This window comes from Stegastes partitus, unplaced genomic scaffold (assembly GCF_000690725.1).
Source record: "Stegastes partitus isolate 25-593 unplaced genomic scaffold, Stegastes_partitus-1.0.2 Scaffold1236, whole genome shotgun sequence".
Lineage (NCBI taxonomy): Eukaryota > Metazoa > Chordata > Actinopteri > Pomacentridae > Stegastes > Stegastes partitus.
In genome coordinates, this window is record NW_007578967.1 from 132990 (window position 1) to 205078 (window position 72089).

The 72089-nt window shown below is 40.7% G+C and overlaps 2 protein-coding genes across 3 annotated transcripts; both read left to right on the plus strand.

The window, feature by feature from the left end:
* The first annotated feature begins 16687 nt into the window (after positions 1-16687).
* Positions 16688-45389, plus strand: LOC103369075 (short transient receptor potential channel 4). Its single transcript, XM_008297678.1, has 15 exons — positions 16688-17076; positions 20160-20389; positions 22357-22575; positions 29483-29623; positions 29919-30095; positions 31054-31254; positions 38994-39339; positions 40534-40673; positions 40766-40966; positions 41062-41183; positions 41413-41608; positions 41706-41900; positions 42401-42442; positions 42826-42915; positions 43768-45389. Exons 2-15 carry the CDS (start codon positions 20231-20233, stop codon positions 44431-44433), a joined length of 2895 nt encoding a protein of 964 aa, XP_008295900.1. The 5' UTR covers positions 16688-17076; positions 20160-20230; the 3' UTR covers positions 44434-45389.
* A 5111-nt stretch (positions 45390-50500) lies between these two features.
* LOC103369076 (periostin) lies at positions 50501-69378 on the plus strand. 2 transcript variants are annotated; one of them, XM_008297679.1, is made up of 23 exons: positions 50501-50743; positions 51443-51541; positions 55981-56045; positions 56169-56326; positions 56426-56590; positions 56684-56830; positions 56954-57095; positions 58828-59040; positions 59131-59265; positions 59398-59546; positions 59967-60103; positions 61749-61879; positions 62140-62270; positions 63433-63535; positions 63622-63689; positions 63801-63846; positions 63934-63966; positions 65811-66269; positions 66370-66405; positions 68078-68122; positions 68336-68422; positions 68513-68548; positions 68800-69378. In XM_008297679.1, exons 1-23 carry the CDS (start codon positions 50625-50627, stop codon positions 68853-68855), a joined length of 2760 nt encoding a protein of 919 aa, XP_008295901.1. In that variant the 5' UTR covers positions 50501-50624; the 3' UTR covers positions 68856-69378. The 2 variants fall into 2 exon arrangements, with proteins under 2 accessions (XP_008295901.1, XP_008295902.1); XM_008297680.1 differs by lacking the exon at positions 68078-68122.
* Positions 69379-72089: the final 2711 nt, after the last annotated feature.

Here is a 72089-nt window from a genome sequence, read left to right on the forward strand (position 1 = left end):
ATGTCAACTCAATTTCCTTTTTGCATTAACATGCTATTTCAATGTACCGTCGCATTTTCAGTCGAGTCTCCACCGTGCGCCAAAAAAAAGTTGCCGCTCTGTTCTTTTTATAAAACTTCAAGAGAGCAGTTAAGTGCTTTGAGCTGTTTCCAGATGAGAGGTGCGAAAGTGAGATGCAGAAATGTTCCCATATAAGCACAGGCTTTAAATTATACTGTACATCAAAGTGATGGGCAGACGACAAACGGTGACAGGCGTATTCCAAGACACACAAAGAAATCGACAGTGATTGATTTTTAATCAAAGGGCTGTTACCTACTTATAGTCCATTTCTTTTTCTGCTCAGTATAAGACTGCAGTGTTTGCTGCTAATTTATTGGGCTAAGAAGGACGTTTATAACTGTAAATGTTAGTGCAGCTACAACTCTGTCAGTGCAAACGTGCTGGATGTCAGCCGTTGTACTTCATTGCTCCTGGTGGGGAAATTCATCATTTGGATTTTCCTCATCAGACCTATTTAAGTGGGGAGTCTATTCTCCACCACTTCATGCCAGAAAATTGCATGAGAGATGTATTCTGAATATTTAACATGTATTTCTATTGGTGTGGGAGGAAGAAGCGTACAGAGGAAACACCTCACAAGCATAACACAAAAACCACCAGGGTGCAGATGTGAATTCCAGCCATGTACAGTTAATTCCACGTCAATCTTTCTCTGGACTGTATTTCTTTGCTTTTGACCTTAATCTGCATTCACACTGATGCATACATGGCATACAGGCATGATGAACCGATTGAAATCCAGCACACGTGTAACTGGAGTTTCTTATTCATGCGCATCTGATTTCTATGTGGGTTTAATGTGGGTGGTCAGCTGAGTCTTTCATATCTTTGCATGTGATGGTTTTGTATGTCACAAAACCTCATTAAAGATTCATCCTTGTTTTTTTGTTGCTCACGTGTGCCATGCAGTGGACATTAGATTGATTATGCATTCTCAATGAATGTGATTTGTCCTGGGTTTAATTGCTCAGCTAGATTAGGTGTTGAATAATGACCGAAGACGGCGAGTCATTGAAGCATCGGAGAAAATATTGGAGAAAATACCTTTTTGATTTGAAGACAAAGCCCTTTCAATTGCAATGCATCGTTAAACCAAAGTCTGTCTGACTGCATCCTCAGAACAGGCTATTATTTCTGATGTAGACACTGGCTTCCTTCTCCCTGTGGCTTTTCTTAATGCTCTACTAGGGGAGGAGACAATCAATGCAGTTTGAGCTCATAATTGGATCTGTCTGTTTTTTTGGTTTTTTTCTTGTTCTTCACCTACAGCAACAGGGGAAAGGGAAAAACATGAGACATGACTTCCATCAGCCTGCTCAACTTACCTTTATTTGCATTGTGATTGGATTCCTCCTCTGATAACCCCATGACTCTGAAACCTCTGGAGAGGTCGATAAGGGTAATTACCATGAGCCACCCAAGGCATTACCACAAGCACGACTGGGGATGGTACTTGTGTGTGTGTGTGTGTGACGGACAGATCGCAATCGCATCCACAATCAAACTACTCTGGAACACCAGGGAGCTTAATGCATTTCTATATATTTAATTAATTCTTAATTTGGTTAGAATAGATAATGACAGTCACAGTTTACTGTGTTGGACAAATTACAGCCATGAAATAGGTTGAACTCTTGAACTTTCGTCAATCAAGCGAAAAGGTGTCTCTATTATGTCCTGATGCACACATGCAACATATTCTATATTCATTGAACATAGAGACGAAAAACAATTAGGAGGTTTAATGACAGATAGTTAAGCTGCAACAGGCCAAACCCCACTTACGGTGAAGTAGCAGAGCATTTCTGGGATTACTAACTGTAATGAAGTAGCTTAATTCAAAATTGTAATCCCTTACACTACTTGTTCCCAAAGACGAGATCACATTTTACTTTGTAATGCTTTACTGACAGACATTGACTGACAGAACGATAATAGGCAGAAGAAGAGGAGGCAGGATGAAGAGCAAAGCGACAGTTTCTCACACAGACTCTGACTGAAGCTTCTTTTTCTTCTGTCTCCTCTCCTGCGTGCTTGATCTGTTCCCTGATTAACTCTGATACATTTGTGCAAATTTGTGGTGTCACCACATTAGCTGACAGCCTTCCCACGCAGTATCACAGCTGGCAACACTTAGACAGAAGACAACGATAGCGCTAAAATGTGGTCACAAAGTTAGTGAAACTAAAGAAGAATTTCTATTTTCATGCAAAACAGCGGAAATCCCTCATGTATGGAATTCAATGCAATACTATAGAAAAAGAACAGGTGGACACGTGGCCAAAATCAAAAGGCACAAGTCTGCCCTTGAATAAAATGATTGGTTATCTTACGGTGCATGGTTGCTGCCAGTGGACTTATTAACTAAAGTAATTGCCAGCAGTGTCACAACGCATGTCCTTGTTAAACCTGTGCAATAATAATAACTAAAAAAACAACAAAAAAAACAATACTCAATTAGTTTTACTCTATACAAAATAAAAAATACACCTTCTAGCACCCCACAGCAGTCCTAATAACTTTACACATTGTTGTATATTTGCCACATGCGACATAACTGTATAAAAATTAAATTTGGTAGTTTTGAAGTGAAGCAAAAATCCACGTTTGAATTATTGAAGCTTATTCCCTTTTAATGTTTTACACCGATGGAGGACGCTCATCGCAGTGAGTTTGTTTTCAGTCAGTTAAAATGGATTTCAGTGGTGATAAGTTCAGATGATGAGATGCCTAAAGGTCCTAAAAAAGTAAAACTACCCCTACTGCATCTCTTCCACCCATGCTCTCTCGTTTCAAACACTTTGCCAAAACGTGTCTAACAATACAAGGTTTTGACGAACACCATGGCAAGCAAGCAGAGCGTTGAGTCCTAATTTATATTTAGAAGACAAACAGTTGTTTGTGTCTTAAGCAGTGTTTTAAGTTTGAAGTGAAGCAGTAACAAAGGACCGCATACAGTATGCGGGGGAAGTAGGACAATGAATAAAACACAACAAGAACTGATTGAAATACAGATTCCTTGCAGTTTTTTTTCGTTTCTTTTCGTGGAAGTTGAATCCACTATAATGCACAGTCAGCATCAGCCTTTGAGATTTTTTTGTGAACTACATTTACATCCAAGAAGATTTTGCTGCTTTGTTTAGTTTAGTGATTCAAAAGCCTGTTTGTGTGGTAGGTGTTTTAAGTGTGATGTGAAATAGGCTTAATGAAAGTAAGTAACCAAGTTATCTCCTAACTTTGATACCACACATGAATATTTCACTTTTGTCCAATTACTCCGCTGCCTGAAAAGTTTGGAAAAGTTGAGACGAACCAGAATTCAAAGCATCGTCTCTGTGCTCCTGTAACTAGGGCACTGTTTTTGCTTCTTGAACAGGGCTTTTGTGATCCCCTTCTTAACCATGTGCAGTAGGAGATCTCTGAAGCATCAATTATGGGAACATTTCGCCAGCAACAACACAAACACTGTTTGCAAATACAAAAAAAAAAAGCACATCTCAAAAGAAAAAAAGTCACCATAACTTGTGATTTGTTAGTTTGTCAATCTGTTCGCAAATCCCACATACACAAACAGCGGCTAGTTGAAAGACTTTTGTTGATACAATGTATGAATATCTCAACAGCAAACTAAAGCCTGAGTGAATGTTTGCCTTGTAAGCCAGTTAGACTGCAGAGATCTGTGGCAACAGCCCAAGGGCACGAGTTGATGCAGCCCTGCATTTTTCTAGTTATTTAATGTGATCATGAACAGTTATAGAACTTAAGTAATTCAAACAAACTGATCTACATCCCAATTTCCCTGGAGCATACGTTCCTCCCTCCAAAGAACAGTAACAGTGCTGACTGTGATGCAAAAATGTCTTTTAATGACTTGTATTTTGAAGTAGCTGCAAAATCAATGCTGGAGAATAGCTCAGCAAAACAACAAAATCAAAAGCTGTTTGAGAGTCCCCTTCCAAATCATATTTCTGTTTATGGTTTAGGAGAAAAGCAATTAAATATTTAACATGTCTCCAAAATGCAGACTGAAGAAATGCAATTTTGTGAAACAGACTTCACGTTTATTTTGTAATTCATTCAATGAGCCTGAGTCCCACAGAGCTGCTTTCTTTTTCGTTCTTTGCTTCATATGGGAATATATCAACAACTAGTGGATGAATTGCGATTAAATTTCGTAACTATATTCAAGGTCCCACCGGCACCAGTGCCTCCAGCCAGGCAGAGTGTTCACTAATGTGCTGGATGGGTTGACACAACAGATTTTGATACAACAATGTTTTCTACAGACTTTTCATGCAACAATGAGCTTTGAATTTGAGAGAAGTATCTCAACAACTGTTGAATGGATTTCCAAGTTTTGCACATATGTTCTTCCAGATGATGAACTGTTGTATGTTGAACCCTTAACTTTCCATCAAGCACCATCAGTAGATCAACATCTTTATTTGTCATATATGACCAAATGCTATCGGCATTCCCAACTTTAAGTGTATGCTGCAGCTTCTCAGCTTTGGTTACTGCTAATTAGCAAATGTTCGCATGCTAACACATCAAAGATGTGAAATGCATAAATACCAACATGTTAGCATTCGCAAGCATGGCTGCAATCTCCTCATTTGGTTACCTTTTCAAGGATGGGACTACAATGATCATGTAACTGGTTTGACATTCACTGATCAGCAATCAGTTTTGGTTTTGTGTAATGTGCAACTGTGATGATGATATATATATATTAGAACAACTTAACCAGGCCTTAGCCACTGCTGCCATGTATACATATTGTGAGAAAAATCAGCTTAAGAATGCCCAAACATTTAAAAACAAGATTTCTGATTAAGGTCTTGGAGAGTAGCCCATTATCCACTATGTGTTGCACCACTGCTACACACAACATGACAATAGTCAATTTCCAGCCTAATACAAGTAACTTTGTGATTAACAACCTGGCAGACAGCCAGATTAGGAATGTACAGAGACAACACACTTCACAGAAATAACCTGCTTTGTGTTGTAAATTGCTGTTTTGTTTGATTTTCAGGGTATTGGATCAGAGTAAATCAGTGTCTAGTGGCTGGAAAATGAAGGTTGTTAAAAAAAGAGAGTGCTCTCTGCGTCTGCAGACTGAAAGGAATGTGGGAAGAGAGCAATCAATAGTTGCAGTGTTAGTTGGAGGAAGGTGACAAGTTGCACAAAGCATGTCTGTCAAACAGCTCAAAAGTCTTCTAATTAAACTGTAAAAAAAAAGAAAAGAAAAGAAAAGTGGTGTACAAGAACGTAAGAACAGAGAGAACAACTGTCGTCCTTTTTCTTACTTTTAATTCAGATGTGTCAACACTCTCACTTTTTGTTATCTCTGTTAGGGTGCCTGACTGGCTGCAGGATATTATTCAGCAGCACTGACTCCAAAAACGGCCTTTAGACTCCTCATCTGGTCGGCCCCCTTGATAGAGGAGGTGAGACAGGAGGCAACACCTGGCTCTCCAGCGGCTCCCTCGGGGCCCAGAGGCTCACACATTAATTCTCTGAAGTGAGAGGATCTGTCATCAAATCAAATACACACACACTGATGCTTAAGGCATACATATGGGCACAACCTCACAGCGAGACACGCACACATGCACACATGCAGACACACTAAGCTGCATCTCAAGGGACAACAGTAGCCTTAGCAACAGGAGTTGTGTCCGTTATTTCTCCCCTCATTTTTGCACTCTCTCTTCCTCTCCCTGTGTGTCTCGTTTTTGAACACATGCTCACAAATTCCTGAAGCGACTGAGGCAGCGATATTCACTCTCTGTAAGATGTTTTCATGAAAAGATATACGTTATTTCTGCTACAACTTCCCACATGGTTTACAGTTATTCTCTTTGCGCATGCCGTTTAGATCTCAAAGTGGTTTAAAATAGAAAAGTCCTTTTGTTCATTTTGTCCTTGAATCTCTGTTGCACTGGGTTGGAAAACACTCACGGCTGGTTGTCTGTCATGTAAAGGGATGATACGGAAAAAATAATTTACAGATTGGTGCTTTTCAAGCCTCCAGCCCCACTGATTTGCATGTGTTTGAGATGAACGATGAAATCAACAGAAGAAAACTGAAAGCACACCTGTAGTGGTGGTGTTATTTAACCCAAATACGATCAAAGGTGCAGCATGAAAGAGAAGCTACACGTACAAAACTCTGGCGCAGCTATTTTATGTATATTAGTTTTGCTTTGTCAGGCCATTTGGCAGAATTTAAAGCAAAACCAGGGTAGAGAAACAAACAAAAAAAAAAAAGACTTAAAGAAGGAAATCAAACCAGCTACCTTCTTTGGACTTTAATTACAGCGTGCCAATTGAACAGAGTAAATAAATCAAACAACTAAAGTAATTTCATGTTTTTTTAAGAAATCTGCTCTTGAGAGTACACGAAGCAGGTTTAATTCAAGTGTGCTTGATGCCAAAAAACATTGAATCTTTATACATGAAGCCTAATTAACCATCCTTCTGTAAATTCTTTCTGTCTAGAAGATGAGTGGTCGTTCTCCTGTGTGGGCAGCACATGACAGACTGACTACTAGAAATTGATGACAGAGAAGGAGTGAGGAAGCTCGGTACATTAAGTCTAATTGGGTTTTAGTTTAGTATAAATGAATATTGCTTACAGGGTCCAAACAACAACAAAAAAAAAACCTGCATTGACACAGAGGCAAAAAATAGCTCAGAAGTTTGTAAAGACTCCAAAAGCAAAAAACAAAAGCAGGTTTCTGTCAGTATTATGAAAAAAAAGATATTAGCAAATGACTTGTTAATGTTGCTTTATTGACTGGAAATTGCTGCACGGCACTCCTATGGTGTTGTTACATCTGATGGTACTGTCACCGACAAAGCTCAAAACAGTCCAACAACTCTGAAATACACCAACAACAACAAAAATGTAAAAAAGTAGAAAGTCTGACTGGTGCTTATCACATACACTGCCTGGCCCAAAAAAAAAGTCGCCACCAAAAAAAAAAAAGGTCATACACTCTAATACTTTGTTGGACCGCCTTTAGCTTTGATTACGGCACGCATTCGCTGTGGCATTGTTTCGATAAGCTTCTGCAGTGTCAAAAGATTTATTTCCATCCAGTGTTGCATTAATTTTTCACCAAGATTTTGCATTGATGATGGTAGAGTCTGACCGCTGCGCAAAACCATCAGACCACATGACCTTCTTCCATTGCTCCACAGTCCAATCTTTGTGCTCCCTAGAAAATTGAAGCCTTTTTTTCCGGTTAGCCTCACTGATTAGTGGTTTTCTTAAGGCTACACAGCTGTTCAGTCCCAATCCCTTGATTTCCCTTCGCATTGTGCGTGTGGAAATGCTCTTACTTTCAGTATTAAACAAAGCCCTGAGCTCTACTGTTGTTTTTCTTCGATTTGATCTCACCACACATTTAAGTGATCGCCGATCACGATCATTCAGGATTTTTTTCTGGCCACATTTCTTCCTTGAAGATGATGGGTCCCCACTATCCTTCCAGTTTTTAATAATGCGTTGGACAGTTCTTAACCCAATTTTAGTAGTTTCTGCAATCTCTTTAGATGTTTTCTCTGCTTGATGCATGCCAATGATTTGACCCTTCTCAAACAGACTAACATCTTTTCCACAACCACAGGATGTGTCTTTCGACATGGTTGTTTAGGAAATGAGAAGCAAGTCATTGCACCAGTTGGGGTTAAATAACTTGTTGCCAGCTGAAAGATAATCGCCCATGCAGTAATTATCCAATAGGAGGCTCGTACCTATTTGCTTAGTTAAATCCAGGTGGCGACTTTTTTTTTGGCCAGGCAGTGTAGTTAGACTGATTACACACAGCCTGCCACCCTGACTTGCTCCAATGCTAATGCCGCAGCACTGATATAAAAGCAAACCCACACAAAAGGCCTGAACATAAGCAGAGATTTGTGCCCCAGAGAAATAAATTCTGTGTCAAATCCTTTTTATTTTTGCCATTGCCCTTGTATTGGCACCGTCTGAAAGCATTCCCAGCAGTGCACTGTGCCAAATACATGCTGACAGTTTGCGAAAGAAAAACACATGCTGTACATGTCATTAACTCTGATAGAGTTTTTGAAGTTGAAGATAAATGCGGAGAAAGTGAATTTGTCATGCTGACCCTGTGAAAACAGTTGCTTGGTCACTCTGGCAGGAGTCTCATAAACTAACAGTGATGTCAGCTTAGTTAAATAGGCAATTTGGCTTAATGGTGTTGAAATTTTAGCAAAGAAATAAAAAATATAATATTGTATTGCTACTGGAAATTGACCCATCCTCTGTACTAAAAGTCAGGATATGTTGGTCTCTGCTGTATGTACACTTCCAAATTCCCCAACATTTGACAAGTACAACACTAAACTACTGCATTAATCCTTCCTTTCATTTCATCCACAAACTCTGATGAATAATTAGCAATGTGTTGGATCCTGAATTGAAGAACACATGCCAGAAATGTTACAGAGCAGCTTTTCATTTTTATTTCATCTGTCCAGCCCGTGATTCAGATAACACAAGTAACGGAGTCACGTGTCAAGCAAAGCAGTCTCCGAGCTCAGCGTTGCGATACTGAAGGACACCGAAATTGTGGTGCTTTGCAGACAAGCCACGTTTATTTGTTCAACACTTTTCACAACAAAACAAGAAGAAATGCTTTACATAAGACATAAAATTAAGAAAGACAAGATAAACTACAAAAAACAGAAGTTAAAAGAAACAAATAGGATTAAAAAGAGCAAAATTAAGTATAACATAATAGGCTTAAACAGAGTAAAACAGATTAAACAGGAGACTAACAATTACCCTGCAGCTGGAGCCCAGTACAAGATACGAATAAATTGGCCCAAATTTAATTAAATTCTGTCTCTTTTTTTCCAGATATGTGGTGGGAAAAAAAACAACTAACTACTGCTTCTCTGTGTTTAGTTTTGACCCTGGAGGCAGACCTGTCTCAGACAACCTAAGAGGTCTAGACAGTTCACAGCATAGCAGCAGATCAAGACTGCATTGTGTGCTTAATGAACCAAAATTAGGATTTTAAAGTAAATTCTTCAGCAAACATAAGGGCTGGACTGATGAGAACCACCTGCCTGATCCTGCTTAGAGACCTTTAAACACAGCAGAGGCTGCTGAAGATAAATGCAAGTAATCCAAAGTCTAACAATTTGGAAATGGTGCAGTCACTTACTGTGATCACTGTCTGCAGCACATGCAGCAGAGTATCAGTTTTCACTCCCTAAATACCAGCCTCGGCTCCAAAAATCCATTGTAGGTCCAACGAATGACAACAAATGAAATGATAAATACACTATTTGTGCATGACCCTCTCACTGTGTGCACTTTGTAGCTATATAATAATGTCACTTTACTCATATAATAACTACTGTCCTCCTTTGCTACAATTACTGTGGCTGCTAGAGGTCTTTGTCGCTTGAACTTAGATGTATCTGTAATTACTGAAATGACAAATTCTGTTGTTTTCCTTTTGTGCAGTTTCCCACAGTATCATTAGAGGTGTTTATCCGTGCATTATAAATACCTACATGGCACAGAAATGGCTTTGTTAATTTTTAAGAGAAATTATTTTAATAATTGGAAGCAGGGCCATAGAAACTACAGTGCTTATAAAACTCACTAACCCCACTTGGAAATTTCCCCCTTTTACTGCTTGTCAACACTGAGTCATGATCAATATAATTTGTTTATTTTTTTGGTAGTATTCACCCCCTTTAAGTCAGTATTTAGTAGATTCCCCTTTGGCTGCAATTACAGCATTGAGAATGTGTGGATAGGTCTCAATTAGTCTTGCACATCTGGACGCTGCAATTTTACTCAATCTTCTTATTTGCAAAATTGCTCAAGCTCTGTCAGGTTGCAAATGGATCATGAGTAAACAAGCCTCTTCAAATCCAGCTATGAATTTTCATTTGGATTGAGGTTTAAGCACTGACTAGGTCAATCCAGAACAGTCACCTTGTTGTCCTCATGAATCATTTCTATGTAACTTTGGCCGTTTACTTCAGGTAAAACAAAACCTTCTCCCAAGATGCAGTATTCCTTGCAGACTGCATCAGGTTCGCCCTCTACCTTTAAAAACCTTTCAGGGCCTGCTGGCGAGAAGCATCTCCAGATCATGATGCTGCCTCCACCATGCTTCACGGTGGGGATGGTGTGTTTACGATGATGGGCAGTTTTTCATGTCTAGCTTGATCACCAAAAAGCTCAGACTCTCCCATGTGTCTTTCGGGGAACTCTACTCGTGATTCATTATGAGCTTTTTTTCAACAATGGCTTTCCCATAAAGCTTTGACTTGTGGAGAACTCGCAACAGTTGTTGTATGCACAGTTGTTCCAATCTCAGTAGCTGAATCTTGTAACTTCTTCAGTAGAGTCATAGATGTCTTGGTGGCCGTCCTCACTCGAGTCTTTCCTGCACAGCCATTCAGTTTTTGACAACAACCTTCTCAAGGAAGATTTTAGCATGTAGCATAGTCTTTCGATTTCTTAATGATGGATTTAACTGTCTTCTCAGGTTATCTCTCATGACTTGGAGATGTTCTTGTATGTCTTTCCTAACTTGTGCTTTTCAGTAACCTTTTCAAAGAGTTGCTTGAGGTGTTCTTGTGTCTTCATGGTTAAGTTATCGGCAGGAGTAGTGATTCACCAGTGACTTGACCTTGCAGATACAGGTCCTTTATACTACAATCACTTGAGACACATTCACTGCACTCAGATGATCTATTTTTAAAGAACTGTGCAACTTGCAACACCAACAGGCTCCAAACACTGTTTAACATTTTGTAATTTTATTTTTTAAATCTGTTTGACACAAAGTAGTCTTTTTATTTTTGTAGATTCTTATCAAAAAGCCAAATCAATATATATGTAATCCAAAACTATATCCTATTACAAACCGGACCAAATATAAACCTAAATATGCAAAATGAAAAGCAGGAATTGTGTGTGTTATATACTTTTTTTTTTTTTTTTTAATTGACGATATCTTAGTCACCTTGTGAGGATTAAGCGGTGTATAGATGATGGATGGATGGATATCTTAGTCATCGTCGTTGGTCAGCAAGTACATTTACCAAGACAAAACAATTTATAAAAACCATATACAAGCAAAAACACTATGCTTTAAAATACTGCAGCTGAACCTAATTAGAAAACTTATCACTCCTTTCTCCTACTTTGCCTTTGACAAGTAGGTGCACTTCAAGTGGCATGCCACAGCGAATGAACATTCAGGCACTAAAAAAACAGCTCCGTCTTGGTGGCACTTTCTTGTAGATGCGAAGAAACGCACTCTGTTGCACTTTAGTGTGTGAAGACAAGCCAACCATTTCTTCAGAGTAAAGGCTGCTCTTTTATTATTCATCTTCCTTAAGTTATTTTACTGTCAGCCAGGAAAGGCTTGGAACCTGATTAGCTTTTGCAAATGCAAGTTTAAGCAAAGTTAAAATACAGCCACTTTTCTTTTACAAAGTAGCTTTCAAAGCAGACAGCAGAGGTTCAATTTAGCAGCATGTCCTTCCACTTAAAAGTACAGCTGAGGGTAACAGATAAAGGGAAAAGTGCTACAGTATAAATGTATTATATTGTTTTAAAATTATTGAGATTTCCAGGGCAACTGCTTTTATTTGATTCCTGATGATATGGTTATAGTAAAACCAAAAGTAAGTGTTCTTCCATTGCCTTTAAAGGATTCAGACATAAAACGTTTGTTTTAATGGGTCACATTAATGACCACACTGTCTCTATGCCCCTCGACTGTCTGGTTTAATTACCCAAATATCATTTTTCATTGGTGGTCCTTTAAAAGCACTATAAAAAAGCACTATAAAATAAACCAAACAGAAATCATGTGTCTCTCTGGAAACGTTTTGTGCTTACATACATACAAGTAAGGGAGAAAATGCTGTGTTGCATTGAATGTCACATAAGCCAGAGATTACTACAGATAACTGCCATGTTCTCGGCAGATCACTGCAGCTGAGTCAACGCTGCTCTTTCAGAAGGGTCAGGGTTGGTGCACATCCTACACAGTAGCGCAGGATGTAGAGGACATGTGTGTACTCTGAGACGATCTGTTTATTCTCTCTGGGGCCTGGAGAGTGACTGCAGAGCAGCGCGAGCCATTTCTGTAGGCCGTGGCTTCTTTGGAAGAGCTGTTTACTTATCCTTGGCATCACTCATCGAGTAGAACTCCTATGAAATAACTACAGTGTTTCAATATTACACAGGAAACAGCTCTCAAAAGTCACTGGAATTTATCCTCATTGAGCTTTGTTTATATTCAGGAGGAGACATCCATTACTCACAAGATATGTGGTGGCTTCAGATTTAATATTTGCTGCAAAAAGTTCTCCGCCCCACCAAAATAAAAATAAAAAAAAAACAACAAAAAAAGTCACACTAGAAAGATTGTTCTTGCATTAGTCGTCAGAATAGTCTCCTTTAACTTCAATGCGCTTGATTCGAAGAAGGTCACATCCTGAGCCTTCAGCTTCTCCTCAAAAGCATGGATGACTTCATCGCCACTCTGAAATTGGCAGCCACGCAAGTGGGAGTTGAGTTTGGTAAACAGACAAAAGTCAGACAGTGCAGGTCAGGTGAGTAAGGTTCATGGGGTAAAGGTTCAAAGCCACATTTGGCTGCTTCTGCCACCTGTGCTGTGTGGACCTGGGCATTGTCTTGGAACAGCAGCACACCCGCTCAAAGCTTTCCTCTCCTGGCAAAGAAATGACGACACACATTGGAGTTTTCATGGACAGTGACATAAAGCTTTATAGTGTACAGTTATGCCCCCAAATGGGAGTTACACCTCTTGCTTCCAGGTGAGGCTGAACACATTTTTGAAGTACCCTCGTGGCAACAGTCCTTGCAGTACATCGGACAATGTTTTGTAGTTTAAGGCTACATATCTGGGCCATGAGCCATGCACTTCCTTGCAAAATATTGTTGATGAGGTTAATTATTTAGAAAATAAAAACACAATCAAACAGCAATTACATATCCTTCAAAAGATATCTGGCAAAGCAGATTTGTTTTACATAGAGACTTTTTAGGTGACATTTGTGAAGTGTTTTGCAGAAAGAGAAGGATTGGCAATAAAATATAGTATCCAAGTATCCAGCAATGACAGGCTATGTACCTAATGTGAAAAAATACAAACTCAAATCCCTGCCCTCCACTCTGTATTGCTGAGGTAATGTTAATCTTCTTTTCACTACTTTTTTTTTTTGCTGACTGTAACAACGGTGTGCTGGGGAGTCTGGATGGCAGTTTCAGCCTCACTGCATCACCGGGGACAACAGGGAGACAGATCAATTTTAATTACCCAGTAGCCTCTCAGAGAACATGAGAATAGTGGGGATTTAAACAGCTAAGATAGCCGCACTAACTTCAGGGAACCCCAAGAGCCACTGATACAAAATATAGCACAACTCCCACGGATGCACCCAGAAGAAGAAAAGGGGTTATGAAAACCTAGGAGTTACATAAACATGATGTTGACAAAAAACTGATTCCGTACATGGCGTGGTGCAACTTCATGAAAAGGATGACCGGGTATTCTTAGAAGCTTGGGACAGGATAAGGACGGCACTGCGTTTCCATGGAGATGAAAGAGAAACTCTGGGTTGGAACACAAGTTTAGATTTCAAGGAACAGAAATACACACATACCTCAGATCAGTCCAACTCTTTGTCAGGCTTTCAACAAAAGCGGGTTTAACCTGCGGCTGTGTGAGAGTGTGAGGGAGAGATAGGAACAAGAAAAAGGGAGACGGCAGCAGAGGAGAGAGACGGACAGAGGGAACGCTGCACAGGGAGACGTGACTGTGACTGCCAACTGGATGCTTGTGTTGGAATAGTGGGCATGTTACATTTCACAGACAGAGAGGGTGCCTGTTTGCTTTGTAGCTGCAGAAACAGACTGCCGCGCATTCTCCCGAGTCTCCTCTTACCTTGATGAGAACTGTGCCATCTGGTAGAACTTGTGGAAGTCTTCACTACAAGGCTCCTCGCCAGTTGTTCATAAATGAGCAGCTGCAAAAAAAAATACTATTTTTTCATTTGAAAAGTCGCTTACAATGGAGCACTGAGATGACTAAATCAACATCCCAAAAGTGCTCAGAATGTGTTGCAGCAGCAGAATAGTTTGAGAAACAGTCTTACCAACAGCAATAACACGTTCTTTATGCCCACTCTGCATTATGCTGTAATGTTTTTATTAACAAGCGCAACAGCGCTGCATCTCTGATAAGGGGAATTCACCATCAGCAGGCAACTCTTGAACAAAAATAGAAACGGAGCCCCTTGCTCCCAAATCCCTGTACAGCAGAAGTCAGACTGTGTTTCCCCTTGAGGCAAAGTTTAATCAACTAGTGCAAGAAATGTTACAGAAATGTCTGCTGTCATGAGGCAGCTTTAAAAGAAAAAGTGAATAAATTTGTGTAAGTGAGGCGAGCTGAAGCTTCTGCTCTTTTGCTGCTACGCTCCACATCACGTTACATGTTGCTTAAATGTCTGTTCCAATCAATCCCCCCGTAAATGCCCTTTTATGGGAGAAGAATTAGCTTCATTACTATATTTAGAATCAATAATATTTTCTGTTTTCTGGCCTGCTGGCTACACAAGTGTTTTGCTGTGTAAGGGAGCTTTTTTTTTTTTAATGTGCTCAACTTGCAACCAATCCGAGCCTTTGTTTGAAAAGAAAAGAACCCATCCAGCAGAGTGTTACTAATACAGTCCCTTATCTTAATTGAAGATTGAATATCGTGTATTTGATTTACCTGTATAAGAATAATTAGATGTCATCATTAATGTGCCCCATTTATTACAATATAATTAAATTTCCTACTCTCCTGTCATGATCAGTTCCCCGCAGCTTTGCATGTTGCATGTGCATTACTAAATTACTTTGATTGAATTCGCTGATGAAGTCATTGAACTGTGAAGCGGCAGCTGACCGTGCTGCTAAAGACAGGTGTTCTTTGTCATAATAATGTATGGTAATAATTCTGAATGGCCTAGATAAAACAGACAGACTCAAGAGAGATGGAGAGTTGCTGTAGAGAAGTGTACATGTGGGAGTTTTAGGGATCCCTGTAATCCCTGGAGTGTAGCCATTTAATTTCACTCTATAGAGTACATCAAAGAACCTCGCAGCACCAGGGACGTGGCGCCTTAAATTATTTTTAATTAACAAATTCTTCATGAGGCTACTAAAAGTGCAAATACAGACTAAGAGTTTTTTTTCCCCCCTTTGATGAATAAGTTAGTGTGTGTTTAAAGTCTGCTGCTATATTTATCAGCATACATCATGCAATGAAATTGACTATATACATACATACATAAGTATACGTTCAGTAATGTTAAAGTGAATATGCAATTATGTACAAATAAGAAGAAGCACAAGGATGGATAAGCAGCACAAATCCATATTTCCATCTTCTGTGCAATCAACACAAATACAGTGGCAAGCACCGACTAATCAAAGGATCTCCATTTCTAAAAACGTGCGTCCTCACGCTGACATGTCACTGTGACTAAACCTGCAGTTTAAATGCAAGTTCTGCCAAGATAAACTCACACAAAGACACACACAAGGAATGAGTCTCCCCCGGAGACTCTATAAACATGTCAGAGGACATTCAACAGCATTACACACTATTAGGAAGAATTTACAACATCAACACGCCCATAAGTCAACCAAACAGGCTGAGTTATGAGCCAAAAGTAAGGAAGTGGAAGACAGAGCTGAGTTTGAATTTGTGCTGCAAGTATGATCAGTGTGGTGACAAGCCGCAGTGGGCAGCCTCATACTTGACTCCAAGCTTGTGCAAGTGTGTCCAGCTCGCTGATAGATAGCCTGAAGGCAGATAGGATGGGAGCTGCTGCTGTCAATTCTGTTACTTCAGGCGTGTTCAGTATGCCTGACAAATGCTGTGATCCACAACACAGTGGACTTGATTCCAGCCTGATTGAGTGCTGAAAAGCAAAATGTATGCGGTTTCCTTGTCATAGCAGTGGTCATTACAGAGTGTTCTTGTAATATAGTTCTTTTTCACTGCATGCACATTACATAAAAGTCAAATATTGGGCTTTTTGCATATGAGTTGCAGGAAGAATTGTCTTACATTCAGTTTTAAACGTCTGATATGAGTTTTACATTCATTTCTCTGGTTTCCAAAGCAAATTAAATCCCTGCTATTCTGTCACAAGGAGTGGATTTATTTTTTATTTTTTTTAAATTATGCGGTAAGCCAATGTTAAGTGTGATTTTCTTTCTTTTGGAGCGAAGCTGGATGTCTGGCACAGTTGCTTGTTTAGATGATTTTCTTCCCTCTCGCAGTGCCACAGTGTTCAATGCGTCTCCAAGTGCGCACGACCCGTCTGCAGCAGCAGCGCACCGCAGACCGCCTGCCAGGCATCTGGCTGCTCTGCGTTTATTTCTGGAGGCGCCGCTTTTCGCTCAATCACCCCCCAACAGGTGGATAAGTCGAGTGGGCAAGAACATCGGTGAAAATACACCCTGGGGAAAACTGGAGGCGTTGCAGAACCAGGTGTAATCCGCCGAGGAAAGTTCACTGTTGCTTATTTTCTGTCTCCAGGATTTGTTGCGCGGTGAGCTGAATGCGGTGTGCGCCGGTCTGCGTTTTTTTTTTTTTTTCTTTCTCCCCCCTCTTTTAACACCGAGTGGAAATCGTGATCAAAACTAACCGAATGTGGATGTACAGTAGGAGAACTGCCAAGTCTCCAAAAAACGAGAGGGAAGAATGCAGACTAGATTAAAAAAACAAGAAAAAGACGGACTGGCACCACAAGGCACCAACACATTAACAAGCAGGAGCTTCATGCAGACCCACTCTGCTGTTTTCACATTTGTGAGGATGCAGAATTGAAGAAGTTAAGGCGAATGATTTTTCTATTTTCTGAAGGAAGAACATTGATCTCCCTGAGGAAGTTCCAATGCCCAACATCCCACAGGTTAGTTTTTTTGCTCCAATGTGCTTGACTTTTTTGCAAAAATTTTGACTTAAAAGGGTTTTTTTAGTAGACAGGAGTAAGATCTAAAGATAAAATCTGATTCCATGTCAGACAGGAGCAGAGCTGTGTAACTGGGCGCATTTACTGTCCTTCAGCTTTTGCTTGAGGGAAGGACCCCAGCAAGTATGAGGAAGAGTCCCCTCTTATTTACAACCCTTGTTATTTTTTCCATTCCACCCCCAGAACCATTCTTGGGCACAGACACAGAGATAAAAATGTTAAAATGTCACTTGAGAGTGTATATAAGCACTGTGTGCCAATTTACACAGACCTGTGAAGTGAAAGCTGACAATTTTATGATTGTGTTACTCTTGTTGCAGGACAAGCTTGTCTAAATGTGCTGCATGGTCTGCTGGAAATATTATCTAATCAGTGGAATGCTGTCTGAGTGCTGCAACTTTCAGAATAAAAGATGTTTTGCTCAACATGTTCCCTGCCAATACACCACTGCTGCCACTCCGGCGAAGATTTTCTATTTCTAAATCGTGCATTGATTTCAGAGATTAGTAGGAGAAATCCCATGTATGGAATGTTTTGTGTGTCGGAATATTTGCACACACACATCGGCAGAGGAGTCACACATCCTCTTGTACAAAGGTTTTGGTTGGTGCTTCAATTTCTGTTGTAAGTTGAACAAGAATAGATGAGCAAAGGAAAGTACGAAGCATATAACTGGCTAAGGTGGAGTCACCCAAACAAGTACAGAATGTGACATCTGCCAAAAAAGTACTGAAACATACTCCTGTGTAAGCATTTATAGCCTTCAGTGGAACAGTGACAACCAAAATCACAAGCACAACACCTTAATTATCTGTGAAACTGAAGAGGAGGTGGGCCCATCCAACCATGATTTAATATCTTCAGAATTTTGTTTTCAGTTTTAGGGTGATGTTGAATGATTGAAATGATCATTTTATGAATTACGTACTTGGTTTCATGTTGGTTTCATCAGAGGTCCATTTCTGCTTTGGAAACAACATCTTCAGGCTCCTTCTGTGGCCTGTGAGATTTTCTTTTTTTTTTTTTCTTTTTGATTTAAAGTGAAATGGCTCCACAATGGGCCACAGCAATATCAAACTAATGGCCAGGATCTCAAATGAGGTATGAAAAGCTGCTACAAAAAATGCTTCTCCAGTAGTGAGCAGATCATTAAGTGGAACAAATCTTTCTTTTCTTCCATGATGACTTATATTGTTGATTTTTTTTGGGGGGAGGGGGGGTCTTTTCTTCCATGGAGAGAAATTAGAAAGCCCTGGGAGCACTTATTTAGCAGTGAAGTGGCACCTTGACTATACGAGAACATGACAGGTGGTATAATTTGAAAAAAAAAAAAGAAATGTTGCTAAGGAACACCAGCAAAGCATGAATTGTTTCATTATTAGTCTGCATTTTAGACTTCTTACACTCCAGCGCCTGCAGCCTGTGGGAACATTAGGACTGGGAACACTGGGATATGTTAACACCAGTGATTGAAACTAAAATGATAAACTATAAATGCACCATGTTAATTTAATTAAAGGAATACGATGCTGCTCAGGGAAGTATGTTTATTTGCATTTATGCTCAGAGTCAAATGAGATATTTGATACTACATGTATGTCCATGGGTAATTATGAAGCCACCACTACCAGCTAATTAGTGTAGCTTAGCAGAAAGGCTAGATGCAGGGGAAATGGATAACTTGCAGTGTAGGTATGACAGTACCATCATTCCTCTCATCTATCAGCCAGAGCGACAAAAAAATGTGCTTCCCAAAGTTGAACTGCTCCTTTAAACGTGCTATTTTAGGATCCAGAGCTTTGCACACAACACGCATATTTTTACACATATTTATAAAAGAAATTTGCTGTTTTTCCTCTTGTTCTGCCAAACTAATTGGGCTGCTGTGAGTCCACTCATTATTTCTTGGATCGAGACAGTAATGAGTTGTCCTGAGACAGCGGAAGGAGAGAGAGGGGCGCATTAGGCAATAACTACTTGATCTCTCATCTTTTTAATATTTGGTAACACGCACCACTTTCCATTGTCTGTTATTAGTTTTTTTTACTAACCTGTTTTATTATTTACCCTCCCCAGCTCCTGTACTTACTGTTTTCCTGCTCTCTGTGTCCCTTAAATACTCTAAGGAACATCAGAGAAATGTTACTGCGTTGTGCATCTGTTCGGTGATGGCTGTCAGGTTACCATTAGCACTGATGCTGGCTTTAGTCTAAAGACATTCAGAGGCAACTGAGGGATATGTTCATTTTTAGAATAAGCTTGTTATAGTTGCATTTACTGATGCTATTGTTAATGCCGTGTAAACAATACTTCTCCATCTTCTATTCTTGTTATTTTGTTGCAGTGTATTTGGGGATCACATAGAAATATTTTACTCCTGTCAGATTGCAAAAAAAAAACTTTAGATATGGACCACTGAAGCTTTGCATGCTGTTAATCGATGAGCAGCGATCACTAACGACTTTAAAGTATTCAGTTACAAGCACTAACAACACTTCATGCCTGATGTTGTGTATCAGTGGTTCAGGTGAAACACGGTTTAACATTTATTCTCCTTCAGCACTTAGCATGTTTGCGGTAATTGCATGACATGCGGTTCTGAGCACTTGTACATCCAAAGCGTTTCTGTTAACGCTGCAAGGTCAACAAAACACACCTCTCACCGTGAAAAAATTGCATAAGAGTTACGTAATGCTGTGTCAATTACCGAGCGAGGGACTTATCTACAGTTTAAGTTGACTTCAAATTTCGTTTGAGTCTGAAATTTGATCAATTTCTTTTAAACTCTGGGCTTTTTCTCGCTCTAGTTCTTGTCCTTTCTCAAGGTAAAGACGTAACATTAGGTGATGCTTGGATAAGTATCACTTCATGAATGCAGGGGTCGACTATGTGCATCATCTCTCCTTTTTTATAGCCCTCTGTCCCCATCTCTGCGTCCTCTCTTTCTCATCTTTTCTTACATGTGAAGGTCGATACCAACAAGTTTACCCTCCTTTTAACGCCTTTGTCCCTGTGCCTTCTAGTGTGAACTCCCCCAGCCTGGCAGCAGCTGTAGCAGTATTAGCAGGGTGCCTGTAAGCTGAAGCCCAGGGAGATGTCACAGCTGTACTACCGGCGGACTGACAGCTCCTCATACCGGGACCGCATCCCGCTGAGAATTGTGCGGGCCGAGTCGGAGCTGTCACCTTTGGAGAAAGCCTACCTCGGAGCTGTGGAGAAGGGGGACTATGCGAGTGTCAAACAAGCTCTGGAGGTGTGTTTGCATTTATAAATGCATGGGAGGACTGAATAAATTGACTGATTAATGGATGAATGGATGCAGCCACGTAAAGCTCTAAATGATGGATGAATGGATATAAAAAGTTTATCTCTGTGACTGATAAAACTCCTAAAAACACATCTCTGATCATCAAACTAGATTTTTTCCCCCATAAAAATAGTGTTTAGTCCCTTAAAATTGTTTAGATTTAACCCTAAATCTTCACTGCCTTTACTATCAGCCAGTCTTAATATGCAAATTAGTCCCTGCCTTTATCTCTAGCAACCCATTCCCCTCTTCCCACTACAGCTCGAGCACACCAGCTCACCAGCAACCTTGCTCAAACAATGTCAAACTACTTAAAGTTACACAATGACAAGTTTTAATTTTGGAGTAATTCAGTCTTATGTGTCTGAGCCAGAATCCAATTTTGAAGAAGAATGATGATACAGAAAGCCCCACTTTGCAAATTGACAGCATTGTGTCCTTGGGTTTGTTACTGACGAAATCCCATGAATCCAAGTTTTCAAGACTGGCCATTATAATCCTTTTCCTACAGGCAGGGCACAAGCCAGCAAGAAATGAGCAAGTATATCTCTTGAATGGAGCCATCACTTTAAAGAAAGCATGAGTCTGTCAGAGCTATCAACGTTCCCGAGTTATTAGTCATTGACGAGATAAAAACACCTCAGGGATAAAAAATGATACCAGCAAACTATACCTGCTGGCTGCGGGATATTTATGGTATTTACCGTCCATTTGATTAATTTCACATTGCATCGTCTCTTGACATCAGAACTCACCACTATGTGTTTGTATAGAGTGTCATCGAGGTAGGTGTATGTGCTGCTTGAACTGAGCAGAGCATCCAGCCTATGTGCCAACTGAGATCCCTTTTAATTGGTGTGCTGTCTACTCGGCACACCACAAAACATACACTGGCATATCACAATGTAATTCCAAGGTAGAAATACTCAGCTTCTGCTTATTTCTCTCATATGTCTTCCAGCAAAAAGAGAAACACCACACTTGCATGGTCACAAGGTAATAAGTAGATTTTCAATTAAGCAGGTCTTTAAAGCCTCAATCTGGTTGGATTGATTCAGAAAGAATTGCAAGATTTATGGCCTGACCTGTAGCAGACACAAACTAGATATAAGTTAAACAAAAATTGGTTCAGGAAAACAAAGGAGAAAAACAAAGGACTTAGGAAGAAAAAGAAGATTCAAACTTAAACTGCAGTCCATTGTAATATCTTTTGATCATCACAGATTGCAATTTGTGAGAGTCATTCAAATTTTCCCACTTAGCTTGTCCACTTTGAGATGGCACAAAATCACCACTGCAAGCACTTGTCTCTTCTTTGTTTTTTTTTCTTCCATTAGGAAACAAACTGAAAAGTTCTCTTATGAAGCTGACATTTTTACTATTGCCATTTTCAGGCTCTCAGTAAAAATGCAAGTACTGCTGTTAAATCCTGATAATGCCAGCATCTTATAACTGAAGGGCACTTAGCCTGTTGTAGCATTACAAGTTTTTAAAAAATACAGAAATCAGTGCAGCAGAACAAGATAGAAACTCTGATTTATTGAAGATATGCCCCCTTCTCGTCTGGTGCATACATTTCCCACAATTCAACTTGACTGCCAGCAGTTCAGTTGGGGTTTTGGTTTTGTTATGCCAGTAGTGGCGAGCTTTCTTGAGCTGCCAGCCACAAACACAGATGAGGAGAAAGCCACAGAGACCTTGTTTAAACTCGACTCCCACAGATTCTGAGAAAAAAAAAAATCTATAACCTGGTAGCTGCTCTGTCAGATCCAAAAGGTGTAAAGAGTTTACATTTCCTTTTAAAAGTGTCTCCTTGTGTGTGATGTTCTGACTAATCAATGATAGCCCCAGACTTCCAGGCGTAAGGCACTGAAACGAACCCTGACTTTCAATCCCAACCCTTATTTTGTCAGGAGGCAGAGATCTACTTCAAGATCAACATCAACTGCATCGACCCTCTCGGCCGCACAGCTCTGCTGATTGCCATTGAGAACGAGAACCTGGAAATCATTGAGCTCTTGCTGAGCTTCAATGTGTACGTCGGTGATGCCCTGCTGCACGCGATCCGCAAGGAAGTGGTGGGAGCTGTGGAGTTGCTGCTAAATCACAAGAAGCCCAGTGGCGGCATGCAGGTGAGGAGGGTCTCCAATTAAGTCTGCTTTATTTGTGAGATCAAAGTGTGAAGTGAACGTACCGTGAGCTGCTGTCAGGGCTGGGGGGCATTTACTTTCTGTCATTTTTTCTGTTTTTTTTTTTTCCACCAAATTTTGTTGTAATTTTTTGATTTGTTTTTAGCATCAGTTTATTTTTGATTCTTGTAGTGCAGATAGTTTAATACTATTTCTGCACCAATCTTGGGACATGTGTCAGTTTCGTCTGTAAAATTTATGATAACCTTTTTTTTTTTTTAATCCAACATCACGTGTTGTTTATTATAAAATGACTGACCAGTAATCGATGTAGCTCAATGAACAAGTAGAATGCTTATCTCCTTTATGATTCAAACCCAAAAAATTTACCGATTGAGGCCAAAGTGTACCTTCTTTTAGCTAGAAATCATACCCAGCAGCAAGAGCCCATGTTCAAATTCACAGGAGGAATTTTGGATCCAACTGAATGACAGAGCGGGATGTCAGGCTCATTGTATGTCTGATAAGCTGCATGCGGTTCCCTGCAGCTTTTTCTACCATCCAAAATAATTGACCTAGTATTGTTGGCAACAACAAAAGCTGACACTTCAAAAAGCTATCTTCATAGGCCCTTCTTCTGTCTTTTGGAAAAAGGAACAGGTCTTGCAGACAGAGATTTAATGAGTATGTTCACTGAAAGAAAATAGGACGTGCAATTTGTGCAAAATAAGAGTGTATTCATAGTTCATTTTTAATCTTGATTCAGATCAGATGGAGAGTGCTGCTGTTCATAAATAAATCCCTTTTTGTATTAGATGAGACCCGCTTGTTTAGGGTTTCAATTAGTCTAATCAGAAAACAAACACAGTCTAATTAATTACATTTCTTTTCTTTCTCGTATTCCTGAACTGCACACATGTGAATGCACGCATACAGTGCAGGCGTCACATAATTTCTTCTTCTCCTCCTCCTCCTCTCCCTATTAGCAGTAATGCACCATAAACCACAAAGGGACAAATGTTTTCTTTTGGGGCTTCATCAATCAGTCGATGGGGAGATGTGACTGCTGCTCCTGTTGTGTCCATGTTAGCGGCAGCATGTTTGGCTTTTAAAGGCAAATAGTGAAAAGAATGTAAAAATGAAAAGAGATGGACGAATATATTCAGAAAGAAAAGGGAGCACAAGAGATAGATCAGACTTGTTTGTTAAATGGATGGGGGAGGGGGGGGGGGGGGGACTAAGATATAGAGGCCAAAAAATTTCCAATCCCAACCCTTCAGCTGTGACGTGAATCAGATGATACATTTTCCTCTTTACCTTAATGCGTTCTTAGGATAGCGTCTCCTCCCATCACATGAGTAGGATGTGAAAATAGATCACTCCAGTGCTACCAAATCACCCCAAGAGAAGCTCATTGACTATATTAAAAGGCTGCCTGGGAGAAGTGCATCCTATCTGTTACCAGTGCCCTCCCTGAGATTTATGAATAAGGAGATTCCTTTTATGCTTTGCTGGAATTGTGTATATTTGTCTTTCTATTTTGCAGCCTGTCTGAATAACGTGCTTGTAATCTCACAAGTGTTGGAGCTTATTCGTTTTCCGCTGAGGACTGCATGGTTATCAGCGATTTAAACAGCTCCATGTATTATCCTCTGAGTGCAGATATGCATCTGTCAGTGGATCAGACGCTGGAGCTCACACTGTTTCTCAATTAAACAGGCCTTTAGGTGTTTTTGTATTTTGTTGTTTCATTTTTTCTGTGTTTCTGCCGGTCTTTTTTTTTTCCCTGCGTAACACAGAGCATAATGTAAAGTAAGTATAGTCATGCTACCATGAATTCAAGACTTAAGATTATATTCCACAGTGAAATTCATAAACAAAACTGTGCAATGTCTCTTTTTTTTACCGGCTTTATCAAAATGTTTTTGATGTTGTAGGATGACAGGTGAAAACCAGCAGGGAAGCTTAAAATGGAACTCACTGAAAACAAAAGTAAACTCTCACTGTGCCTTTGCAGATGCTAATGTTACATTTTTAATCAATAATGCTGATGTTGGATGGCTCATCCAAACATGCATTACTCAGAGGAGTGGGCAATAATTTTGTTTCATTTCTCTGCAATTATCATAACTTTACATCTACCACTTTGCACTCCTCCTGGTCCACGCTTGGGCACAGGCCAAGGCTTTTTGATGTAGATTATTTGATGTCCCTCCTCCTCCCACATGGAGAACAGAGTCCATACAGTAGCTTATTAGCTCACCCTCCTCTGCGATGCATGACAGCACTCAGACGCGACTCTGTGCCGCTCTCTGGACTTGCTGCCACACTGCGACTGCTCTGAGAGTAAACTGCACAACTAATTAGTGTCCACATGATATGACAACACTGGCTTGCATTTTGGGTGATGAAACATCTTTTGAGAAAATGAACCAATCCCTCAGACAGCAGTTCTTCATATTCTGTTCTTCCGCAAGCAGCGCTGACACAGAGCTTCACTGATGCTATTTCTGTTTTGTCTTAATAGAAAAGACTTTAAAGTGAAACATTTATAAAACACCTCGTACAGTACATCTCAGATCTCATCTTAACTGTGGCTTAAGCATTTGAACCTCTTGTCTCTCAGGATTTATTTGAAATGAAATGACTAACCGGATAGAAACCAAACAGTCAAGTGATCTTGTAATTTCATGTTTTTATTTATTTATTGATTTTATGATGACAGTAATTAGTGAGGCAATATTTGATACCTGATCAGGTTTAGGTGCTGCAGAGATGTTCAGTCTGTATGCTGAGTCATCCGCTCCATAGAAGCTCACCACAGTTTGGGAAGTGGTCCGACTGGAGGAAGTATGACAAACAATTTGTGAATTAGTCAGTCAGTTTATCCAACCTCTTGTGTTATTTACTACCAATGTGAATGTCACAGTGTCTCAAATGGGACATTGTGATAAACAGGTGTTGCAGAGTTTTACCGGGACAGATTCTCTGATCCCCGTCAAGTTGCAGCAGCAGTTTCAGGAAGTCCACAAAATCAATCAAATTCAGCAGATTCTCCTTTAGGATCGATCTGGATCTGGAGACAGAGTGAGGCTAACTGATCAGCTCCCACCTCTTAGAAGCAGCCCAGTAGCTGCTACTGGTTCAGTCTTCATTCAAACACAACTAAGATTATTTGCGTGAACCAGATCATCCACAAAGCTAGACAGCTAAATGAAGCTGCTCCATGCTTCAGCTTGTACATTGTTAACAGCTGTATATTCATTTGGTGTCTGAAGAAACAAAATACATATGAAACTGTCCTAGACGAGTTCAAACAAAACAATTTAACCACATCCAACCAAGAAGAACATTTTACTATCAGGAGCTTCCTCCTCACTGATAAAGTATTGGCCATATTCCCCAGACCAGGCGGTCTTCTAGCTGACCCAGAACTTCAATCCTGAACTTCATCTGCAAACAGAATATGCAGTGAGGTCAGCTGAGGTTGTGCATGGACTTCCTACCATCTGACCTGCCATCTGCTAGTCACAGGCTGGAAGGGCTTCACCAAAGTTGAATAATTTGACCCTGTAGAGGCAGTCCTGCACACTGGCAGAACAGGACATCCAAGGCCACCAACAGCTCCAGATATTGACAAGACCAACAAAAAAGCGAACCCAAATGCACGACTCAAAAACTCAAAAACGTTCTCAAACTGATTTATTTACAAAAGTATCAACAGAAATATCATTCAACAATAAAAAAACAAAACTCAACACGTCACTCTAACGAGGAGAATAAAGAACCAAAAAAATCACTCGATGAGGAAATACAAACTAAAAATCACTCAATGAGGAAAAACTTAACAATCTTTCTAAACAAAGTAACAACTCAAACACTTGACTAGGAAAGAGGCTGAACACAAAGTAGCAAACAAAACTTGAAGGTAGTTTCCACAAGGGACATGAACGGGGAAATCTTGGACATGAAGAGGGCTAGAACGTGAAGCTAGACTCAATGACAAGACGAACAGGACAAAGGGAGACGCAGACTATATATACACACACAAGGTAATGAGGGACAGGTGGAGACAATCAGGGCTGGGTAGACAATCAGACACAGGAAACACCGGGGAGAGGGCAAGCGTCCTGAAACAGGAGGGCAAATAGGTTTCAAAATAAAAGCCACGAGACAACACAAATACAAGACAAAAAACTAAAAAAAACCTAACACCTGGTACGAGACATGACAGATATAAACAAGAAAGACACTTGGAGTTTAGTTTCCCATGTACTGCTGTATGGAGGGTTAAAGTTTTGCAGTGATCAGTCGAATGAAGACTTCATATTACAGTAACACAAACCTGCTTTTCAGTCAAGCAGATGTTGTTTCGAGACAGCGGCATCCAGTCTCATTCTTAGAGCATAGAGATCCCTGCCCAGTGTCTCAAAAGCTAGACAGATACTTCTCATGTTCAAACAGCTTCAGGAACATCTTTACATTAGTGACGTCTGGATTCATTACACGGATGAACCTTTAACATCGACACCTGTGGACACCAGAAGAGGATAAAATCAGTGTCCTTGAGGATCCTGACAGCCACTGTGTCTTTGGTCTCCACACACTGACACTTGGCCACATTGCTATAGCAGCATTCACCAAGAAACTCCAGGACGAGAATAGCCACATAAGCTGCCTCGCAGAGTCTGACCTGCCTGAATCTCAGGTGCTGTCAGTGTGACTGGGGAGAGAGCGAGTAAACACAGAGAGAAAAATATGAAGCGTATTCACTGTGTGAGGGCCATTCAGTCAACACATGAACATCAACAAGAAATATACAGATTTTATGACCTTTGCACTGATTTAATTCATTTAGAAAAACAGATTTGACCATCACTGACCTCACGTAGCAAACACTGCTAAGGTATGTACCGGTATTTTTCTTGAAGCCTTGATTATTTGTTGTACTGAAAACCTGCACAGAATGTGATTAAATTGTTCTGTCTTGTGCTGCATTTAAGTTTTGCAGCTTTATTGATATCTCCAATGTGTGTTTTCATAGCAGGTATGTTGCCTCAAGCTGTGCTTAATTGATGCATGGGAAGCATCTGAGCTTGGCCACAATGACACTTTTCAGTCAGACTTTTTCATATTTGTGTTTCAGAGGTTGAGAATGAAACAAAAAAAACTGAATCTGCAATCTTTTTTCTCAAATGTGTGCTTGTGTCTCTCACTGTTGATACCTGACTCTCCATCAGTTGAGCTCAATAATTTTTTTCATATTTCAATCACTTTTCCCTCATCCGTGCCCATTTCTTCTGTTATGGTTTAATGGTACCAATGTTTTTTATTTCGAGGTGCTTAACTTCTAATATTTGATTTACTGCATTTTAATGAGCATCATTAAAATCATGGCTTTAGTTTCAAAGTCAAACACCACAGCACCACTGTGAACATATTATGGTTTTAATTAAAATGAAAAAGGACAGCCCAATGACCTGGAAGAGGCAGTTTGTCAGATTAGTGGCAAAAACGTGACAGTCAAAGGCACTAATACCACTAATCTAGAACTGATAAAGTCATAAAATGAACAGAGAAAGACAATTGAATCATTAATTGCAATTATGTGTCTGACAATTATTTATCAACCAAAATGTCATGATTGTGACAGCCCTATAGCCCAGACAGCTAAAATAACACTTTTTTTTGTCGACACCAGAGGTGTAAAATGTCTGTTACACAGCTGCTACAGTCTTCAAACTTTAAATCCTATTTTGTCAGCTTCCCTTGTTGCGTTGCTACACTATAGAGAGATGTAGGTCTTTCAAGCTGCTCGTCTGTCTTGTTTCTAACATTCGTTCCTGGTGAAGCTCTCTCACGAGAGCAAGAAGCTGTTATTCCCATCTGTCATCAGTCTGCATCAAATTGCTAAGTAGGTCCTTACCTACCTCCTCCAACCCTTCTCTGACTCTCATCTCTCTCTCCTCCCTTCCTCCTTTACCACAGAATCAGATAATAGACCTTCAATTAAAAGAAGTGAAAAGGGCCAGCTCTCTGCGCTGCTGCCGCCAGCCGTGTGTTGCCACTGAACGACATGGGAATAGCAAAAGGACTTAGCTGGAGTGGGTGATAAGAGGGATAGGTGGAATGAGTTTCTCTCTGTGCATTATGATTCCCTCTGAAATGTACGAAATACTGAGGATTTTTACTATGCTTTGGCCTGCACCATTAACAAGAATCTTGATAAGGATGGCATTTTGTCTGCATCTTTGACCAAGCGTGTAATTTATTGATATTTGAACAGTTCTCCCTGCGGCTTCCAAAAGCTCAAGCTGCCGGTTTCTTGATCGTTGATGTTTGTCACCAGCTGCAACAGCATGAGTTATTATTTTCAATTCATGAGGTTGTCTGTCATCATTGCAAAATGTGATCATACTACAAAGGGGATTTTTAGTCAGTCAGTCAGTCAGTCTGTGGACAAATTTTGTCAATACATTAGCTTTGCATGCAGTCATAAAACTTTACAGTTGTGGAACAGAGATCACAATGAAGGCAGAGTTTGAAGATGAGTGTTGTCTGATCCATGAGTGCAGAGAAACTGAGCAGTCAGGTAATAACTTCAAGGGTCAGAACATCCATTTGTTGATGGCAGACATGGCTGATGTCATCCCTTCGCAAGACGGTCTTGAGTTCCATTTAACTTCATTGTGGGCCTTTGAACTGCACTCTGAGGTGAACAGAAGATCTTTCAGGCAGTGTTTAGCCAAACCAATTACTTTTATCGAGCAACCTGAACAAAGAAAAACAAGACTGTGAGGTGCATGAATTGGCAACAGATTACGGGCCGAGGCCAAGTGTGTTGCCTGGAAAGGCTCTTTTAGTGTTTATGTGTGATTGAAGCTTTTATTCTCTCTTTTCTCCTTAAAAGGTTCCTCCTATCTTATTGGACAAGCAGTTCTCTGACTTCACCCCTGACATCACTCCTATCATTCTTGCTGCACACACCAACAACTATGAAATTATCAAGCTTCTGGTGCAGAAAGGTGTGTCCATGCCGCAGCCACATGAGGTGGGTGAACCATACGCCTCTGATGCGTAGTGAGAATTCTATTTGTATATTACATGGGGCATATAAAAATATATATGCATGATATTACCATATTTATATGATGTGAAAATAGGCATAAAGTACCAGATTAATAACTCACTAATCAGGTCTTAATGTTTACATATCTTACACAGACGTGAAGGTACAGAGTTGATATAAAGGACACACTGCTTGCCTTGCTAGACCGCAACATGATCCATTACTAAGCCCAGGGAAGCCTCATTAACATGTGTCCATGCTTTGTTTGATGTTGCAGGTGCGCTGCAACTGTGTGGAGTGTGTGTCTAGTTCAGATGTGGACAGCCTGCGGCACTCGCGTTCACGCCTGAACATCTACAAAGCACTGTCGAGTCCCTCACTAATTGCGCTCTCCAGCGAGGACCCGTTCCTCACTGCGTTCAGGCTCAGCTGGGAGCTGCAGGAGCTCAGTAAGGTGAGGACAAGGCATCCAGCTAATAGTGGAACATCACTTGATGAGATTTGATTTTCAAGGGCTGAAATATTAACCGAATGCAAATTAATGACCCGCGTGCCCTTTCATAATGCCATTATGTGGCAGACAATGGCCTGTGAATGTATTAGGTAAGAATTCATATAAATTTCTCTTGGTAAATGTCATCTGATAAGGAAATTAAAAATAATAAAGTCAGCTATGAACAGACATAACTTCACCAATATAGAAATAATTACACAAACTGGATTCTCACTTGTTATAGTTTGCAGTATTTCCACCAAAAATATTAAAAACCCAAAGTTCCTTATTTTAGTTATTTAGTAGAGATAAGTAGGTGCAGGGTGGAGCAGTGGTTAGCACTGTTGCCTCGCAGCAAGAAGGTTGCCGGTTCGCGTTCCGGTGGGGGCACCGGGATCTTTCTGCGTGGAGTTTGCATGTTCTCCCCGTGCAGCGTGAGTTCACTCCGGGTTCTCCGGCTTCCTCCCACACAGTCCAAAAACATGTTGAGGTTAATTGGTGATCTTAAATTGTCTGTAGGTGTGAATGTGAGGGTGCTTGGTTGCCTGTCTCTAAGTGTAGCCCTGTGATAGACTGGCGACCTGTCCAGGGTGTCCCCTGCCTTCACCCTGAGTTGGCTGGGATAGACTCCAGCCCCCCCACGACCCTAGTGAGGATTAAGCGGTGTATAGATACTGGATGGATGGAAATAGGTGCACAATACCAATACGATGATAAATTAATTAAACATAGCTCATATGCCTTACACACATTTACACCTGCGTTCAATGATACCATTTCAGCTAGTTGAGCCAACTCTTCCTAAATATGAAAACATGCTTTGTAAACATATCCATACTACCATTTTAGTTGCTGGACGCTTTTGATCTTTAGTAATACAGTATCTGTACTTTGCATTCACTCCACTTGTCTCTTTCAGGTGGAGAACGAGTTCAAATCCGAGTATGAGGAGCTGTCCCAGCAGTGTAAACAGTTCGCTAAGGACCTCCTGGACCAAACGAGGAGCTCCAGAGAGCTGGAAATGATCCTGAACTACAGAGATGACATCAACTTATTGGAGGAGGAGGGCAACAATGACCTGGCAAGACTCAAACTGGCTATCAAGTACCACCAAAAAGAGGTAGGTATAATACGTAATGTCAGTCAGTGCTGTTTGTGTTGACCATTTATGTTCATGTTTATTCTAAGTACAAGCAATTCTGTTTTTGATTAAAGATTAATCATCTTTCTGATAAGTATGTAGTTAGTTTGATATTCACAATGCCATTACATCGCCATTAAAACAAATGCATGTTGTGATCTTTGGAGGACAAAACGAGAAAGAAAAGGTTGCTTGTTTGTTCTTCATTGTGGAGGAAGGGAAAGGAAGCAAGTAATCTCATCCTGTTGGCTATCAGTAAAATGATCTCACACATACTTGACATATCAGTCAAGTGTACCTGCCTCCTCTTTCATCTCTTTCATCTAAAGAGCTCTAAGAGTCAGATATGATGGCAATATCACAGATGTGGCATTTTAAATTGTGCAGGATATTAGAAATCATATCTTTTTTTTTTCACCCTTTTTCCTCCTGTCTAGAGTTGTTTGCTACAAGATCTTGTGTGCAGCTTGTTGTTAGATTTCAGTGCTTCATGCCTCGGGCAGCTTTCCCTCTATGTTGCCTCAGGAAGTCTGCCAAACCTGAAGTCTTTGCTGCACCAAGCCAGTATCTTCACAGGTGTCACTGGCAGCCAATATAAAGCGGTGTAATGATGTTAGATTAACATCAGGGTTGATGATATCTGGTTGCTGGTTTCGGAAGGATTTTATCTGTTTTTCGTTTCGGCAGCTCACACAGATGACTGATAGGCACGGAGAAGCTTGAATTCAATTACCAAAGTACAGCTGCAAGATAAATACTTGATTCTATATTAAGATTGTAGCTGAAGATTTAGGATGTTTACCTCCTTAAAATAACATGTAGATAGTACACGTTCATGTTCAGGTCACGTTATTTATTATGTAATTGAAAAGGCAATAACCGCTTGCTGGAATTTCCACATGCAGGTCATCCAGTTACACACACTATGCTCTATAATCATCTTTAATTTTCAATCCAGACTAAGTGCAGCACATCTGCTTTAAAGGCACTGGGAAAACGTGGTAATTAGGTACTGATTATTTTACTTATTGCAGTTTTAAGCTATGTGTGATGAGAAAAAATGGGCGGTTTTATTTAGCAGCTCCGTTGGATCTGAATTGCGTTTCAAAGGCATATAAATAATTATGCGGCAAATGGTGCAAACATGATAACTCAAAAACAATATTCAGTTTTACAGTCCACTGATTGCAAGGTGTTTTTTCCGTTGTGAGATAAAAGCCTTTCCACTGGGTAGACCCATGAACAATTAGTATGCAAATAAGTTAATTAAATTCCTGTAAAGTATATTGCCGAATTTGTGCTACGGCTATGGCGCTATAAACCTTCAGTAACTTATACGGTAAATACTGTAGAGATGTGTCTTTATGTATATATTTATATGTTTTATTTTTCCTCTGCTTAGGTGCTAAACTCTCAGGCTACTCATTTCCCAGTTCTTGTAAAATTTGTTACTTTTACTTTATATTTCCCTGGTAAAAGCTTAGTGATAGGATTGAATAGGAAACCATAACACCCTACAACTAATGCATCAGTTATGTTCTTCTAAGTTAAATGGAGCACAGTTTTTAATGGACTTGGGAAGTCATGGAACGGCTGAAGGCGACAGAAGGAGGGGAGTTTAAATAGCTATTCTGCTGCAAAATTGTTCCGCTGAATACAAAGGTACAGCAAAACTGATGAAGTAGCAGACACATCGCTCCCAGGAGCGGCTTATAATTCATTCAGGTGTCTTTCGCTGCGAGCTCTGCCTGGCTGTCGCAGCAGATGCACTTTTTGGAGGAGCCTCAATTTATGACACTGCTGTTTCCTCCTTCATCCATCCAGTTGTTGCGCATCCACGCACAGGTTGGCAGAATGAGCATGTCGAGCCACTAAAGGACAATTGGGCACAGGTGCTGCACGCACAATGATGGACAGTCCCCTGTCATCTTACCCAACCTCTCTGTGGCTGGCAGTAAGTCTTTCATTGCCCATGCTGTAAACAAACATCCCTCCTGCTGCCGCTGCCACAACTGTGCCTCCTAGCATCTCCTCTACCCCGGCAGCGTGTTAATTATCCAGGAGACGTCCCAATATGCCCTTCCCCTCTCTTCCTATCTATAATCCCCTTTCGATCGCACCGGGAGTTTGATGGAGAGCAGTTTGTCATAATGTGGATAACAGTCCACCCAGCTGCCCTTTTGAAATGATGAATGTCCCACCTACCTAGACTTGTTAAGAGTCATTTCAAGATAGATAAAGCTATTCTGCCAGAAGTACTCATTCTGTGGCTGTGTGTCTGTGCCAGAAATGATTATAACATGCTGCATTCTGATTAAAATCTTTGCTTTTAAATTGGCCAAGTCATATTTGCGGTATTGTGTTTTACAGAATGGGCTGGTTAAGTGAGACTATATTTGCAAGAAACACATCTTAACTCATCAATACTTGTCTCCGAATTAGCTTTAAGGGAGAGTATTTGTCTTATTCTCTGTAAACTCTCATCTCTGGAAATGTTTCTTTAATAAACTTCTTATTCATCTGGAGAGCGGAAACATGAAATTGTGCAGAGTATTACACAACATTAACGATTGCGACCATAGAATTGCCACAGAAATGAGAAATTGGAGATCAATGAAGCCCCAAAACAACATTTCCTTGAAGCTCTCTCCTGAGACGTGAAAGAAACATTTGCACAGCGCAACTGTGACTACGCACACGCATGTATGGAGGTATTTGTAGCGACTGCGTTTTGCTTTGTGACAGATGATCTTTAAGCTAGACGGGGTTTTGCCCCCTGTGACGCATCCAGGGTTAAGTGGACACACACTTAGACTGGAATGGCTCATTTGTTTTCCCACAGAGCAGTTATTATGTGCAGGCCATTTCGTCTGTGATGTGATTCTACTCATCTCGCTCAGCGACTTTACAGACAAACACTTAAGCTCTTAGAATTGGCATGACACTCAGCCCAAATGTGTGATTTGTTGTTTTTTTTATAGTGCATGCTGTTTGTGATTGTTGTGGTGAGTCATGAGAAGCCTGTTTCTGACCGTCAACTGAACAAAATGAAGGACAGTTTTCCTCTTGACCCTCTTGCGTGTGAACACGCTTGTTTACGTTTTTGTATTTATCCTTGCGTCTATGTGTGTTTGTCGGCTTTGCTGCTGCTCTGCACCCTGGGCTTAGAAAGGCAATTTATAATGGCCTGGAGAGAAATCTCCACAGGCTTCCATTCTAAAGAGCTTAGCTTATAGAGCAGCCGGCGCTTTGATACAGCAGGAGGGCAAATCTGATACATATGATCAGTAATACATAGACATTAAAGCACAGATTATCCTCTCTGCCTCCCCGATGGGTTCAACACTAGATTACTCTCATTTTTAATGATATACTTGTCAAAATGTAGGTGAGTGTATTGAAGAATCACAGACTGCCTCTTTAAGATTTGAAATTTTCAGAGGCGCCAAAGGAAACCCATCAATTTTACATGCTCTAGTTTGACGTTGCCCCCTTGTGATATCTCGTAAAAACTGCAATTCAGAATGGCAAAAGGTTTTAATGTCTCCATTAAGTGAAAACAAAACAGGAGGAGATGTTATGTAGTGGAGAACCATGAGCACTCGTGTGTCTTATTTCAGCAATTTGCTGCAGAAAATGTCTGTTAGGCTTCAATGTGCAGCAGTGTTCAGCCTTAATATTATAGTTTTCCTTCAACAGGAGGAAGCAAATGTGATATCTTTTAATTTTGTTTAAAGGATGACTTTAAGTATCAGACTGTCACCATAGTTCTCAATTTTATTCTAAATTTCAGTCAACATTTATTTAAACTCTGAATACATTGAGGAACGGAGGCATCGTTTACAGTATAGACACTGAACAATAGATGTAGGTGCACAATTGAGGCACTTGGATAAGAACTACAATCAAAATATTAAAAAGGCATATTAGTAAAATTATCAAACCACTGAGAGTAGTTAATAGCAATTGAAATTTAAACTAAATGAATCAACAGCAAGAATCGCCGTAGGCAAAAAAAAATAAATAAATAAAAATGAAGACACAAATTGCCCGAAGGATAAATGAGTCAGGCTTGAGATTCTATTGCAAGTTATTCCAGGCTGCAGGTGCACAGTGAGTAAAACAGTCAGCACCAACAACACAACACAATCACCAACAGACAGCAGAGAAATAATGTCAGAGAGTAAAAAAACAAGTAAGGACCTTATAAATAAATAAAAACCAGTGACTCTCTTGCAGCGAGGGAGGCCACCCAACCATACAGCTCACAGTGATGAGTAATACAATTATGATGGGTGATAAATCTTGGCGCACGGTGATAAACAGCAATGAGTTGCAGCTGAGGCACGCATGTATAATATGTCGCTATAATCCAAGGCCGTTCACAGACGCAGTTTGAAACGGGGACATTTTCAGCTCATGGTTTCTTGTTTGTTTCATGTAAAAGTCCATCAACACCCTGCTTTTATAAGCCTTAGACAAGCTGCATTAAAGGTGTCAGACAGTGTGATCATCCAACCCGGTCTCAGTCCCAAGGTGTCAAATCCTGACATTTTGTTAAAGCTGCTGGCGTCTGAGAGATATGCACAAGGCGTTCTTTGGCATCGGGGCCATCAGTGTCAATACTGATTTTGTTTTAGCTTATAAACAGCCTCATGAGGAGGTTGGAGGGTTGGAGCCAACTGGAGAGTCGCAGGACTTTTACCCAGGACACTGAGTTGAGTGTCTAGTGCCAAACTATTATTTTGTCACTTAGTTTCACTTTATTTAAGACTCTAGTTTCACAATTTGGTTTAGTTGAGGCACTAAAACTATTTGGTTAAAGTTAGGAAAAGTTCTTGGCTTGGGTTAAAATGCATGCTGAATTTTACTCATACGTTACAGCAAACACCCTAAATTCCCTCCTATTTATCTGAAAAGGAGCGACAGCGATGACACAAGCAGAGAACATTTGTATGTGAACTCATAGCATATATTACGTATATCGAAAAATATGAAAAATTACAATAAAAGGCACCCAATGTGTTCAAATGTGACGCCAAGTGGTCCTGACAAAGTCGTATGAGACGACTTGAGCTCCTTCGATAGCTGCATCAATGCTTGTAGGCAGATTCTGATTAACTTGTACCATAAGATGGGCAGACAGCTGAAGACTTTAAATGAAAACTTTTTTAGGACCTAAAATATTCGATGCAATGTGAGCATACTGTCACAGTTCAAATCCGAATGGTACATTTGCACTTCAAAAAAATTGGTACAAGCAAAGAAGAAACATGGACTTCCCATCCACCAGCCTTTCATCTCTTTGCAAAGCAAACATGAGCTACAGTGGATCCATCTGAAAGTCGTGCGCTTGTCGGCGCGTGCCTGTAAAGGTGGAGGAGAAAAGTTTTCCGTAGAGCTTTTATGTCGGTAAAGCTGCAGGGGAACATGTCTAGAAAGCCTCGTCAGCACTCACACAAAGATAAGCGCTTTCCTGGCACTCTCGGACAGTCGACGGCGGAGAGAGGCACTTTCCCAACTGGACTTGAGACCAGCAAAGGAGGAAGTTGTGTGAAAAAGCCACCCAAGGCAAATATGCCACTTTACTCCTGCCGAGTTTTTGTAAGTGATTGTGACAGGCAAAGGGAGCACGCCAAACCACTGATGTCTGGCATGTGTGGACTTACTCTCCTGGGAAAGAAGTAACAAGAAGAAAAGTTTTAGAGAAGAAATGAAAGAGGAAAACAGCTTTGTATGGGGATTCAAAGGTTCAGTCAAGGAGATTCTGGTTGGTGCTTAAAGTGTATCGTCTTTTTATTAAATGAAAGCTAATTAGCTAAATATACACGTCTTTCTTAGACCACAGATCTTTCCTTTAACATAGATAATCTGATTAGATTTTGAAGAGTTATGACTTTATTATTACAGCTCAGTGAAATATTAGCATGCATACTTTTCCTAATTATCATGGTAATTAGCTTAATATCTACCCTCATTACCATCACTGTCAGTGTTTAATATCATGCTGATTAAGGCAAGACATCAAGCAGCCAATGAACCTCCTGTCATTAATTAGAAGAAGTGCTCTGACATGCAGTGAAAGATTCAAGCTCTAAGTAAACTCTGTGGTTTATAAGTGGACTATTCAAGCCTACTGACAAAGCTCCAAATATCTGCGACAAAGCAGGTTTGATAAAAAGTGATCAAGGCTTTCTTTAAATAGATGTGACCGTGCTATTTATATCTGCTGTAGAATATAGAGCAATGGCTCATTTGGCTCTTTTTTCTTTTTTTTTTTTCATTTTATTATTTTCTTGGCTAAAGTACCTCATTACAAGACTTAGCCTGCACCCATGGGTGAGCTTCAGACGTTTGGTGCAACTTAATTAGGTTAGCCATTTTGCCTATAATAAGGTTCATGCTCAAAGGAGTCAGATGAAAAGAGAAAATCAGCAGGGGGGGGGGTTGTGTCCCTCCATTCTTTACTCTTTAGTCTTCAAATATGTAGCAATGGAAGATCCTTATTATCTGAACGCTCCCTCTCCATCTCTCATTGTCTCTTATTTTAAAAAAAAAAGCAGAGTATACCTTTTCTTCTCCTCTCATCCATGAAATTCATCCCCTGCTGTATTTCCCCTCTGAATTTCCTTTCAAGTTTTGTGGCGATACTGTAGTTGAAGTATGGAAATGTGAGCCATTCTAGTTCAGACCCTGACACAGATAGGGATCTGTGGTTCCCATGGAAACCAGGCTGCAGAGTTGGTGAATTGGCACCCACCGATACCGGTCAACACTTTGACTCTGATATAGATGCTCAACATGATAGTTCACAGCTCAGTCTGCATAGGTGTGATGGCATATACGTGCATGCTCACGATGACTCATTTATCCAGGAGTTTTTTTCTGTACCCACATACCTCTAGATTATCCCCAGATGCTGCTGATGTAGCTTTAGTCCATTTGGCTGAGGTAGTCATGCGGCACTGCTGCAGTATTGCTGCATAAATATTTTTTTAATCACCGATCTTTTAAACCTATAGTCAGTTACCTGGAGGAGAACAGCATTTACTCAAATGTTTTATTAATTCTTCTGCTTTGAAGTATTTATCCCATAGAAACAGAAAACATCAAACAAGCTAGTCAGCAGAAAAGGAGACAAAATATTTCCACATGTTGATTTGAACATTTTCAATCAGTCCTCTTGTGGGTAAGAACTGTAAAGTGTTGCCTGCTTTAGAAGAAATTCCAATCATATTCGGGCATCTCAGGAAGGAGTGCGATCTTTTCGTCTCAAGAGAATCGACAAGAAATGCAATGCAGTCATCTAAAAACATGATTCTCCGGTTTCTTGACAACATCTCTATGTAAGGCCACCTTTTCTTCTGCACCAAGACAGCCAATATCTGTTTCATTCTAAAATATCCATGTGTGTAGATGATAACCCTTCAATTTTTGGCACCGCCAACACATCCTACTCCCTCGTTTGAATGCCCTTAACCGGAGTTTACAGCAGGTGCTAATTCTGGTATATTGTCACTAGGGCATTATGGTAAGTATAAAACTATTAAATAGTCGTAAGCTGAGGATTCTGTCTACCAGCAAACTCACATGCAGCAGCAGCCATACCTTGGAATGGGGTATGAAAAGTTCTTTTGAATCATATTTACCTCTGCAGATCAAACAGATGGAAAGAATAACTCAAATCTCCCCCCCTTCCTCTGTCATGTTTCTTCAAGTTTGTAGCTCAGCCAAACTGTCAGCAGCTTTTGGCGTCCCGGTGGTACGATGAGTTTCCCGGCTGGAGGCGACGCCACTGGGCAGGAAAGTTCTTCACCTGTGTCTTCATCGGCCTCCTCTACCCTGCGTTCGCTCTCTGCTACCTCATCGCTCCTAAGAGTCGCTACGGCCTCTTCATCCGTAAACCCTTCATCAAGTTCATCTGCCACACAGCGTCCTACCTGACCTTTCTATTCCTGCTGCTGCTCGCCTCCCAGCACATTGTCACCACAGAACAGGACAGGCAGGACAGGCAGGGCCCTGCACCGACCACTGTGGAGTGGATGATCCTTCCCTGGGTGCTGGGTGAGTAAAACCGATGACAACTGAAGGCTTTTTTGGTTACGGATGGTTGGAAGTGGGTGTCTTGATGGATGAAAATGCCATGGCCACTTTGTGTGAGTAAAAAACAGACAGAATCCTCGCCTTTTTCTTTTTCTTTTTTATATGAATGTTTGTAGTCATGCTTTTTCCATCTCTTTGATGTCTGTAAATGGCTCCAGTTACTATGATCATCATGAACAGCAGCTGAAGTCCCAATGGAAAATAAAAATCAAATGCTCAAGAAAACTTTGTCATAGCAACTGGCAGCTAAAGGCTATGTTAAAGTTGTCAGATTCTTTCAAAACCTATCCAACAGTAAAGTGGTTCAAAGTGATGAATGAACATTATTATTAAACTGTTATTTTTTAATTTTGCTCACAGTTGCTCAGGTAATAGATTTTTGAGCTTGCTGTTTGGATGTTTCTTGTGGAAAAGCTGCTTGGGAGTTACAGTTTGCTTCCTTCTTAGCGTTTTTTTCTCACACAGGCTTTCTTTGATTTGACTTTCTCAGTCTGACAGTCAGTCCATCTGTCAGTTTGGTCCAAAGTGAAATATCTCAATGTCACCCGACAATAAAGTTTTGTAAAGACATTCATGGTTCCCACGTGATGCATCCTGATTACTCTGTTCCTTTTGCGTCTCCTGTAGTACTGTCATTAAGTATACACTTGTAATTTTGAGTGAAATGTGGACAACTGTTGTTATTAAATCTGCTCCTCAATGTGAATTGTCATAGCTTTGGTTATTCCCAGTTTTAAAAAACAAATGTGTTCAGTACTCTGGTTTATAATCAAATACCAACAAAACTAAATGACATTCACATCAGCCTCAGCTGTTTTCCATGTTGTGGTGGCACTAATGTAATAATATTAGACTAGACTAAGATGCTGAACATCAAAAACATCAGTATCACCACTGTGAGCATATTTGTATGCTGATGCAGCTTAAATCACCCCACAGAGCTGTGGGTTCTTACTCTTGTCAATAAAACAGCCAGAATTTTCTGATGCAGCTTTTACTGCTGACTAGGGAACGGAGAGTTACATGGTCATCCAAGCTACAAGTGTTCCAACTCTCAGTCGTCACATGTTGACAGATGAACGTGACTTCTGCTTGAAATAACTTCTCCACGATGCAACTCTGTACATAAATCCATATTTATACATGTGTTTCTAGGATTCATCTGGGCAGAGATCAAACAAATGTGGGATGGTGGTTTCCAAGACTACGTCCATGACTGGTGGAACCTGATGGACTTTGTCATGAACTCTCTATACTTAGCCACTATCTCCCTCAAGATTGTAGCCTACACTAAGGTAACCGTTTGTTTATGAATATAAAAGACAGTCTATAGGTTGACCTACGCTTGTGCTCACTTTATCTATCATTCATTCTTTTCTCCATTCAGTACAGTGGCAGTAAACCCAGAAACCAATGGGAAATGTGGCATCCAACACTAGTAGCTGAAGCAGTGTTTGCCATAGCAAACATTTTCAGCTCCCTGCGCCTCATCTCACTGTTCACAGCCAACTCTCATCTGGGGCCACTGCAGATCTCTCTGGGGAGAATGCTGCTGGACATCCTGAAGTTCCTATTTATCTACTGTCTGGTAAACACACAAATGCTTGTGCACAGATGTAGACACGCAGAATAAGGACAGTAAATATGTCAAAACTGAACTTTGCACATGCTGTTTTTCTCCAGGTTCTACTAGCCTTTGCAAATGGGCTGAACCAGCTGTACTTTTACTACGAGACGAAGGCTTCAGATGAAAAAGGAAAATGCAAGGGCATCCGATGCGTGGAGCAGAATAACGCTTTCTCTACGTGAGTTTCCATGAATCTTATCTTGCTTGTACATGTAGTGTAAGTGTGTGATCCTGTGAAACTGAGTGTGAAAGAAAGAGAAAGTTGTGTGAAAAATGTGTGAAAACTCTCCAAAAGTCTTCCGTTGCTAAGAGAAACTGATGTTTCAGTAGAATCTCATACACACGAGAGTAAGAATTTCCTTCAACGCCTTTTGGGTACTTTTACAATATGTCTCTTTCCCTTGCAGATTATTTGAGACCCTACAGTCTCTCTTCTGGTCTATCTTTGGCCTGATCAGCCTCTACGTGACCAACGTGGACGCAGACCACCAGTTCACCGAATTCGTCGGTGCCACCATGTTCGGCACCTACAACATAATTTCCCTGGTGGTGCTCCTCAACATGCTCATAGCCATGATGAACAACTCCTACCAGCACATTGCTGTGAGCAGATCAAACACTCTGCAAACCAAAAACCCACATATGTGGAGTAGATAATTAAACATACATGCATTTTAAATGTACCCTAATGTGATTTCAGGATCATGCAGACATTGAGTGGAAGTTCGCCAGGACAAAGCTGTGGATGAGTTACTTTGAAGAAGGGGCCACTCTTCCGGCCCCATTTAACATCATCCCCAGCCCTAAATCTTTCTGGTACCTCATGCGTTGGATCAAGAGGCAAGTGTGCAAGAGGACACGCTCCAAGCGCCCTGAAACCATCGGAACTCTAGGAGTAAGTTGGGAGTCAAACATGTAACCATTATTGTCACTAACAGAAAGAGAAGGGGACATTTTTTTAAAGAAATTCCCAGAAAAAGTAGGTTGGGAAGACATTTGTACCTTTTGTAAGTATTTTGTCAGGCAATCACTTACATTCCTAATACCCAACATTATTTACTTTATTTTTGTGTCTATTCATTTTGTAACTTTCCCTCTACCTATCAAATGTCAAGGTTTGCTGCTTTTCTTTGTCATACGTGACAATAGCCTGAATTTTCCAAAGGACAGTAAACCTTTTCAGATGATCATGATCTAACTTTAGAGCAACCACCTTTACTGTTGTGTGATGCAGCACTGAGGACCAACATGTAGTGAGACTCACAGAGAGCAGAGTTTACAGAAATGTGTGATACTGTGAAGAAAAAACTAAATATGTTGGGGTTTTTTTTGTTCTTTTTCACTCACCTCCCACACTTTCTTACACGCAACCTCTGGCATCCGATGTCTGTGCAGAGGCGAGCAGCGGAGAACCTGAGGATAAACCATCAGTATCAGGTAAGAAGCCTTATAAAGCAAACTGTACATGAGTCTTCTGCTAATGTGTGTGTTTATGAGACACATATTGAGCTCTTTAGCTGCCTTCCCAATTTCAATCTGTCAATAAAAATTTGTTGTGATGTCTCACAGCATGGGTCTAACAATTACGCTTTGTGGGATGTTCATCTTATTCTCTGCAGAGGATCTCCTATTTTTCCACATCTGCAGGGGGACGTTGTCGCATTTTTTATCAGAAATGTAGCTGAAAGGGTGTTTTCTGTTGTGCAAGCATATTTGTGTCCTTTTTCCCTGAATGACTGGCTGTGCGGTTTGAACACTTTCATTCAGTAGTACAAGCAAATTGTTTTTGTTTCAATGTATTTTATTTTTCATTGATGCAGGAGGTTCTGAGGAACTTAGTGAAACGTTACGTGGCCGCCATGATCAGAGATGCCAAGACTGAGGAAGGTCTGACTGAAGAGAACTTCAAGGTAGGCTCAGGTCCAACAGAACAAAACATAAGTAGCTTTGATTATAAGGATTTCTATTAACAATGAGAGCAATCATCCGAATCTGTAATTAGAATGCCGATTTGCAGCATTTTTGGTTCATTCCGACTTCTTTTATCTTTGTCCATTGCATTAGCTGTTTTTAATAAAAATGCTCTAAAAGCTCTTAGTACAAAACCTGCTTAGCACAAACTAATGGGCAAATTGAGTTAGAAACTAGTTGGTGCACATAGTAGAAGCAACTGAAGAGAGAGTGATATTTCCCTAGGGTGTTGCCGAGGAGCAAAAACTGGTCTAAAATGAGAGTGAATACTACAACAACACTGACCAGGGGCACACAAATGACTCAGAACATTGCTTGTAGTGTAAATAGTAACTACTTGCCAGTTATACCATTTCAGTTATATGACTAAAGGTTCTTTTTTCCGTTGCCCTTGAGTGACCAAAATAAACAGCAATTGTGAATGTCTGTATCTGTTCTTGCTGAAATTCAGTCATGTGTCATGCAGAGACAAATCGTTCATCATTTACCAGTCTAGACTCTCGGCTTGTTATACCATATTGTTGATTGTTTGAAAGCTGTGATTTGATGTGTCCGAGATGTATAACAGCTTTAAAAGCGTGTTCCATATTATAGTAAAATGTTCTTGCATGCTTCATGAGAAAAAGACAGAAATTATTTTTTTAAATTAAACTTCATCCACTTAGCATTGACTGAGCTGAAATTTAATCAGTACTCTAGAGCGTTCCACATACTGACAACTGTAAGTAACGGTTAACTGAAAAGCGTTAATTAATTTACCGGGGGAGCTGACTCTCACTCTGCTCTCACAGGAGCTGAAACAAGATATCTCCAGTTTTCGTTATGAGGTGATGGGCATGATGAAGACTGGCAAGCCTGCTCTACAGGGGCCCAAGGCCAGCGGCAGCTCAGTGGATTGCGGTCTTGCTTACCCTAATTCCTCGCTCAAAGTTTCCACCTGCCCTCCAAGCAGCCAGGTAAAGAGCAAACTCAACAGATTCAAGATCGCTGCATCCATCCTGAAGCAGGTCACCTCTGCAGCTTCCCCCAGACCTCCTGAAGCCTCCAATGGTCTGCCAAATGGACTCCTGGCCTCTGATGAGAGCTCCGGCGAACAGTCAAGTCAGAGGAGAAACTACTCCAAAGATATCACTGACTTGTTCCAGAAACGCAGCACAGAAGCTGCGTCAGGCACAGGAGAGCTTTCCAGACAGATGTACTCTCTGTCAGAAGAAGCAGGGGAGTCTGGGGGATCGGACCCAGAGGAGCAGGACAAGAAGTGTATGGCTACAGGTAACAGTGAGACAGAACTCCCGGAGGCGAAGGAGGAAGCTGCAGAGAGTAGGGAGGAGTCGAGCAGCAACAACAGCCTGGACAAAAGTGTAGAAAAAGAAGCTGAGGAAAAGGACAAAGAATTATCCTGCAGTGACTCGGTAGCTGAAGGGTGTTCGTCAGGGCCGTCCACGGAAGATGCGTAAGATGTTACGCTACACGAACAGAACTACAGACCGAGTAATGCGGGACTAAAGACGGAGAGACTGACAATCAGTGTGAGCTTCAAGTGAGGAGAATGTTACTGTGGGTTTGGCAGAGAGTCGAACATTTCCAGTTATTGCTAAACTAATGATCAGCTTTGATCTTTGGAGACTCAGGGAGGCCTTTGGTTCAAGTGTTTTAAATAGCGTTATATTAGCAGTGGAGATGCAGCAGAAGTGAATGGAGCTCTGTGTGAGCGTTGCAAAGATTTTAGGATGAGGTCATTTCATCGCATCTCTTCCCTACAGATGATTTCCTGGAACTGATGATTTCCTCTTTCTCTCACTCCCTTTGCCTTTAACTGACATGTGCGTTTCTGTTCAAAATATCCTGTTGTTTTTCCAAACCCTCTCCTCGACAGTTTCTCTCTACCTCTTTTCCTTTCTTGCTTATCTCTACGCCACTTTAAACTCGCACCATCCTTCTGTCACTAGAGCAATAGATGTGTTCCGTTTTTTGACCTGACTTTCTGCCTTACTCTCTCTGTTTCTGCACTTTACACACTTTACGGTGACATACAGTTTCTCAAAGATGTGTCAAGCTCTGCTCATGCAACAACAATTCTGTCAATGTTTTTCTATGCAAAGACTCTGGATTGTGATCCTCATCACTCCGACGAGGCCGACTGTACATTTAACCCTGGCAGTTCGTGGTAAATATTCTCCTATGTGAAGTAGAGCTTGGTCGAACTGTGGGAGATACACAATATGAACACAGCCTATCAACCATTTAAAGCAACATATTATTCATGTTTAATCGCTCCTACCGAAAATAAACTTGTTATTTTGAACAGATTTGCTGTTTTTAAGCTGGTACTTTGAGATGTGATGTTACTTTGAATAAATGGCATTATAGAGCTTAACATAGATCAAGAAAATAAACCTAAAAATACACTCTTTATTCTGCTTTTTTTCTTTTGTTCAGTGCAGATTGCAGACAGAGCTCAATGCTTAGATACTATGATGCTGTCATAATGGAATAACAGTTACACCTTGAAGTACTTGTCACTTTTGAGGATACTGAGAATATTTTATTTTAGAAAATATAGACTGTAATGGTGTTTTTAAGTCTTTTGTCATCGCAAAATCATTGATACATTGATTCCAAAGAAAACAAAAGTGTATTCAAGAGAAATAACTCTGAAAACATCCTTGGTTAGGTTGAAAAATTGATTTAAAAAAATCACAGCTCTACTTACTTTGCTGTTTTCATGCATTTAATCTGTCGATAAGGAGACGTTGGTGTTTTTTAAATTGGCTTTCAAAGCCATGAAAGCCTAGCCACATAATACTATGACCATAACATCAGGTTTCTCCATTAAGTTGTCACTGAAGATACTACAGAGATCATTAATGGGTTAATGGGTGTCTTGTGGACATTTATATTAGCTTGACTGGGCCAGACAGTTTCTGAAAAAGATGTACTTTGCTTAATCACTTCCTATTTTAAGAACTGATGTTCAGAAGGGTCACTTCACTGCCGAAGGTCCAAATTAAAAGCACAGCAGAGCTTCTAGATTAGTCACTAGAGAAGAAGAATGAGGCGGTCTACAAGCCAAAGGTCATTAGAAGGCATCTGTTAGTGTTCTATTTTTACTAAATTTTAAAGCACATCAATTTAAAAATTGCAGTTTAGAAATTCTCCACAGACACAACATCAGCTTTGTGAATCATCTGTTACACAAGAATATTTAGAAATGCAATATTAGTTTAGAATTTATTTTTTTTTTAAACTCATCAGAAAATATTCACCCACTTTCACGTTAATGTATTGAAATGGTCAAAAAGAAAGGCTGTATGTAAAACTGTTCAAGCCTTAGCAAGAGTAGGATGTTACATTTGAATATTGTGAATGTCGTTTGAGTCCCAGGAAGTGGGTGTGGGTGCAAATATTCAGTAATAATAATATAATAAAGGACTGTACAAAATGCTTTCAGGAAGCTTTTCCCTTCTTGCCCAACACTTTGTCCAGTCATTTATGAAATGTTCCTCCATTATTTCACAGCCAGAACAGCAAAACCACAAAGTGAAAGGGCTAATTTATCTGCCAGCACGTTTCCACCACTTTACTGTGCAGCTGGTCTTGTAATGCCACTGAAAACTCTTTCGCTCCTAAGAGCAGCACGAGCTTGTTAATCGAACTTTTACTGCAGTTATTACATTACTTTGCATTCATTCCCGAGTCTCGCTCAACCACCAGAGGAGAAGCAGGGGAATGAAGATCTATAATTCCATAATGAATGGAAAACCTACTCGACCATTTAACAGTAGCTATTGTGTGCTCTGCGGTTTTTGTGTGTGTGTGTGTTATTACATTAATCTTTCTGGCCGAGGCTGTCCTGACTAGAGCAGTCTTCTCGCACGTGAGCCTGCCTTTCATTTTTGGAGAGGAGATTACACAATTTTGCAAGTATTTAATGGCCTGATTTATTTTAATTGTTTTCAGTTTGCTCCTGATTTCAGTAAATTAGGTACTTAAAAGTGTAGTTAATCGTCGTGAAAAATTTTCTTTGGCGTTTTGTTTTTCTTTGGAGTTGAATGTATGCGTAAACATGCTCTATCGTCCAGGTAGCCAAACCATTTGCGGCAACTTTCTGTAACTGCAGGAAGACAAGGATGAACTTCTCTCAGACTACAAAAAGAAAAAGATAAAGAAGAAGAACAAAAGCAAATCCCATCCGAAGTCACCACTTAAGTCAATTACACTTACACTCCAAAAAGTGAGTGAGATTGCATCAACTGCCCTGTGTGTTCCCCCACAGGCTGGACATTGTTGTTTTCTGTGAACCATTTTAATTTTTTTGGCCTGCTTTCTGTCACTTTCTTATTTGTACTTTAGCGGCCTGTAATATCTATCAGTGCACAAGTGACCGAGCAAGTGAACAAGAGATGAAATATTCAACAGATGATGAAACTGCGCTCCATGTGTGATCAAAAGGCTGTGCTGAAATGCTCCTGGGTTTCTGATAGATTTTCCCAACTGCACTCAAACAAGCTGTCACAGATGCAGAAACGCACGAATAGACGCCATGCATATATACATGATTATATTTAGGTGTTTCAAGTGCTTCAATCGTATTCAGCGGCACGACAGTACATATTAGTTGAGAGCGCTGATGTAACTTTCAAACATGACTCAACTGATTTGTTTTGAACTGCCAGATTCCTCTTTAACATTTAAGCATGAATGTGATTTGTTTACAAAAAATAAGCCAACTGTCCAAAAAACTGATATGATGAAAAAAAGTGTTACTCTGCTCCACAGCAAAGGACAGAATATTGAAAAAAGTGCTGTGTGCTCGAGGCAGCAACAGCAAAGAATCTGCAGTAAAAATGCAAGAATCAACACACACACACACACAGCTGATACTGTTAGTTGTATAAGGTTAACTTTCACACGCAAGGCTGAAGTGAATAACGTGCAGACCTGCTGTAGAAACACTTGTGCAACATTGATATTCACACATACATGTCCTTGAACACATCATGCATCTAATGTGACTTACATTGTTATTACGTTATTATGAAACACATTTTACAACATCATGGCGGATGGTAGTGTAGCTACTGGACTGCTTTAAATTTAAAAGTGTTTCCCCCTCGTGTATGTTCGTGGTTTTGATATCAGGTATATTTAAATGTAATGCAATCCAGTATGCCGTCACCCATTATGACCCCAATGGTATACATAAAATAGAATCTTTTTGAAAACACTAATTAAACTTAAAATGTTATAAAAGTAGAATTGTGGCAGAGCTGTCGTTTTTGATTGCGTTAGATTTCACAGGTGTACCTAATAAAGTGGCTACATGTGAAATAGAGGTTTCCCCCTTGAGTGTATTGACAAGTGTTTCCCACTAGGGGGGGATGTCACACATAGGATGGAGTTCCTGCCGTCCACTTCCTCTGCCAACATGTCTGCAGGATCAACTCCACAACCACCTGCAACCAAAACCCTGGAGAGAGCTGTGGCGCAACAGCTGGTTACCACTCATTTCATCTTAAAGGTTTTTAACAATTACATAAAGACAGATGGAATAGATCAGCAATCGCTAACTGCAATCCATCAGGTTCGTGTGTTGGCTGCAGTCTGGATTTAATATGTGTGTCCTCAGTTTGTTAAGTTTTTGTTATTTTTTCTTTTCTAAAATGCTAGATTCCATTCAATGATAGGAAGTCGTGTCCAAAGGGAGGAGGCTCTCTGGAAAGCTGCTCGGCCTTCTGTCATCTCTGGGATCACAGAGGTCATGTGAGTTCATAGACAGTGAGTAAATCTGTGGTGTACAGTGGGTGAGTTAAGATCATTTTCAGTGCAACGTTTTCTTCCTTTATTATGATTGCAAGCTGCTGAAAATTAGTAAAAGTCCTTCAGAATAAATAAAGTTTCTGAGCCGTTAATGTGTCCACGTGATAGAAGACATATCATAAAGGTAGTAAGCAATCAATACCATGGCTGAGCACTTCTACCTTAAACCTGCAAGTGTAGTAAACATAGGCTCAAAAACATGGATTTAGACTTACAGGGTTTTATACAAACCTAAGGAACCATTTCTTCTTTGGAGTCAGGTTGTAGTTCTCACATATGTGTCTGAATTACTCCTATATTACTACTTGCAATCATGTACCGTAGAACAGTTTTGCAGCGTTGGAACAGAGTCATAGGTGAGCTGGTGTGATTGAGTGACAGTGATTGAAGAGGAGTAGTTGAAGCGAGAGGTGGGAACTGTGAAGATTCACACATTCTAGAGGAAGCAGTGCAGTAAACAGTGTAGCGCTGCTGTACATTTAAGCCATATTAGGTATTTTTATGGGGGAAAAAATGAAAAGTTATGTAACTTTGATAGACAAAGATGAGTTTAAGGAGTTTAATCAACAACCAGAAGTGGACTTGTTAAAATCACCCTGATTCCTACCTTATTGTATCCTAAATAGAACATGTGCCAGAACCTCAGTGCACTCTGTCTGCGGTCACATCTGTTGAACGATCGCTCTTCTTTCACAGAATCAACAGACTGAAGCACACCTGTTCATGTTCAGAAGTCAAGACCGTACATGACGCCATCCAGGGAGAGCCTGTTTCATGAGAGGTTTTTTTCACTTTGAAGCTGTATCAGATCTGGCTTCAACGATGAGATACTGTGGGGAAAAGTTGGGACCAGGTAAGAGTTGAGATGATGAACGACGAACATGACAGCGGGGAGGATGAAGCGAGAGGAGAAGCACAAACGGGGGTTCGAGGGAGGAAAGGCTGGTGGAAATGATGAATCCACATCATAAAAGGGAAAAGGGAGGAGAGCGGTATCCCAGGAGGCGTACGATAAAAATACAATCAGGTTTCTGTCAAGCGCAGTGTCAAGTGCAAAACTGTGATCTACACAGATTCCTAATATGGCTCTTTGAGAATGACTTACAATTTACCCTATTAAGACATTCCAGTCAATTTAAATCACACATTTTGTTGCCAAATGTCTCAAGGACAGATAGCTGAGGTGTTCTTAGTGCCTGTATATGTGTGTTTGTGTGTGAATGCAAAATATCATAACTTTAAATCAGTAATGAAACATCTACATTCCTTTATGTGTATTCATTAGTTTCTTCTCATTCATGTTTTTTCTTAATTGTGATGCCAGGTCACAAGCTCTGTCGTGGTAGCACGCTTCATGGGCAGTTCACAGTTGGAGGAGTCACTCAGGAGCGTGAAGCCACGTAAAGTTTGAATCACAGGGTGTCCTTGGTGCTCTGGGATGTGATGGTGGTCAAGAAAATTCATGCAAAATTCACGTGAAACGACATGAGGGAGGAGGAGACAATGAGCTGGAGTCAGAGCTGGAGGAAGGATTTTTCACTGAACAGAAGGGTGTGTGCGGGTGAGAGCAGGACGTAATGGTATGGAAAAGACAGTGAGGGAGTAAAAAGGGAGTGGGTGTGTTAGAGGAAGAGAGAGAGAGAGAGAGAGAGAGAGAGAGAGAGAGAGGTGGGGGGGTTGTTGGTATAAAAGCTCCCTCTCTCACGTGTGCTCCCATATCTCCTGTGTATTTTTTGGGGTGTGTGTGCGTTTGTGTGTGTATTTAAAAAAAGACAAGAGGAGTGTGTGTTTGTGCCCTCGCAGTACAGAGGACTGATAACTGACCGGGATGCATCAGCTGCCAGTGGTGACCTTAGTGCTGGTGGCGCTCTGCTCTCTGGGGAGCGTCGACTCTTCAGCCTATGACAAGATAGTCACCCACAGCCGCATACGGGCCAGGAAGGAAGGGTAAGGAGACGGGAGAGCAAACTTTAAAGAACAGAGTTTACTTCTTTTTTGTTGTTGTTGCTGTTGTTGTTGCAGATAACAGTCCTGATCAGCATGTTTGTATCAGTGTGCACATGTTAAATCAGAAATTGCATTTGATTTGTGATGTGTGGACTGCTCAGTGTGTCAGATTTTATATTGTGTGCTAGTTTTTAAAGGTGGTTTTAACTCGCATAGAGGACAATTTGATAAACAGGTCAGCCACATTGATGAAAATATTGATTAAAGCCATCATGGAAAACTCAATACTGTCTCTGACATTCATTCAGTCTTCAACTACAAAAAAATATGCATAATTCAGTATTTACAAATCGAATTGAAGTGGAAATTAAGCAGCTGTTTTAATGGGCTGCCACTGCTTGCTGAAATTAATTTCTATTACATAAAAATGTTTTAATTATGTGCATTAGTTGCAGTTATTAGCTAGATCCTAATATGCATTGCTAGAAACACAAACATTAGCATTTTTCTTTACTTTTCAAACATTCACTCAACAACCCCTCACATCTTCCTATCTTCTGATCCTTCAAACCTCCCCTCTTCCTTCCCCTCCCCACGCCCCTCACCCTCATGCACTCCCGTATCCTGGCCTTCCCTCCTCACCCTGCTTTTCACTTTCTTTGTCACTCCCTTATCATGCTCTCCTCCCTCCTCTTGCAGACCCAATGTGTGCGCGCTGCAGCAGGTCGTGGGCACCAAGAAGAAGTACTTCAGCACATGCAGGAACTGGTACAAAGGCTCCATCTGTGGCAAGAAGGCGTAAGTCTTTATCAAACGGCTAAATTGTTATCCGCACCCAGTCCAAATGGCCCGACCCAAAGTGTAAACCATTCCCAGCATCATTTTCCAAACCAGCCAGACGAACATCAATATTTGATGTTTGGGTTGGATTCCACCACCACCACGCTAACCTCCTCACCTTTTACTGTTATCGAGCAGACATCAGCTTAGTTTGACCCCACCTATCTGGATCTGCTAGGGTTATAAATAATTAACATTTTCAGCATATGTACATTCATATTTCCTTTGCATCTGGATTTCACACCCTCAGTTTCCTACACATGGAAACTCTGCATGCACTGTATAACTCCCTTATTCTTCATCTTCATTCACCTCTCCCTTCCTCTCAAGTCTGGGCGTGCTCTGTAGCCTTGTGGCCAGGGGTTCACTCCATTGTGAGCCTGTTGATGTTGTAAGCGCTTCACAGCAGTGATTGATGCCTGGATTCAAACATGTTTCAGGTACTCAGGAAAAACATCAGTCTATGTGCTTTTAGTCTCGCAGTTAGGTGAAACAGAAGATATATTTCATCTTCAGCTTTGCCAGATTTAGGTTCTTGGCACATGTAGCGAGTGCTTGATTTGTGCTGTATGTGTGTGAATGGAGTGTTTGTGTGGATGAAATTAAGTTGCTCTTTACTTCTGATTTATGCTTTGGGTGAGCTATAAGAAACTGCAACTGGAAACTGCTACTTTTTAGAAATGTTGGTTAAGGTGTCCTACAGTGAAAATGCTGTTTTAGAACTCAGTGGTGCTGGTTTGAAGTCATTAGTTGGTGACAGTATTTTCTTGTGACATAGTGTGCGGAATGAGTTGATTATTAGAGTAAAAAAAAAAAATGTGGAGTGTAAGGCTCGGCTGGAGCTCATCAGCCTTGTGGGTGGCCTGGTGTAGTGGGAGAGTGAAAGAAAAAAAAAAATGGCACGCTCTTTCTCACTCACTCTCTGTCATTAACACACAAGAACACAATGCAGACTCACACTTTTTTCACTTGTGCAGTCGACTGGAACACCTGTTGCTGTGTAGATAAGTCTGAAAATGAGGAGATAGGGGAGACAATGGATAAAAGCATGATTTGAGTGCAGGGGTGTGTCATTTTCTTCCAAGACAGTACGATGGAGACCATACGGAGATAACATTACATGGGATCACACAGGAATTAAAAGATAAGATTGAATCAGATGAGGGTAAATGGTAGGAGGGCAATGAGGGTTGCTAAGGAATCAGATATGTTTGATTGTTTTTTGTCTTTGGGATTAGTAAAGTATGACAAATCCCATTTAACTGTTTCTTTGATTATTTATGTCCTTTTGGGTTTAGAAGGAATGTTTTAAGAAGTTTAAATAAAACTGACTTAGATCATGTATAAAGAGAGCTTAGCTAAAATATGCCTACAGTAACAACCTATAAACAAAATCACATCAACCAATAATCTCATAAATATGGTGCTCTATGTGTATTCAAAGTATTCATATTTTCCATCAGCAAACAACTAAACAATATCAAATGACAATATGAAGTAAATACAGCAGAAACAGACCATCAATGCAATAAGAATCTCTCTCTGCCTCTGTGGTCACAGTGAAGACATTGTTTAGCAGCAGTGGAGGAAATCCAGCCAGCTGTGGTTATGTCTGAGTGGGATTTGGTGTTGATGAGAGATTAGGACAGAGTGTTTGAGTCCACGGCAAGGCGAGTTCACAGTGGGTTGGTGTAGAAACAAGCTGGTGTTAAAACAAGCTATGAGGGTACCTGGAGGGAATCTCTTAAAAACACTGCCACAAAGGATAAATGATGTTCATACGCTGCGCTGTCTTCTCCTGTTTCTTTACTTGGGATATAATGACACCATAGGGATTTGTTGATGCCCTAATTTCCACCAGGGACTCTTAAACAGAGCTGCTGGAAGTTCAGGTGGAAGCAATTTTCTTCAAAGTGGTGGGTTTTAGGTGTTGGACTGAACATGCATGGAGCAGATGATTATTAATTGCAGCTGATCCACAGTACTGTCAGAAAAGTTGTGAATGTGTGTCGTTTTAATGATGTACAGTCCACTCCCTGGGATGTATGTATTTAAAAAAAGAAAATGTTTGCACAGTAATCACACAAGACTGGTATATTGATTATGTAACAGAAAAAAAACTGTACTGTTTTGATGTGATGCCAGACAACCCCCCAGCTAGTGTTTCTGTGCAACGACAGTGTGTGTGTGTGCATCCGTGCCCCACGTTTGCACATCTGCTCATCTGGAAGCCACATTGAGCCATTTCATGCAGCGACACTGCCAGAGTTCTGGTCGCAGCGCACCGGCTAGCTGTGTCTCTGGTGTCTACTGCATCTATTATCCTGTCAGAGCGCAGCTGGAGAGCGATGACTTCATACCTTCCTGACAGCCAGTCATGCGTGGATAATTTTGTATTTCACATTATAGAAATTAGTGTTAAAGCCAAGGATGATTGCTCTATAAGCAACGCAGCTATTGCACATAAAACGTCCGGGTTTTCAGTATCATCACACATATAACCACACAAATGCCCATTATAGTGGATTACAGCAGTTTGCCAAAACACGTGAGTCATTTGAGGAAGCTGAGGGGAGAAAGTGAGTGATGCTGCTTTATGTGTGTATGTCTGAAATAGACTATGAAGGGAGTAATTTGTTTTTGCATCATATATCACTACTGTTCATTCCTAAAAGGAAAGCAAACAGTTATTTGTTTTGGATGCAAATTATGTAGAGAAAGCTCTGCATTCATATAGACACCCAGTATTTCCATGGTAAAACAGAGAGCAGGAAAGCTTAGGGCTCTGCATCAAACACACTGAATGTGTAATAAGCTCCAAGGAGACCTCTCTAAACAAATCTCCACAGTAAACACACCGAAAGCTCCAACTGGAACCTATAAAGTGCTTTGGGTTAAACCCCCTATTAAATTGATTCAAGAGCTCAGTGGCTGTTTCTCTGGTGGATCGCTGTTGAGCATCCAGTGTTGACTCACTTCCTAGTTTGTTAGCATCTTGGAAGATGTGTGTTAACTTTGGAAAAGTCCCAGTCATACTTTATGTGAAAAGCATAATTCATCTCCTCTCTTAAACCTACATTGCTGACTTGTGGCTCACGGTATCAGCCTCCTCTCACCTCATAGTGTCATTCATGGAATAAAGTGCAACTTGAGTTCCTGCGAACCGAATGGGCCGATCGAGGAGTGTGAGTCGACTGCACACCTCATTTGGCGTGCTTCGTGTTCGCGGGTCCTCCCAGTTTCCTGCCAGGATGTTTCTGCTTCTTTGAGCTCTGTTTTCAGAAGTTTTCATAAGCTGCTCCTTCCACACCGAAATCTAAATCTACTAAATGGACACAAGAAGCTGACTGTATATCTGGATTTTGTTTTTCTTGAAAGCTTCCTCAGGAATGAGATTAATGGCCCAGGAGAAATGGCAAGAGGGCAGCAGACAGCCCTGTCTGGTTTTCATGTTAGCACAGTTACAGTATCTTGAACATGAAGTCTGTACTGTAAATCTTTGATTTCCTCTTGGAATGTGGTGGCTATTAGTTTCTGTAAAGTTTCTCAGCCTGTGGTGTTGGATTTGTCTGATGTGAGAGCCCACTGAGCTGATTCTTTACATATTTTATGCAGCATAAGAGCCTGGAGTTGATAATGCAGAGATAATGCACAACTTTTCAATGCAATATGATTCAGGGTCTGTTTTGACTTTGTTGCTAACAAATAACTGTTGCTGTCCTTTTTTTCTTATATCAGACTGTTTTATTTGCTGAGTTTACTGCTGTTGCGTGAGCCATTGGAAGCAACATTGGCTGACTGCTGAACAAATGTCTTGAGCAAGTGTTTAAAGTTAGCCCAGCTCTACTCTGTGATCGGCCTGCTGGGACTTGTGTGCTGTCAGTTTGCTTGTGGAAGCATTTAATGAACCGCTTTCATGTTAATTGTGTGTTTATTGCCGTTTTCTAAGATGTTTTCTTACGCCACCATTTCTTCACTTTTAACTTCCAAATAGGCTTCGCATGATAATGGATTTATTATTTGGTGAGTAGGATGGGAAACCTCTTTGTGCAACTTTGCTTTCCCGTCTCGGATGTTTTCAATGAATCCAAACGCTCGTCATTCTCTTGTAGCTTGCCGACGTTGTTTTTCTTTTCCCCAGCTGTAATTGCTGCATTGTTGATGTGAGAAGTTTCTTTTGTTCTCTTAACCTGCATTATATTCACATTGCATCTTTGTCTGTTTTATTTCTATTTATGGTATTGCAAAAACAACAAAGCATTGTAATGTGCAGCTCTCCAACAGCAAAGAAATCTGTCTTTTGTACAGCGTGCGTCAGGATTAAATTAATTTCTCTTCGTTCTTTTCGTGATCAATCACTCATAAGTCTAACATTTTTTCTGCTCTTTTCTTGGCAGTGTGGTCCTATACGAATGCTGTCCTGGGTACATGAAGCTGGAGGGCATGAGAGGATGCCCTGCAGGTAGGTGGTTGACACCACAGCCCAAATCTGGTCCAGTAATATTATTCTCGGTAGCAACCATTGTTTCATAGTCAGCTCAGGATGTCAGTTTACTTTTGTAATAATCCCCCTGCCTTCTCACAGTGGCTCCTATTGACCATGTGTATGGCACGCTGGGGCTTGTAAAGGCTACAAACACACAGCAATACTCCGATGTGTCCAAGCTGAGAGAGGAAATCGAGGGCAAAGGTTCCTTCACCATGTTCGCGCCAAGCAACGATGCCTGGGATCAGCTGGAGCCTGTGAGTTAACTGGACATTTTCTACAAGAGCAAAAGTGCAATAATAACATCACACACACACACAGTCGCTGCTTTTTGACAAATGTTGTGATTTCCAAAGAATGTACGTGCGGCACTGGAGAGCAACGTGAACATCGAATTGTACAACGCTCTTCACTTTCACATGGTGAACCGTCGTCTTCTGACAAAAGACCTGAAGAACGGCATGAGTCTCACTTCCATGTACAATGACCTGGGGCTCTACATCAACCACTATTCAAATGGGGTTAGTTCATGCAGGATTGCAGGTTGCAGGAGTACTTGAATTATGCCTATGAAGGGCCCTGACAGCTTAATAACACATTTCCTCTCTGTGAAGGTTGTGACAGTGAACTGTGCCAGGATCATCCATGCTAACCAGGTGGCCACAAACGGTGTGGTACATGTGATCGATCGGGTAATCAGCGCTGTGGGTAACACCATCAAGGAAGTCCTGGACGTCAACGATGAGCTCTCCTCTTTCAGCGTATGTAAAATGTACACTGATCTGTAGAAATCACCGACAAAGTGCCACAGCAAAACAACTGCATCACTTGTTCAATACAGTTTTGCATTTCTCAGTCTGACAAAATGTTGCTTTTCTTCCCAGGCTGCAGCCTTAGCATCTGATATGATGGACAAGCTGGACCAGCCTGGCCAATATACTTTGTTCGCTCCAACTAATGAAGCCTTTGACAAACTGAGCCCAGGCTACCTGGAGCGTATCATGGCAGACAAGACTGTTATTGCAGGTACAACAGGAGATACACTAATGATGATATAAACAAGTAGCTTAGTCTTTTTCTTGCGCTCTACGAACAGATGAAACTTTCACATACAAAACGAAATGCACCAAAATAGCCATAACATTAAAACCACCAAGAGGTGAAGTGGATAACATTGATCAACAATGCAATATTCTATTGGGAAACCTTGTGTCCTGTGGATGTTCCTTTGACATACCAACAACCTAAACATTTTGGCAGACCATGCACACCCCCCTAATGGCAGCGACACTCCTCAACAGCAGAACAATGTATCCTGCATTTAACAGGGACAACTTGAGGAACAGAAGACCAAGACATTGGCCAGGCCTCCAAATTCCTCAGCGCCGTGCCAATTAAGAGCTGTTTGGGCAGCACATGGGGGACTTAAATAATTTTTTTTAATGTTGTGGCTGATTGGTGTATATCAACATTGACTACCTGAATTGACAAAAAAAAATAGTGCAGATATTCATCTGTCCCAGTAGTCATAATACGTTTTGGAATACCATAACTTTTCCTCCAGCACTACACTGGGTTTCACATTTTTTTTCTTTTTAAGTAAAATGTCTCAGTTGTTGGATATGTTTCCATTAAATCTGCTAAAGTAAGAAATATTCTCTTAAGTATGACGTGGATTTACTTAGATAATCCACTGACTTTTCATCCAGTGCGATCATCTGGGTAAAATCTCCTGACTCTCTTTGACTACGTACTAGCTACATACTAATGACATTCTTTCCAGTCACAGACATTCTTTGTGTTTAGCTGTATTTATTTATACATTTCAGTCAACATGCTATCAAGCTAAGCTAGGATGGTGATCATTGTAAGAAGAGAGTACCAGATAAACATCAACATGTGGGTACATTTTTGGAGAGCGTGTTAACATCCTAAAGTTAACAAAGGACCATTGTGCCTACGCTCATCCTGACACGGCTGCTACCATGGCAGTAGACTCTTGCTGATGTTTTGATAACACGTAACATTCATTTGTTGGGAGGTAATCCGTGTTGATAGCTTGTTGTCAAATCAAAAAGTAAACCACTGAAAGCATCTTTCAGCCCCTTTCTCCAAATTTCTACCAAAAGATGATGTGCGAACTTAGGTGCTCATTAAAATTCTCACAAGTAAAGGACTATGAGCACACACCCACGCACAGACACACAAGAATGTCCAGACACCACGCAGTGAAAAAAGGGAAGAGCTTATCTGCGTATTTGCTGAGTAATGGGAATGAGCAGCGAGCGGCTTCCTCTGAGAAACAATATATCCTCAGATAAATTCTCCCACAGTTGGCAACAGACTTCACTGACCAGTCATGTCAGGACAATTTACAAAGGCAAGATAATGTTTTTGCTTTGTTTGGACCACTGAGTAATTTTTCCTGGCAGTACGACACTGATTACATTTTAATTTTTGTGGTAGATTTTTTTACACGCTGTCAATGTATTGCTTTAATAAGGCAGTTTTGCAAGCTTAGTTTGACCGATGGACTCATCTGAAGGTGTAATCGGATATGTAAATGTTGACAGAGGTGCCTAAATATTTCAAAAAGAGCAGACAGAATATTAGTGTTTCCTTTGACAGCTTTAAATCTTGTATAGTATATGTACATTACAAAAATAACTACAGGCAAGCAGAAAAGTTTACAAGTATGCAATCTGATCAGCTTGTGTTTCTATTTCTGTCTCTATCACGCTTTAATCAAACCTCTCAGCTCTGGTGAACTATCACCTGTTGAACAGCGTCCAGTGTGCAGAAGCCATCATGGCAGGATCCGTGTACGAGACAGAGGAGGGCAGCACCATCGAGATTGGCTGCGATGGCGACAGTCTGACTGTCAATGGCATCAAGATGGTGCTGAAGAAAGACATTGTGGCTTCCAATGGCGTCATCCACCTCATAGACCAGGTGCTCGTCCCTAACTCAGGTAAATCACATGTTGAATTTGTTGAAATTCATTTGGCCATATCATTTCTGTGTGATCATCAGCGTGACATGTTTGTGTGATTCCCACCAGCCAAGGAAGTGATGGAGCTTATGGGACAATCCCAGAGCACTTTCATCGACTTGATGTCCGAACTCGACTTAGCTGCTGCTCTGGGTCCGAAGACAGAGTACACACTGCTCGCTCCTCTCAACACTGCCTTCACTAGTGAGTTGGAAGTCTAAACTAGTTCTAATGTGCAGCAGAGCAGCACACGAAGCCATACACAGTAGAAAATATTTCATCAGGACTGAGGATGTGGTGTTTCCCAATCAGCAACTTTACTGTATGTTTTGTCAGATGAGGTGATGTCAACAGACCAGAGCCTGCTGAAAATCATTCTGGAAAACCACATCTTGAAGCTGAAAGTCACCCTGAGCGAGCTCTACAACGGACAGCTGCTGGAAACAATTGCTGGCAAACTGCTCAGAGTCTTCATTTACCGCACTGTGAGAACTATGTCTGTTTGTGTGTAATGTTGCATCAGAGAGTTAAATGGAGTCAGAAAGAAACATAAAATAGATAAATTAGAGGTGAAAGACAATGAATAAGCAACAGCTCACTGGAAATCTGAAATCCATTACTAGGTCCCTTACCATGTGTTAACACGATTTTGCTGTCTTTAAAATGTAAACAACTGCAGTAAAACAGCTAATTAGTCCAGATGAAGTGTTTTTTTATGCTCTGGTGGATATTACAATCATCTGGCTTTGATTTCTTCACAGAAACACTGTACGGTTCTGTTTGATTGACTGCAGTCAAACAGGACAGTGTGACAGCCCTTCTTCGCTCATATAAAATTGTTACCAGATTTGTACAGTGACATTTACAGCTGTAAATTCACTCCCTGAATGTTCCTCTCTTCATAGGCTGTGTGCATAGAAAATGCATGTATGACACGTGGAGGTAAGGAGGGAAGCAACGGGGCCCTCCATCTTATGAAGTCTATCATCAAACCGGCCGACAAAACCCTCTACGAGCTCTTGATTGCTGACGGACGCTTCAAGTAAGAACAACACCTTATTTTACTTTTTGCAGTACTTGTTTTTACATTTTTCACAAATCATACCAGATGTACTTATTGCAAGTATTGCATGAGAAAGAGTTAACAGAAACAGCAAAATTCTAAAAAATAAAATAAAAAAATCTCTAAACAGTTTTTACGCTCGCTTGAGGTAGTTTTTCACTTTTTCAAAACAGAGTTAATGCACTTCATATGAGATGGAAGCAACTTTTCAAATAAGTTCGAATGTAGCCAACCTAACCCTAATCAGCTTATTCCGCTTCAAGACCCGAAACATGAAACATGGCCCGATACCAGATGGCACGACGAAACAGTCACAACTTGCCCAATGGCACAAAATTCCTAAAGATCTTTTTCCACTTTTCCATCAGAGGAGTTGGTTGTTCAACCTTTTTCAATTTTATTTATTTTTTGGCAATAGGCAAACAACTGGTTTTGTTTCCAGTATGCAACTTGTCCTTCTTCTACTCTTTATATTATAACACACGTAACGTATTCCACCACCTTTTGACAACACTATACAGTTGTTCACTCCAAAGTAACACACCTAATTGGCATGTTTGTTTTTCTTTCTATGTCAAGCACATAATTGCTTGACAATTATGTGGAAACGTGGCAAGTGTTTATTCATTTGCTTTCCTGATAATTAGAAGTTAAAAAGATGCTACACGACACTAACTTTTATAAATAGGATTGTTCATTTCATCACAGTCTGGTATGACTGGTAGCTTATGATAGCAAGCATTAGCTATCGCTGGGACACTTTCGTGCTTTTTAACGCTTTTTTTAAAAGTGTCAAACCACAGTTTGCATGTCAGAGACAAGAAATATATTTTAACCAGGGGACGTGTTTGTTGCTTCCTGTTTGGGGTCAAATTCTTCTCCCTTTGCTCTCGGTCACTTTCTGATTTGTGTCTTTAAAGCAGCTGACAAAGAAAGCCTTGAAGTGAGGATCTGAGCTGTGGAATAGGCATAATTTAAATGAGCATGTCACATTTAATGCCTCTATGGTGACATACAGGCAGCAGTCGAGGCTGATGAGGGATAATTGAAGAAAGTGACTCAGTGAGACCACACAAGTCACGCAAATCCCAGCCTGAACTCTGCTGCCAAAACTCTAATCCTCGTAACTAAAAGGACCGTTTTTTGGTCCAAATACAACATATAATCTGGTCTCCGTAGCAAAAGTCATTGTGTCATTATAGTTTGAACTGGTTCCCTCCTGGGAAATATATATAGACTTAATATCCTGACTGGCTGGAGTTTTGGACGTCAGTAATGCAAACACTCGCCTTGATTTTAGAAATTGAAGCTGACAGTTTAACTAGTAAATGTAGAAAAAAAACAGACACTGTCTACTGTACAATGACTATGTGCTCAAATTGCCTTACTTTTACTATTATTATTATTATTATTATTATTATTATTATTATTATTTTCTACTTTTGTGGATGACCTAACATCACCCTTATCATTTCCATTAAATCCAACAGTGTAAAAAAAAATCCACCTGTTTGCTGCTCTTACGTTTAGGCCTCATGTGACTCCTGAAGTCCTGTATGCTGAGTCGATGAACTGATGATTTTCTTCTTTCCCTTCTTTTTTCGTTTTACTTGAATAAATGTAGGATTTTCCTGACGCTGATGGAGACAGCAGGTCTGGATGAGCTGCTGAAGCAGGAAGGCTCCTACACCATCTTTGCACCAACTGACGATGCCTTTGATGGCCTCAGTAAAGAGGACTTTGCTCTTCTGAAAAGTGAGTTCACCACCAAAATGAACACACATCCACATCCTTTCATGCATCTCCCTTTTTGTAGACTGGGGATTGCTATCAAGCTTTTTATCCTGATGGGAAGTTATGTGATGAAAGAGAATCTTTTGCATTTGTTGGATGTCACCCTATAATATTGTAAGGTCTTGACCTTAGTGTGTGAAGTGCACTGACATGACCTATGTTGTGAATTGGCACTACATACGGATAAAATTGAAATGTTTGCCTTGTGGTCTCATTGACAGGTGACGTGAATGCTTTGAGAACCATTCTCCTCTACCACTTCAGTAATGGTGTCTTCATCAATGGAGGATTAGAGGGAGGAGTGACCAACCTGCTCAAAACCTTCCAGGGCAACAACCTGCAAGTTATATCTGTACGTCATCATTTCAGTGTTCATTCATGTCTTAAGAATCAAAGTAAAATGAGTGATTTCCTAAATGTGTCTGCGCTTTGTACAGTCATTCATTTCCCCTTTTGATTAAGATGCATAACCATGATTAAACCTCACAAACTAGTTGGCTGATTGCTAGATTTCAACTGCTTTCAGTAGCTGAAAGCTTTAACCGTTGAGCTACCACTATCCTGTAACGAGACAGGGTAATTCCTGGAGAAATTTCAGGTGTGATTGCAGAAAACTGCTGCAGCTTGGAGGTGCTAAGGCTTGAGCAACCTTCCAATCAGAGGACAACCTTTCTACCAACTGAGTCACAGCCACCACCACAATTTATGGAGAAATGTAGAGGATTAACAAGCATAGGGGTCGATATCCAAGGGTTGATGTTTCCTTTAACAGCATATTTGTGATCAAATTTTAAATGACCACAAATAAATGCATCCCGAGCCTTCGTTGTGAAACTTAAACTCAATCTTTCCCCACATTCTCATTTAAACAATAGCATCAAAGAGCCTGCGCTAATCTACTTCAAAGCTGGAGAATCTACTTCAATCTCTGGAGAAAAGCCAAAAGTAATAAAAAACCTGGCTTCCTGTCATTTCCATCAACGCCCAACACCCACCACTCCCTCTCTCCTATTCAGGCACCCTCTACCTGCCATTTGTTTCTGTCTGCTTTGCTCATCAGCCTCCATGTCAGCTTTGTCATCATTTCACCCATTACCTCAATTTTACCTTCCCGCCCTCACAGTCAAGGTCTCATATCAGGCCTACAGGACTTCCTTAACGGACACAGGAAAGCTTGTTTGAGCAGCAGGAGAGTGAGCTATTCAGTCTTCAATCAGTTAAACAAAAGAGGGGACAGGGATTGATGGAAATCTGTGGTAAGTTTTTTTTTTTTTTTTTTTAAATGACCCGAGGCTGAAAGAGATGTGGCTCAAGTTGATGGGGGAGTGAGGGAAAGGGGGAATGGAACCTGCCGCTGACTCAGCTCATCCAGCTTCAGTCACTTCCCAGGATGTAATTAAATTGTCAGAAATGAATCATACATGGAATTCCCAGATATCACTCACAATAGACTCGTGTGCTATTTTATTTATTTATAGCTCTTGAAAAATAGATTTCTTTACTGTGTTTTCCAGGTAAACAACTCTATCCATGTGAACTCTGTGGACGTGCCAGACAGCGACCTGATGGCAACAAACGGAGTGATCCATGTGGTGAAGAATGTTCTGTATCCTGGGGGTGAGAGCTTCATACAATACCAGTGTTGACTCTGTGCCAGGATGCATTCTGGTTTGTTTGATACATATATTATGTGACCCTTATAGACCTTCCTGTGGGCCGTCAGGACCTCCTGGTCCTCCTGAGGAAGCTGATTAAGTACATCCAGATACAGGTAGAGAAAGCAAAAACATGTGTGTGTAAATATGTGCAGGTCAGAGAGAACTTTACATTGGTGTGTGTTTTACCTTATGATTTCCATTCTGTTCTGCTTTTTGTTCTTTAGTTTGTTTCTGGATTTTCTTATGCTGAGATCCCTCTTACCTTCCTCAGTAAGTTTAATTAGTGCCACTATTGCTGTATGATGTGTAAATACATTTAAACGTCCAACAATTCTGACTAATTTTGCTTCTCCACAGAGAGAACCATCACAACTACTACTTATTTTGAGGGTAAGACCTAAAACTAACCACACGAGTGAAAGATTTGAATCAAATTTGGTCGTGAAATGGATTTAGCATAATTTAGGGAACAGGACTTTCTCTGAAACTAACTGATGTTTTAAGGCAAGAGTAAGCATCTGCTCTAAAAGTGGAATCCATCCTGCGACCACATGCATATTACATGCTTATCATCATTCCATTAAAGCCTCTTGCCTGGTCTCTCTTCTTCTTTTTTCCACTGCTTTTGAACTTCCGCTACTGCTAAAGTCCATTTGGACTTCCTGGCATATTTAATCAGTTCCTTTAGGGATGCAGTAATTAGACTGTCAAAGTAGAACGGGGTCAGAGACCATAGAGGATTCTTGGATGTTGCTCATTCAGCTGGACTGTGTGTAATGCACTTCCACACAAATGGGAGCATACCTTGACGTATTGGGTAACATAGGAGAGATGAAGTCTTCAAAGGCGATTAGGCGAATTACTGAGACTATAGAGCGGAAGGTCTTGGACTCCAGGGGTTTTTATTCTCAGGGTTTGCAATTTTCTGCTACGAATAAACAGAAAATGCAAATGCTATGCTTGATAAAGCTTGGATTGCTATTCTCCACTGTTTGGCCTAATAGTGTTCATTCTCTAGGCCTTCTGTCTTTAATCAAACTAAAGAATTTGAAAAAGGAAAAATCATTCTTTGGTTAATCCACTTGTAAAAGAGCTTACAAGCAGGCATCACTTTGGTTTATGGGTTCAGGAGACATAAGATTTACTACTTTTAAAGCGGCTCTGTCTGCGTCTGTTTTAATGACAGGTAATAGAAGGTAGCTGCAGATTTATAATGCACCATTCATCATGCACTTTTTTATGAGCTGCTACAGTTTAATTTCTGAAATACTGTGTTGCAGTATCATCCGATGCACAATATTAAATTGCACAGCATTATGATTGATGAGCTTAGACCTCCTGAATAGGAAGAGTGGCTCATCTTGGGAGACCAAACTAGCTATTCCTCTTATTGATGTATACACTCTCACTTAATACACACATAAATACGTCATTTTATTATCTTTACCATTTAGTCATTAGGTGGAATAATTTGTCATCCAAATGATATACAATCCTTAAAATAGCATGCACTCACAAGAGGAAGTAGCCACAGTTTTAGGCATAAATTACAAAAATCTCTTAATGACTGTGTTTGAAAGACAGATTCTGGCTCCGATTACTGAATTGGGCCAAGTATCAAGGGACCTCAGGCCAAAGATTAGAAAAACCCTCTGATAAAACACGCACATCTGTCAGCTTTCATCTCTTTATGACTTATATAAATACTGTCACGTAAAAAATCATCACTCAGGAGCAGACACTGTAAAAGAAGTAAAAGAATGTTCCTGGCTGAGGCTTCTGTTGAAACTCATTCAAAGTGGGATTTGTAAGATTTTACAAAGATTTCCAGCCCCAGATGGATATTTATTGACTGGTGTTCACGTATCATTTATCAACCAGTAGTCAAGGGTTTTTAAACACTAAAAATGTGTAACTGATGTTTAAAGTACTTTAAAATTACTAATTACGACCAAAGGAGAAAATGAAAACCTGTCCATAGAGACCAGCTTGCTGGACCGCGGAGTGTAAAAGCAGCACTTATTAACCTCTCGCTGTTGCAGTGATGCAATCTAATATCCTGCGCATGCCAGCTTCTGTTTGTTCCACTGCGTGTTCTAATGTGCCTTGATTACTGCACATACTGTGCCTCCTGCCTCCTTCTTCACTCCTAATAGAGAGTGGGAGTGTTTTAGAGATAACCTTTCTTTCTGTCATTCTTAAGGGACGCTCATGTTACCTCTCCCTCTCTACAGTACCTGATTCAACAAAGGTGATCAGAGTCATTGAAGGAGAGCCGACTATCACCAAGGTAACGAGAGTCATAGAGACTGAGCCAACAGTCACTGAGGTGGTGGTCGAGGGCGAGCCTGTGATCACCAAGGTAACGAGAGTCATCGAGGGAGATCCTGCACTCACTAAGGTGACCCGAGTTATCGAGGGGGAACCTTCACTCACCAAAGTGACCCGAGTTATTGAAGGGGATGCTTCCGTCACCAAAGTGACCCGAGTTATTGAAGGGGATGCTTCCCTCACCAAAGTGACCCGAGTCATCGAGGGGGAACCTTCACGCACCAAAGTGACCAGGGTCATCGAGGGGGAACCTTCACGCACCAAAGTAACCAGGGTCATCGAGGGGGATCCTTCACGCACCAAAGTAACCAGGGTCATTAAGGGAGAGCCTACTATTACCAAAGTTACCAGAGTTATTGAGGGTAAGTTCAGAACACTTTCAGAAAATCCTTAAATTGTTCATTTTTTGAGTGCAAATGAGGTTTCAGCATAGATTTGACGGCACGTTGCCTTCACCTGCAGGTACGGAGGTTGATGCAGATGGAAAGAGGATTACGGGTAAGTTTTCTTAACATTCTCCCATGAAGAGCATGATGAACGTTCATGCACCAATAGCTTTTTCAGCAACTGCAGCCATGGTCCTTTTGTCCATTGCGCATCATCACCTCATGTGAAATTCATTTTACGTTGCATTTCACATTTCTTTGATGATCATCACTCAAGTCATCGGACATCCGTATCGTTTTCATGGTGTGCACCGTTCTTGCTGTACTGCAGTGACTGTCCCTACTTTCTTGTACATATTTCATCACCATAATGACTACAGATAGCGACAGAAGTCATTTCTGTGCTATCTATGTCTAAAAACAAGCAGTGACTTGGTTGTTTTGGTTTAACTGCTAGTTTCCAGCTATTTCTTTATCTCTGAGGCTTCAAGTCTTGCTTTCCACTGGTGGTTCAAAAACAAACCCAACAACCCAGATGGTTTACGTCCTGTGCTGCTATGGCTGGCTAAGTGCCAGCCAGAGTTTCTGCTGCTGCCTGAGCCTGTCTTTTCAGTTTCTCAACTTCTTTAAAAGCATCCACAGCATTCCTAACTTCACTGAAACAGCAAACTGGCTTCAAAATTCTGAAGTCAGGGTTGCGGCAAACCAGAAAGGACATATCTGCTGAAGGCAGGAAAGACTCTCAGTGGCACTGTGGGACATATAAAACTTCTTTATAGCTGCATTACTAACCCACAAACACACACAAACTGAAACTAATTGCTGCCCCTAATTGAGATATGCAAAGTCAAATTTACCCAAGCAGAGCATCATTACAATGTGCAGCTGGATCTGTCTATCTACAAGAGTGTAGCTGCCCCCATGTTAAAACACCCTGAAGGAAAACTGTTTATTATGATTACTGTGCAATTTTCTTTTTCTTAACAGTTGCATTTTGTTATCTATCTTTTAATCACAGCTGGAGCAGATATATTGCATCCTGGTGGAATCTCTAATAATATGCTGTGTAAATGGGCATGTAGATTTGTGTTGCACAGAGAGCACTAGAACAATCTGTTCCTGTGAGGACTGTACAATATAGTATGACAAGCTTTGGCAAGCCACAACTTAAACATTGCAAGCTCATTGTGGCTTATGTTTGTGTGGGCTCATTGTTCGGAACATAACTATATAACTCAAACTCCAAGTGTTCGTACATGTTCTTCTCCTGACTGTGGTGCACCATGATTTGGATGTCTGTTCATCTCACCACTTCTCCATCTGATTTCATTCCATTGTCCATGTTCTTGTCTCTCAGACAAGAATGCTATCATTACAATCTTTCTAGCTTAGATGTGATGTGTATGTGTGAGCAGTGTGCAAATTATAATGTGCCAGTTGAGGAGGTGAGCTCAGATCATTGGGGCTTTGATTTTTGTGGGTGCAGGGGTTGGTGAGCTTTCAACTGCTTGCACTTTAGTTTGTGGACAAAGACAAAGAATTCCCTTTGTTTTTCTGAGCCGAGCGCCCACTGCACACCTGTACTTTGCACCCTGTGCATGTGTGTGGAAGTATATGTGTGTGTGCTCATAAACACTGCACATTTGTGCTTGACTATGTGTTGGCGGTGGCGGAGGAGGTGTTTTAGGAGGTGTATGTACCTGTCAGTCTGTTCGTCTGTCAGTCAGTACAGTTGCTAAGTCGTTAAATGACTTTCAACAACCTTCTCCGCTGCCCGTCTGAAGGTGGAGCCAGATACGCCACGGCGAACGAGCCTCAGATCATTGAGGGTAGGGTGTCCATACATGAACACTTTATACCTAAAAGGTCTATTTCATTTGTTTTTTCCTTAAAATAATCATGTTTATCAATCTGTATTTATTCATGTGCAAGGTGAGAAAGAGAATGTCATGTATTTTTAATGTAGCTTCAAACATGATTTTGTATGTGAGGAAAAACAAATCTGTATTTTGGATCTAATGTGTTTTGTTTTGATTGCTCAGGTCCAGACTTCTCCAGGATCACCACCATCCACGGCAACCCAAATCTGATTGATGAGGAATCAGAGAGAATCACCAAAATCATTCAAGGTAAACGCTCATAACTGCAGATCTGAACAGGTTTTGTGTCTGCGTGTCCAACTGCACTGACTGACTGTGTTGCCTCTCTTCATTTCACAGAGGGAGGCAGATTCGCTGCTGCCAGGAAAGCTCCAGGTAAGACCATAATTAGGTGATGACGGTTTGATCAACACCAATGTTGGATCGGCCTGAAAAGAGCTTGCCAAAAACTACAAAATCACAGCAGGAAAATATGATTGGAAAAGTCAGATATCCAACCACAAACTGTCACTCAAGGATTTCCTTTCCATTATCTACCTTTGAGTCCTTCCACCCATTCTTTTCATTTCATTTCTTTCCACCTTGACATTTTTTCTCCCCTAATTATCTCGCCTCATCTTTTGCAGCTGGAATGAAGAGGAGAGCAAGGCTGGTCAGGCGTCACCACAAACCAAGGGAGTGAATAGAGCAGAGAGAAAACACCTTCGGGCTCACCGCAGAGACTGAATGCTTCTCCGGCGCTCCTGGTTGAGTGCTGGACGATTGAAAAACTGTGGACCATTAGGGAGAGAGCAAATAGAGCTAGAAATTTCTTTGTCCAAACCGCCATTAAGAATGATTGTTTACTATTCCATCTGGACCATACTGTATGTGATAGGCATGATGTGAAATTAGAATACCCTTTTTGTAAGTAATGTAAGCGTGCAAGTAAAATATGGCTCTTCGCCATGGGTAATTGTGGGTGAAAGGTGAGATATATTCTACCACTGAGAGATATTTTTTACAGGTTTTCTTTTTTTTTTTCTTTTTTTTTTTTAACCAGTCACTTTGTAAACAGATAGCTTGGGAAGACTTTTTGTATGCTTTTTATGGTGCTCGCATTCAGTACAATGGATGCATTTTAATGAAACAGTGTTTTGCTTCCATTAGATTTTGTACTGTACCTCTGTAAATTATCACATGGTAATTAAAAAAAAGTTACAATAGTTTTTCCCCCCAGTTTTCATGATTTATTTTATTCAACAAAACCAAAATGTTTCATGAATGTGAGCTTTACTTGTGTATATTTATATAGAAGTAGACTTCACAATCCGATGTTTATGCCTCATAAACAATTCATAAATGTGTGAATGCAGTGCACGTAGTGAGTTGAGAATGCTGGCTTCCTTTATATTTTTTCATGCTATAACATAGGTCAACTTCATGAGAATAATCATTTTTATATCTTGTTACCTGCCTCAATAAAAGTAAAATTGAACTGGAGGTTTAAAAAAAAAAAAAGAGAGAGAGAGAGACTCTACGTTTATATTTAAAGAATCCCTCCATCCATCCATCTTCTACTGCTCTATCCAGAGTTGGGTCGCGGAGGCAGCAGCCTTAGCAAAGCTGCCCAGACTTCCCGATCCGCACACACCTCCTCCAGCTCTTCCGGGGGGACCCCTAGGTGTTCCCAGGCCAGTTGAGAGACATAATGTCTCCAGCGTGTCCTGGGTCTTCCCCGAGGCCTCCTCCCAGTGGGACGCGCCCGGAACACCTCCCCGGGGAGGCGTCCAGGAGGCATCCGGAAAAGATGCTCGAGCCACACAGCTGGCTTCTTTCGATGTGGAGGAGCAGCGGCTCTACTCTGAGCTCCTCCCTTGTGACTGAGCTCCTCACCCTATCTCTAAGGGAGCGCCCAGCCACCCTGCGGAGGAAACTCATTTTGGCTGCTTGTATCCGTAATCTTGTTCTTTCGGTCATTACCCAGATCTCATGACCGTAGGTGAGAGTAGGAACATAGATTGACCGGTAAATCAAGAGCTTTGCCCCCTTGCTCAGCTCCCTCTTCACCACGATGGTCCAGTACAGCGACCGCAACACTGCAGATGCTGCACCGATCCGTCTGTCAATCTCACGCTCCATCCGCCCCTCACTCGTGAACAAGACCCCGAGATACTTGAACTCCTCCACTTGAGGCAAGGACTCTCCACCGACCCGGAGAGGGTAAGCCACCTTTTCCAGTCGAGAACCATGGCCTCAGATTTGAAGGTACTGATCCTCATCCCGCTCGCCTCACACTCGGCTGCAAACCGCCCCAGTGCACGCTGAAGGTCCTGATTTGATGAAGCCAACAGAACAACATCATCTGGGAGGGGGGGGGTTCAGTAAATTTGTTAATCTTTACAAAATTACCCAGATTTTACTATTTAATTAACACAAATTCTGTCCAATAAACAAACAGACACTTATGATCATCATCTGACAAAAGTGGTATGATGATTTTGAAATCCACATGCATTTTCCACCAATTTGGCTTTTGCGTCTCCTGATCAGGAGATATCTGCGTGCTGAGAAGATGCACACTGTGCACAAAAACACGCCAGATTGGAGGAATTACGTAATAGTTACACAATGTACTATTTTTGCTGTAGCACATGTACATGCACATGTGTATGTAATATCACACAAGTGTGCATCTACTGAACTCATATTTTCCTGCATATTTTTTTTTCCTTCTGAGAAGCAAACTAAGTTGCACTAGTCATCTGTAGCAGCAGTTAAAGGTTGAGCAAGAACTGCTGGCTTAGCATCTGAGAGTCTTGATAACAAGGTAATGAAAAGAGGTCAACACAGTAAATGATAACCTCCTTGGTATGTAGTTAGTTGTAAAGTTAGCTTTGTTTGTCCTATATGATGACACTGTGTATCCTACACAAGGAGCTTACATTCAGCAGTTTACAGGACTGACTGTGCCTCAGTTCTTTTGGACCAAACTTCAGACGGACATGAACAGAGAAACATGTTTAGGCAATTATTCATATCCACCCCAAGTTAAATCTTCCAAATCAGCCTACGCAATGGATATTAATTTAATATGCCGATAATGTCTTGGCAGATTTATTAATTGAGGCATGATTAAATTCTAGCTTAATTCAGTCTTAATTCATCCATTGCTCCCTTAGAAAATGCAATATCACTGATATAAACAAGCTTGTAGCATTAAAATTCAGTGGTTATGGTCTTCTAAGTAACTGTATAGTAGAGGCAGAAATTTGACAGCATAAAACTTCTGACTTTAAATCAACAATTTTTAGGTGTAACTGTGCTTTACTGACAGATGCATGTTAGACCAAAAAGGTCAAGAGTTTGCTTTTTCTTTTTTTTTTGCTTTGCCATGTCATCAAAGCTGTCACTAATAGGAGAAAAACAAGCCTTCACACTGTCCTTTATTTGAACAATCTATTTCAATTTACCCACCAGCTTTTTGCAGTTGCTGACACATTTAGTTTTTACTCCACTAGCTGTAGACCGTTGTGTTAAACAAAGCCCCAAATGAAGTAAGACTCTGTTGGTTTGAATCAATCAATAGTAGACAGCAGCAAAAAATCAAATATTTAACCCTCTGGGTATGTTGGAGAGGTTGTGAGGCTGGATTTCAGCCACAGTTTGTGATTCCTGCAGCTTTTCCATGGATATCAGATAGATTGTACAACTGCAGAAAAACTACAACAGGGGTATAACTTAATACCCATCATTCAAAATGATGTATAATAAATAGGAACATGTGCCACAGACAAAAAACTAATCTATATTTTTTTGGATTAAAATTAATCAAATTACAAAGCATCCTGTCATTCTTTTCTTCATAAGTCCAGAGCAAGATCTGTCTTGAAGCCTCATGACTTGACCAGATGTAAGACTGGACAAACATCAGTCT

Bases quoted from the DNA above. Each gene is read 5' to 3' on its own strand.
- LOC103369075 (XM_008297678.1), top strand. From the start codon at position 20,231: ATGTCACAGCTGTACTACCGGCGGACTGACAGCTCCTCATACCGGGAC. The intron at 20,390-22,356 runs GTGTGTTTGCAT...TTATTTTGTCAG, and splicing joins GTGTCAAACAAGCTCTGGAG to GAGGCAGAGATCTACTTCAA. The intron at 22,576-29,482 runs GTGAGGAGGGTC...TCTCCTTAAAAG, and splicing joins AGCCCAGTGGCGGCATGCAG to GTTCCTCCTATCTTATTGGA.
- LOC103369076 (XM_008297679.1), top strand. From the start codon at position 50,625: ATGCATCAGCTGCCAGTGGTGACCTTAGTGCTGGTGGCGCTCTGCTCT. The intron at 57,096-58,827 runs GTACAACAGGAG...CAAACCTCTCAG, and splicing joins AGACAAGACTGTTATTGCAG to CTCTGGTGAACTATCACCTG. The intron at 63,847-63,933 runs GTAAGTTTAATT...GCTTCTCCACAG, and splicing joins GATCCCTCTTACCTTCCTCA to AGAGAACCATCACAACTACT.